Below are 68,071 nucleotides of genomic sequence, written 5' to 3' on the forward strand. Positions count from 1 at the left end.
TGATGTTTCCAAAAGCCTTCGGGAGCTTTTTGATGTTTTCAAAGCCTTCGGGTCATCTGTAAGTCCTTCAGTGCATGATGTTTTCAAACATTTCCATCCTGCTCAAAAGAAGCCAAATGAAAAAATTATGTCTTTTTCGTCTTTGCTCTATTCTTGTTAACACAAGGATGAGCAAAGAGGGGCAGCTGTAGACATCATTTTTTTCATTTAAAATTAGTATTATTATTATTAGTATTATTATTATTAGTATTATTATTATTAGTATTATTATTATTATTATTATTATTATTAGTATTTATTATTATTATTAATATTATATATTATTATTTTAATAAATAATTACAAAATTAGAAGCCCATTTACAAGCCCAAATACCATGGCCAACCAGAACCGACCCATACCCCAAACTGAAACCCTAAACTGATTTAGGGTTTCAGCTAGGGTTTACAAACCCTAGCCCCCAGCCGCCGTCAACATCATCAGCCGTTGGATCTGGCAAGATCCAACGGCCCAAAAAGGTTCCAGATGGGAAACCCTAGGGTTTCTAACCCTAGCAGCCAGCCGTTTCTAGATGCCTCCAGCCGCTTCCGATGAGTCCAGGTGGTCCAACAGATGCTGCCGACACTCCAGAACGTCGAGAAGCTACCCACGTTGAGCCCTATGGTGAGTCACCACCATAGCTATGGTGACTCACCGGGCCTTTCATCTCTGGAACCGGTCCAACGAGAGCCTCGGTGGTGGCTATAAAAGCCACCCACCTGCAAGAAAAAAAAAAACCAGAAGAACGGACAACCACAGCCACAGAAAGCAACGGAGACAACAACCAACAGACCAAAAAAAGCAACAAAGAAATACCGAACAGAAAAAATAATAACAACCCTCAGCAGCAAACAAACAGAAAGAAAGAAAGGAGAAAGAACTTACCGAGGAAACCACACGGTGACCGGAGATGCTACGGACCGAGGAAATATTCGAAATACCCGAAGGTATTTCTCTAGATCTGCTCCGATCCAGAGCTTTTTAGGGCAAACCAAAACCAGATTCGGCCTTGGGAGGTTCGGGTCTTTATTTTGGGGTATTTATGAAAAATCCGACCACCGTATATGGTAGTCGGCGGCGGTGGTCGAGACCAAAGCACGGCCGTCGGCCGGAGCTCAATTCCCTCAGATGAGGGAATTGAAGAGAGAACCGAGAGAGAATGTTAAATTCTCTCTCAGTTAGAGAGAAGTGGAATGAAGAGAAATGAGGAGGCTGGCCCTTCGGGCCAGCCGTTTGGTATAATAAATCCCTCCTCAAACGACGCCGTTTTGAGGAGGGACCCTTGTGTAATTTTACATACGGGTAAAACCCTTTCCGTAGCCATCTAAATTTTGTAATTATTCATTTTAGTCACTAAAACTAATTTTTGAATGTTCTAATTCAGTATTCGAATTTATTTTATTATGTTTAGTCCTTACCAGTATTAAATAATATATTTAGGATAAATATCACATTTAGTCCCTAATAATTTTAATATTCTATTTTAATCACCTATTAAATTATTAATGGCTAATTATACTACTAGTATTTATATTTTATGATAATTCTGACCATGTCTCTTAAATATTTATATTTTATAATTTGATCATTAAATTTTATATAATCTTAAATTTAACCATAAGTCTTATTATTTTTTACATTTTAGGTTCATATATTTATGAATATGATCCAATAGTTTTAATATTATTACTTTTGTTTTCTTTCATTTTTAATTATTATTATTATTACTTTTGATATATGTTTAAATTATTATCTTCATGATTATTATTATTATTAAGTTATATAAATATATATAATATTTATTTATTTATTCTATTTGTTCTTTAAATAAAAATCCTATTTATAAATTTAATTACTTTTAAGAAAAATAATCATATTTTGATATTTATTTATTTTTAATATCAAAGAAAAAAGTTGTCTTAAGGTATCTAGAAGCTCTTTTCTGATATTTTTGAATAAATAAATATCTTACTATAAAAATAAAAGGTTTTTGGTATTTATTTTTAAATATTAAAGAAAAAGCTGTCTTAAAATACCTAGAAGCCCTTTTCTGATATTTCTAAATAAGTAAATATATTATTTATGTATATTAATATATTTTCTTAAAATTATTTGAAACAATAGAATTATGAATTAAATATATCTTTGAATTTTTACATTTCCAATAATAGAGACAATTTATAATTAAAAAGTACCAATTTTGGGCGTTGTAGGGGTGCTAATCCTTCCCTAAACGTAACCGACCACGAATCCCTTTTTATTAATAAAAAAGAATGAATTTTTGGTTAAACGCAGATCAGTTTATCTTTTAACTGATGTTTTCTTAAAAACTCTTTTAAAAGATGTTTTTTAGGTATTCGACCTACCTAACCCAAAAGGCCGATGGCGACTCCAAATTATTTTTAAAAAAAAAAATAATAATAATATTTATTCACATCATTTTTCCCGTCAAGTAAATATTTCGTGCCCGGACGAAATCCGGTTACGACAGTCACCTTTGGAATGGTCCGCGATTGGACTGAGCCATGTCCCCGGCCAATGTGTGCCATCGGCCATCCATGTCGCCTTCTCGGCTTTAAAATCTGGCGGCAACGATCCGCCGTTCTTCTCTTTGGCAAGAATTTTCTCCTTTATTGCCTCCCTCTTGTTATGGATGTCGCATCTTTTACGTGTAGTCTCCGGGAGACCATTGATCCTTACCTTGAACTCGTCGTACTCTCTCTTTATCCACCGTCGATCCTTCACGAAATCAGGTCGTTTTTTGTTCTTTGTCGGATCAGTTTTCAAGTTGAAATAGCTGTCGGGGTTCCTAGGTTCGATGTCGTGTTTCCGACAAAACGGTACCCACACCTCGGCAAAACGGATTGCCTCGGCCATGGCCTCGAATGTGAGGATGGCACCACCATCATCTGAAATATAGGCAGAGAGTTTTTCAACAGGATAATTAGCAGCCATGATGGATAGGATGGTGTTGGCAGTGACAAGTGGAGGTTCCTTGTCGGGATCGGCCGTCGAGACGAACACGTCGACTCCTGGAAGATCCGATCGACCGGTCGGGTTCGACGGTGAGACTTGCTCGAATTTCTCATGTAGCGTGATGAGGTCGGTTGACCGATTGATAGGGTTCAGCTTCGGAAGACTGTCCAACAGCCAAGAGAACGCGAACCACGACTCGCACACACACGAAATGCCCCACAGCCACATCGCATCAGGGTTCGGGTTACGCCAACGCCAACCGAGGAAGAAAAACAGAATCACCAAACGCACCAATATCAAAAACCTGTAAGGGCTAAGAATACTAGACTTAATCGGGATCTTCCTCGTCAACGGCTTCCACGGCTTATCCATGAAATCCGACATCGTCACACCCCCATTGGTACCGTATTGCTCGTCGTCGTCTTGCCAAAACGCACTACCGATCCCATACTTAGCTTTCGACTCAAACAACCAACGATTATGATCAAAATCACCCGTCTGGGTCCTTAACAACATGGACTTATTGTTCACCGATTTCATTACCGACACCCTTTTATCCGCTTTCGATCCGTCATTGGCGCCGCCCTGAGAGCCCGTCGAGGGCTGGTTATCAGGGGTAGGTGGCATCATGACGGTGTAATTTATGTAGTCGTTTTGGCTCGATTGATCGCCGGACATATCGTCGTCGTCGTCCCTGGACAAGCTCACAATACGACCACTCGCCGTCCTACGGGTAAATTTTACTCCTTGGGGCGATTGGGGAGTGTTGGTTGATTTCTTATTTTTGGACGTGGCCATTAGTTGTGGTTGCTTTGATTAGCTTCGAGCAGCTAAACAAAGCATTATTTATTTTTCCCTCGTCTTCTGAAGTGCAAAATGCACTTTTTATTGGTGTTTTAATGCTGGAATTGAACATGGGATTAAGGTTTTAAACAATGTTTTGTCTGTTTGCTTGAGGAAATTGTGTCGACTGGTTTTCTTAGTGGTGGAGAGATGTTTACTCCCATGCTTTAAGCTTGGCCTTTTAATTTCATTTACACTTCATATGGACTTATGGGGTTTAAGTAAATTTGTTCATGTAAATTTGTTCATGGACAAGATATTTTGTAAATTTTAAAAAAAATAAATTTTGAAAAATAAGTTTTAATAAAAATATTAATTTATTTTTTATTCTAGTCAAACTTCATAAAAAATATTTAAGATTTGATCCCGGTTTGAATATATTTATTTAATAATTTATATATTGATTAGTATAAATCTTAGTCATATCATAAAACTTAGACTAGAGATGGTAATGGATGGGAATGGTTGATTTTTGTCAACCCTAACTTGTACCGGTGATGAACCCATAATTTTAAAATAAGTTTGAAAATTTATTATTTTTCTTATAAATAATGGGTATTTGATTTTTTTTTTAAATTTTTTAACACACTAAATTTAGTAACTTTTTTAAAATAATGAGGATGTACAATGTCTTTATGGGGCTTAGTTCATCCGTCCTACTTGTACTCGATCTCAATTTTAACCTAATTTAATTTAGGCATAATGTCAAAATTAATCCTCAACGTTTATTAAAATGGACATTTTGTCCTCTATTCTATTTTTTAGAATATTTTGGCCCATGACGTTTCATTTTAGGGCAAAAAGACCCTTAACAATTAACAGAATAATCACTTTGTCTCTTATTTTTTGGGAGGCATTTTAACCCTCAACGTTTCATTTTAGGTCGAAAAAGCTCCTATTTCGGAACGTTATTCGTGTGTTAACTAATAATTTTCATATAGAGGTAGCTTTTTGCTCTAAAGAGAAACGTTGGGGTCAAAATACTCTAAAAAAGAAAAAGAGTCAAAATGATCATTTTAATAAATGTTAGGGGTTATTTATAATATTACGCCTTTAATTTATTTCAAAGTTGATCATAAAAATAAATTGTATATTTGATCCCGAAAATTGATAAGAAATTTCGACTTTATCTTTTTTTATATATATAAAAATAAATACACTATATATAAAAAAGAAAATGACATTTTTAATAAACATATAAGGGCGAAATGGGATGAGTTTCATCTAATCTCGACCCCCAAAAGTTTTAACATAAAACCTTTTCCATCTCACCATTAAATTCTATATTTTTATAAATTAACCCTTTATTTTGAATTTTCTTTTAATCTCAACCTCAAACCCATTAACATTTTCCTAAAATAGGGGTTTACATGCAATTAATTTATTTTTTCTAGAAAAATCAAATAAATCAAATGATTTTAAGATCATTATTTGTGTGATTTTGTTAATGAATAAGATATGAGTGATCCCAAATTGAAGGATTAAATGAATTTATTGACATAAAGGATGAATATTTAATTTTAATAATTTTTTTAAAAAAAATAGTTTGAGGTGATTATAAATTAACATTTGTTTAGAATTTTCTTAGTCTTCTGCAACACATCTGGTCGATATAGTTACTCGAATCTAAATTTTTTAAAGAGAACAATATTCCCTTTTATCATTGAGGTCACACAATGGGTAATCTTAGTGAATTCATATCCTAAATTGTATGGATGATTCTGGTGAGAAGAACTTGATAATTCACCAACTTGGAAAATTAAGATTTTACTATCAATAAATTCAAATTTCAAAGATCAGGTGGTCATATCGAGAAGGACTTGGTATACTTAAGAGTTTCCAATCTTAATGAATTCGTATCTCGAAGGTTGGATGATTCTTTTGTAAAAGAATAAGATAAACTCACATTACCTACAACGAGAGGATGAGAGGATGAATATTTTAAACGATTAAATTAAAAAGAAATTAAGGTGAATGACAGACAACTCATTAATCGAATTTAATAAGATATTTTTAGATGTTTTAACATGAACATATAATTGTTTGTGTTCGTTCAGTTTATTTACATACCTATCTTAAACCTGCAAATAATGAGATGTTTCCTCATTTCAATTATTCAAATAGAATTCTTTCTATATACTTATTTTTCTCCAAATTCTTTTTGTTGTTGTCTTTTTCGAGAAGAGGCTCGTTCATTTGTTCGATTAAACGAACAAACATGAACATACCATTGTTTGCGTTCGTTTAGTTTATTTACATACCTATCTTAACCTATAAATAATGAGATATTTCCTCATTTCATTTATTCAAATAGAATTCTTTCTATATACTTATTTTTCTCCAAAAATTTGTTTTTGTTGTTGTTGTTGTATTTTTCGAGAAGAGATTTTCATTTTATATTTTGGGTGTATAAAATTTTAAAGGATTGTGTTAACTTCCGGAGATAATATCTATTTTAAAGATTACATCAATGATGATGGTTTTACCTTTAAAAATAATAGTTAATCCACAACACGATTATATCTTATTTTCTCAATCGGTATTAACGACTCATTTTATATGGTCGGATTCAAATCATTGAATACGAGTCCCATCCTTCCATTTGTTTCCACTGTGGTATCTACGGCTACCTTAAAGACCTTTGTCCGAAGCTTACCTTCCCAATGCAGGCCAATACCATGTAGCAAGACAGCAATGCTGCGGAATCCATAGCCAAACTTAAGTGTAACTAAAAAATTAATATTCATTAACGATAAAGTGATATGATTATTATAATTGATAAATAGAATGGTTCGACTGTAATTTTCTAATTGTAAACTTGTGACAGTTGGTCACTAAAGTCGGCTTTGATAATTTAAAAATCGAAATTTAACGAGGACTGGAGCCTATATTTTATCAGCCAGAATATGACACGTAAAGAAACCCTTTTAATCGATGTTATTGTTGCATTTTTGGGCATAAATGGATTTTACGAGGATGCTGCCAGAAGAATGCCAATGTCTTATCATATCGTTGACTTCGCCGGCGGATGCTTGTCGGTCGGCGATGGTTTCTCCTTCGTTGATATCAGTTGCCGACAGCGATGCAGTTTGGGAAAAGTTTTTGCCTTGCGATTATAATTCGATACTTTCATCATCATCATCGTCTTCGTTGCTTTCACTGGGGAAGAAGGAACTTTACTCTCATCCCTCTTCTCATCCCGTTCTCATCCAAAACGGTACCATGGTAAGCCCCGTAGCTTTACTATTGTATATGTATACATGGATGGATCCAAGGGGAGACGGGCGGGATAATCGATTGTATATTTTATTTTCTATTGATAATATACTTTCATCTATTAAAATTTTATAAATTCGACTCTCATAATATACAATCACGCATATGTCCCGTATGTGCTATGTATATCTGTATCTGAGCTGCAAGGGTATTCTGGATTCTTGATGATCAAATTGCTTTGAACATGTCAAGGAAATCATGGCTAATTTGCGAGAAATAGATTTTTTGTGGATTTTTTTGCAAAAATTAAGGTAGTTGGTGTTGAAACAGAGCTTTCAGTTGGATAAAGGGAGTGGGAAAAAGTGCTACATGCTGGGGGCAAGAACACTCTCCATCATATGGGGAGATACTCCTTCCTATTGGACTTGGACATCCGAGCGAGATTCTAGGTTTGATTTTCTTCTTTTTAAATTGGTTTAATTCTGCATTTGGCCCTTACACTTACAATCTCCTCTCACAATAGCCCTTAAGCAGCGTTTGGTTCGCGGAAAAGATCATTTCTAAGGAGAATAATCTTTTCTGGAATTATATTATCATGTTTGGTTCACAGAAAAGATTATTATCAGGGAATAATATTTTCCCAATAGTAGCATTTTTTCGTTAAAATTGTGGGAATGTCATTACCTCCAAATTTATAGGTATTAGACAATTCCTATGACTTTGGACAAGAATACTCCTATACTAATGAATTATTTTTATGATGATCATTCTCAATTCTTATTTGATTATAAACATAATAATAATAATAATAATATAGAAAGAGTTTAATTTATTAAAATAGTAATAAATTTGAATATTTAAAATTATTTTATATATTTTTAATATTCAATATATTGATTATTTATAATTTTATGGGATGAAGAATACTATTATTGAAAAAATATAATTATTTAAAATAATATCTAACTTTAAGTTATTAAAAAATAGATATGGTGCATTGAAAAATAATATCTTTTTTATTCGAGACCATAATATTATTTTTTCCATATTATATTATATTTTATATAAATAAATATGATACTTATGAAAAAAATTTAAAAATATAAGTTTAATACTTATTATATATTAAATATATTTTTTCTCAAAAGTTAGATAACATAATGATTAAAATATTTCTATGAATTTTCATTCAAATATTTATAATTGAATGTTAAAGTTTAACTTTTATTAAAAAAATATATCACAAGGATAATTTGGTAAAATATATATTTAAATAATCTTATATTTCTCCATCCAAACACTGTAATTTTACATTCCTGTAAATAAACCAAACAAAGAAATACAACATTCTCATAGTAATGTTTCATTCTAGTGATATTATTCTCAAAGATAATCTTATATTCCGTGAACTAAACGTCCCTTGGGGTTTACTTGGTATTGTGGGAAAAGATTTGAAGAAAGAAAAATTAAAGGGATAGAAAAGTGGAAAGAAGAAAAATCATTTTTCTTTCTATCATTGTGCTTGCTAGAAATGACTCAACTAGGGGTGCTTATCGAGCGAGTCGATCATGAGTTGGGCAGTGCTCGACTCGTGGTCGTTATTGTTCGACTCGACTCATTGCTCGTTAAACTCGTTAAAATTGTGCTCGTTAAAAATTTACTGCCCAACTTGACTCGTTGCTCGTTAAACTCACTAAAAAATTTATCTTATTTTTTAACTAAAAATAAAATTTACTAATACTATACGAGGATATTAGGGTTTGGGTTTTTTATATTAAAAATATTATTATTAGTTAATAATATTTTATTATTTATTAAAAATAATAGATTGGTTGACTTATTATTTTTTATTAATAAATTAATAATTGTTATTTAGATTTATTTTTTTGAATGAAAAATTTTTGAAGTAATTACTAAAAATATATTTTAAAAAATTAACGAGCTGCTCGCAAACTTATCGAGTCGAGTTAGACTTTGCTCGGCTCAGCTCATTAAGGTCTCGAGTCGAGTTCGAGTTCGAATCAAGCGTTTATCAAATTTTGATCGAGTCGAGTTCGAGCTGCTCAACTCGTTAACCACCCCTAGACTCAACCAAGCGAAGCGTTAGAGAATGTCAGTGTTGACACCAAACATATTGCCAGGTTCCCTGAAGTTGCTGAGCTCAAATTAGTATGGTGGCTTCATGTGAAGGGAAAGATGGAGACCCGAGCTTCATCTCCCAACACAAACTACGTAGTATATCTTGTGTTTAGAATAAGATATCAGCATACAATCGGCTTTAGACGAAGACCCGTAGATTTAACTGTGAATATCGATGGACTGAGTTCAAGAGAAGCGCGGAGGGTATCCTTATACAAATGGGATGAACCCCAACATGTTCGAGAGAGAGGGGATGAGTGGACGGAAGTCGAAATGGGTGAGTTTTGGAACGGCTGTGATGACGACGGAATTGTGGAGTTTAGTCTTGAGGAGATCGACACAAGTTATCATAAGCGAGGCCTCGTTATTGAAGGAATTGAGATTAGGCCCAAAGGTATTGTTACTTCTTGATAATTCTTGTATGTGGGTAAATTACAAATTTCATCATTAAACTTTACTCTCTCTCCTATTTTGCTCATTGAATTTTAAAAGTTTTCAATTTCATCACCGAACTTAATATACTGGGTTTTTTTTGTCACTGAATTTTACTATTTCTCATATTTGATCACTCCGTCGTTAAATAGTTAACAGCGTTAAAAACGATGCTGTTTTAAAAGATAAAATTTTCACCAAAACGATGTCGTTTTGCATCTATATAACAACCCATTTTAACATTGTTTTTGTATGTTTAAATAATTAAATATATAGAATTTTAACATGTTAATAATTTATTTTATATAACAGTCCATTTCAGCATTGTTTTTGTATGTTTAAATAATTAAATATATAGAATTTAACACATTAATAATTTATTTTATATGACAGCCCATTTTATTTTTTTTGATGATAGCGGAATTGAGGAATTTAGTTTCAAGGTATTTCTAGCTAGTTAGACAATGGACATTATTTTCCTTTTTATTTGGTCCAACATATACTACTCATAATTAGTAAAAGATGTATTGTTTTTTTATAATTTTTTTTTGTATTTTTGAATAATTAAACTATATAGAATTTCAACACATTAATAATTTATTTTATATAAATTAAACACCTTCTTATATTTATATCATATTTATACTATATGATGTATTTTTATTATCTAAATAATAACAATTACATGATTATCGTGTATTTAATTCATTTTTAATTGAAAAAACTGTATTTATAAAAAATAAAAGATATTTTAACTCCATTATAATAAATTTTTAGTTCCGTCTCCGAATATAGCAGTGGCTCAAAGTGAAGGGAAGAATCGAGACCATAATTTTATCTCCCAACAAAACTATGCAATGTACATTGTATATAAGCTTAAAGCTATTGATGGATTTATTTTTTTTAAAAAAGTTTGAAACAAAAAAATAATATAAAAAACTTAAATGAATAAGTTTATTACAAACTAATAAAATGGATAAAAAATCTATTTATATTTTCTAAGTTCTTGATGATACCGAGGAGTCGTCGAATGATAATGGTGTGGGGCTCGTCAAGTTCACTATAAGAAATATCGTAGATCCCTAATTAAACATCAACCTGCCTTAATGAACTAAATAATTAAATTTTTTGCCCTATCGGGAAAGAAACCGGCATAACTGCCTAGTGTTTTTTTTTTGGGGGTCATATTTGGTCCGTTCAAAATATACTACAAATGAAGGATACAAAAATTACCAACAAATTGAAGTTTTCCCCAGTTTTATGAAGGATACAAAAATGAACAAGTAAAATTATAAGATTCACCTTAATAATGACAACCAAACATTATGAATGAAACTATGCACATCGAAAATGAATTAACATGTGATAATCATGTAATTATTAATTTTTAAATGACATATGATAATCATGTAATTATTATAAGAAGGAGCAACACATTTATTTTCTTCTAATTATTAGTACGTTGGACCAAATAAAAGAGGAAAATAATGTCCATCGTCTAACTAGCTACCAATATCTTTAGGCCTAATTTCAATTCCTTCGATAATGAGACCACGCTTGTGGTAACTTGTGTCGATCTCCTTAAGACCAAACTCCACGGTTCCGTCATCGCCACATTCACTCCAGAACTCGCCCATTTCGACCTCCATCCACTCATCTCCTCTCTCCCGAACATGTTGGGGTTCATCTCGTGAGTCTAGTGACACCCTCTGTGCTTCTCTCGGAACCATTCCGTCGATATTCACATTTAAACCGACGGTTCTTCGTCTAAACCCGCTTGTATGACGACGTCTTAACCTAAACACAAGGTATGCTGCATAGTTTGTGTTGGGAGATAAAATTCGGGTCTCCATCTTTCCCTTCACGTCAAGCCACCATACTAGTTTAAGCTCAGCAACTTCAGGGAATCTGTCAGTACATTTGGTGTCAACAGTGACATTTTCTAGGGAAGAAAGTAAAATGTCAAAAAGAAAATGAGAGGGATGATCATTTTTCATACTCATGCGTAACCATAAACCATTCTAATTTAAAAAGGAGAAGATGTATTCTCTTTTAATTTTTTTCCATCCTTTCTAGCAAGCACAATGATAGAAAGAAAAGATGATTTTTGGTCTTTCCACTTTTCTACCCCTTCAATTTTCCTTTCTTCCAATTTTCTTTCCACCATACCAAACAAAGTCTAAGCCCTGAGGGCTATTGTGAGAGGAGAGTATAAGTTCAAGGACCAAATGCAGAAATAAACCAATTTAAAAAGATGAAAATCAAACCTAGAATCTCGTTCGGATGTCCAAGTCCAATAGGAAGGAGTATCTCCCCATATGATGGAGAGTGCTCTTGCCCCCAGCATGTAGCACTTTTTCCCACTCCCTTTCTCCAACTGAAAGCTCTGTTTCAACACCAACTACCTTAATTTTTGCAAATAAATCCACAAAAAATCTATTTCTCGCAAATTAGCCATGATTCCCTTGACATGTTCAAAGCAATTTGATCATCAAGAATCCAGAATACCCTTGCAGCTCAGAATCAGATATACATAGCACATACGGGACACATGCGTGATTGTATATCGAATTTATAAAATTTTAATGGATGAAAATATATTATCAATTGAAAATAAAATATGCAGTAGATTATCCTGCCCGTCTCCCCCTTGGATCCATCCATGTATACATATACAATAGTAAAGCTATGGGGCTTACCATGGTACCGTTTCGGATGAGAACGGGATGAGAAGAGAGATGAGAGTAAAGTTCCTTCTTCCCCAGTGAAAGCAACGAAGACGATGATGAAAGGATCGAATTATAATCGCAAGGCAAAAACTTTTCCCAAACTGCGTCGCTGTCTGCAACTGATCTCAACGAAGGAGAAACCATCGCCGACCGACAAGCATCCGCCGGCGAAGTCAACGATATGATCAGACTTTGGCACTCTTCTGGCAGTATCCTCGTAAAATCCATTTATGCCCAAAAATGAAATTGAAAGGGTTTTTCCTTTTTCAATCCTCGTATTATGGTTTATAAAAGATTGGCTCCAATCCTTCCATGTTAAGTTTGTATTTTTTTAATTATCAAAGCCGGGTTAGTTGGTATTGTTTACTTTTCTGGGGGTAAACAACATTAGTGGTGTCTTATGTATTCAGTCTGTTCGATTTTTGTCATTAATTTTGAAAAAGAAATTAGTTTTGGCCACTTTCTCAGTCGTTAATTCTCGTTATTTTATATAAAATATGAATAAACCGTAAATTTTATACGAAATATCAAATTGACCATTGAATCAAGTCAAAGTTTATATTACTGGCCGTCACTCATCACCTTCATCAGTTTTCATCCCCGTCAACTGTACCCCTTCAATCCATCCATGCTTGCCAATACATGCTAACAATTTACTAATATACATATGTATCTATAAATATGCCATAGCTAGCATACATGAAGAATCTCTATTTCCTTATTTCACACTTCTTTCTCTCATGCTGTATTGTCACCAAGAGATTCAAGCATTGGTCGTTGAAGAGAACGATCAGTAGTGATTGATGACGAAAGCCAACAATGAGTGACGGCCAACTATGTGAATTTCGATTGGATTTAAGGTCAAATTGATATTTTATATAAAATTTAGGAGTTAAATTAGTAATTTATGCAAAGTTTAAGGTAAGATTAGTATTCTATGTACAAGTCAAGCGTCAAGTTAAAATTTAACTATGTTTACTAACGGATCATGTCAGCAAAATAACAGGAGCTAATGATTCAATGACAAAATAGGACGGATCGAAAATAAAAGTGACCGAAACCAAACTTTTTTATTAATCGGTGACCAAAATTGAACAAGCCAGAAATATAAGAGACCTCAATGTTGTTTACCCTTTTTAGTAAATGACATTAAATCTTTTTCTGAAGGGAACGAAACTCCATTCCCTTCAAAGACAAACCTTTATTTGGAATTTCTGAAAACAAATACAATATGAAAGTCTGAAAATTGAATACAAATTACCAAAATTTACATCAAATACAATCATCTTCCCGTCTCATCTGCAGTACCATAGCCATACGATACCCGAAAATACCCAAATTTATGCTTCATGCAGCCGTATTAACCTGCGGATTAAAAAAAAAAAGCATTCCGTTCGCCAGATTAATCTTTTCCGACATCACCGAATAACCAAGGTAACAACATATCCCTCGATTTCCCACTAATAAAAGATAATTCATACCGGGCTGCTTCCGATATACTCGGCCTTATCTCAGTTTAGTCTATCTTGACATTAGAGTACAAAAGCGTGTCCCTCGTCAATGGCATATTTAGAAGGAAGTAAACCTGCAGTAGTAAAAACGAAAAGCAAAAATGGATATATCAATACCACAGTTAAAAGAAACGTTATTAATCTCATAAACGACTCTTCAGCCGCACCAAATAAATGAATCGAACAGAGTCGGTAAAACTCCTTAATCAGTAAAAAGTGAGACTATGTGGATCTATAAGGGCAATGACAGCATGGACCAAAGCCTTCGCCACTGACAACATAGAGAGAAAATTTCCCCCTTTCCCAAAGGGTCCTATTGCTTTCGTCTGGATCCTATAGCCACTCACTCGTTGAACCCACCGAGTAACAATGTATTCTTAGAAATATAATCATCAGAGTTCAAAGCAGTATAAAAACGAAGTTCAGTTCGGTTGTAAGATGGAATGGAGAAAAGGTTTATGAATCTTGGAAGAAAGAAAAACATAAATTAGCACATCTGGTCCAGACATCTGAATTTTGCACTAGATGGAAAACCAGATATAAAAGAGCTTCCAAAGTTCATTAAAAGGCCTACGGTTATATAGTTTTATGAAATTGGACTTACTATGGTGCTCTAGTGTTACAGGAAATATTTAAAAACAAAAACTCTGGGAACCATGTAAAGGCCGGCTTCAAACTTGATTAATATTTAAAAATAGATCTTACCCCCAAGAGAGTTGCAATGAGAAGAACAATTCCAGTTACCCAAGCAAGGGTTCTTCTAACCAAAACTTGTGCAGCAAGGGTGGTCTTAGTTTGACCTTTTGTTCCTTCCAACCAACGCGGAGATGGACGTGAGGTAGCTATCACATTCATCATTGTTTTTGATTCTGGCTGAGATGCCTCATTAAAGACAATAACTCCAACAATTTGACCTGCCCAATCCTCAGTTAGAGTTTTCAAACAAATTGACAGGCAGGGATTAAAGGAAGAGGAATGAAGGAAAATGCGGCCAACAACTCAAGAGAAGAAAAGCGTTAATCCTAAATTTTGTGAATAATATCACCATCACATATGCACACAGATTTCCGCATAAATTGGCATGTCTAGTTTCACTGTACATATATAGTATCACATTTTCTGCCTTTTGCATTTGTATACACGGGGTATATAAATGACGGGCTACAAACAAGAATGACGGTCAACCTTAATCAATTATTAAATTGAAGACCTTTTTCCTATACAGTGTTCAATATTTTACCAACCTTTGTATGCCGTCTGCATCGAATCAAAAATCTTGGAAAGTGTGGTAAACAGAAGCCTCATTCCTTGCTTATTAAAACCTTCAGCTCCATCCTGCTCCTGCAAAGCCTGTATTTTTTTGGGAAATATTAGGAGGATTAGCAAATGGGTAAGTGATGGAGAAGCAAACATAAACAATAGCATGAAAAATCGTTATTTATGCTTTACTTTATATTTGGAGTCTTGGACTCGTTGTGTAGAATGAAACTTGACTAAAATCTGTCAGACTAATCAGGTATGAGAAAGTCATTCGAATATATGGTTTGATATATGTATAAGCGTGTAACGCCAGATCACGTGTTAGTGAGAGAAGCTCTAGCTTCTCTCTAACCTAGGTGTTTTTCAAATTTCAAATATCCACGACCCAGGCGTTGTTGAAATTTTTTCTCCCCTCTGACATCTACCCATTGTCCGCCACCCGCCGCAGCTGTTAGACACCGCGCCGGCCGTCACGTCCGGTGGCTGTTGACCATCAAAACTTCCAGGTTTGTTCGTCTCGATGCCACCATCCCGGATCTAGGCAGCGTTACGTCACGGTGAGCCGTAAACTCAGTGGATCTTGGACGAGGCCCTTAGACTATCAGCTGTTGGTGACGCAAATTCTTCTCCGACGAAGATCTTTACACCTTGTTTTCCGATTCACGCCAGCGTCTCTTCGCCAATACTTCTTCTTTCCACTGGGCTTGTCGTATTCTCGCGAACAAAACAAGTTTTTCCTACTTTCCAGACCCGTGGCCTTTTTTTGTGTTTTAGTTTTTGATTGGATATCTACAGAGTTCATCTGTCTTCAGGTTCAAGATTTACCTGTTCATCACCTCCACCCTTCTTTTTTCGCCGACAGTCACAGCCTCCATCGCCGGGCGCAACCAGGATAGTTCCGTCTAGTCTCTAGGTTGTTTAACTTCAACAGTTATTCTTCATGCCGGGTGCTGGAATTATCCCTTCTGTCCAGCAGAGATCGAAGGGCCAAACTCCTTCATCCTCTGCAGCCGCGATTTCTCCACCATCTCTCCCTTCTCATCATGACGAGGTTCGTACTATCTTCATTATGGGTCTGCCTGGAGATGTAAAAGAGAGAGAACTGCAAAATCTTCTGAGATGGCTTCCAGGTTTTGAAGATTCTCATTTGAGCTATAAGGGAGAAAAGCCTAAGGGTTTCTCTCTCTTCTCAAATGCAGAATTTGCAGTTGCTGCCAAGGATGCTCTTCAGAAAATGGTTTTTGATTCTAAGTTGAAGTCCCTTTTGCACATTGAGATGGCAAAGAAGAATCTTATTGTTAAAAGAGATATAATTTCTAATTATGATGCTCCTGTTCCTCCAGTACTGCCATTGCCAAATCCAGCTTCTCTAGCATCTCCAAGTATTCACGTGCCTGTTAAAACTGGGTGTTGCGACGAAAAGTCTGCAGTTAATGGTGTCAACGACGGAACCAGGGAATTTACCACAAAGGAGTGCAATGGTGATAAGTCTGGATGTTACACGTTATTTGTTGAAAACTTACCAGAGAAGATCCATTGGAAGAGGTTTAGATCGTTATTTTGTTCACATGGTCGGGTTCTTGATGCTTTTATTCCAAATAAAAGAAATGCAAAAGGAGTTCGCTTTGGTTTCATTCGCTTCGCTGCAATCGAAGAAGCAAGGAGAGCGACCTCAAAAATGAATGACTTTTATATCGATGGCAGCAAAATTGGTGTTTCTTTAGCTAAATTCAAGCCTCGTCATTCCTATTGGAGAAAGTCTTCCAAAGGTGTTCTCCACAAGTCCGGGATGGAATATGATTCGAGGAAGAATCATTATAAAGTTGAAAGTGTTATTGATGAAGAAAAACTTCAGGTGTTGAGTAATTGTCTAGCGGGGTGGTGCAAAAACTTCATCAAAATCAGTCATCTCGCTAGACAAATGCATGCGAAGGGCCTCACTGGCTTCTCCTTAATGAGAGCCGCTGGAAATGCGGTATTATTGATTTTCGAAGACTCTGCTTCATTGAGAAGTGGGAAGAACGTTAAATCAGAGACTCTCACAGAGTGGTTCTCCATAGTGGAAGCTTGGTCAGAGAGTCTGGTATTGGAGTGTCGCCGAGTATGGTTAGTATGCGAGGGTGTTCCGTTTCATGCATGGAATTGGGATACCTTCAAGAACATTGTTGATAGTTGGGGTCAATTACTAGCAATCGATGAAAGTTGTCAGTCACCATCATCCTTTGATCGGGCAAAAATTCAAGTCCTCGCAAAGGCTGGTGCGAGAATTGATGCGACTTTGGAATTGAAAGTTGGTGACAACTACTTTAAGATCATGGTGCATGAGATAGAGCCTTCATTCAAGCCGAACTCTTGGGCTCCTGAAGAAGACGAATCTCATTAGATATCGTCTTTCTATTTGTGGTTTGATTTAGTTTATATGATTGCAGGTGTTGCTTTTCTTTTTGTATTATGTTATGTTGCGTTGTTTAAATCCTATTGTTGGAGGTGTAATTAGTAACAAGGTGATTCGACTGTGATTTTGGTTGAGGTTATATGAGGTTAAGGTGGTTGTTGTAATGGTGTATATCACCATAGGAGGATATTACGTGTAACCTTTCGTATTGGGTATTATTATTAATAAACTTTGAGGTACTCTTTTCTTCCTTCCAATGTTCGCTAACATACTTATTAGTATGTAAAACGAATACGAAGGGAGTTTTTATTGAGACCTCCAACTTCTATAAAAAAAAAACAATAGCATGAAAATAAATTACTAAATAGGAAACTGAATTAACCACTTTCTATGCTTAAGGCCAATAATTAGAGACAACCAAGAGTGTTTTAATTGGTATTGAAAGCTATGAAGGAAAGTGAGCTGAAAAGGATTTAAAAACCTTCACTTAAACATGATGATCTCCAAAAATATTTTCAGATAAGATGTCAATGTATAAAAACAAAATAGTACTATTAGCCAAATGAAGTCTGTATGTTTTTGTACCTTGATTCCATCAAAAGATCCCATTATTAACTCTGCTGGTCTATGCAAAGTCTTTGACAAATCTTCATGTGTCTCAATTGCTTTCCTTATACTGTGGGACAGAGCGAACAGTTTTGATGCAAATTCTCTGTGCACTTCCTGTGAACAATCAAATCAAAAGCACTTGGTGAGGTAAATAAGAATTCAAGACAGCACAAGACTGCTACAATGATACAGTCAGTCAAAAACAATTAAAAGAACAGACATATATTGGTTCCTGAATAAGACCTTTGACAAATCAAGGTTAACATTGTCACCACTTTCCAAGGGAATTGTCAATACTCCATGCAGAGATTTAGAAGAATCAGGGACATATGATCCACCCAACCAAGATGCCTAAACACATATATAAAACCAATGTCACATGCCAAATAAATAATCAAACAGAACAAAAAAAACGCAATAGTAATTAAATCTGCGAATAATTATAAACTCACCAAGTCATTGATCTCTTCTTCAATGTAATCTCTTAGAGGCTCGTTCAAAGAAATAATAGATACTTCCTCTTCATCTAAAAGAAAGATTTACACATTGAACAAATACTATGGATAGATACATTCAGGAAAAGATCTTAAACACAATAAAAGTTATGACTACATCCACTACTTTTACATTTTGATAAAAGGTCAGGTACCTGGAAGCTCAATGTCCGCTTTACGTGAACCAAGGCCAACACTACACTTCAAGGCTTTGTGGAAGAGACCATTCTGGGGATCAACAACAAGAGGATCTGAAGACCAAAGAAAATTTATTTAACCAAAACACTGAAGGGGAGAATGGGGAGAAGAAAACAGAGTATAAAGAACTTAGAGAAAAAATAAAGGTACCATCAACTCCAATAACTTCAAGCATAAAAACAGCACGAGGTCTATCAAATGGATTAGGAATGAGAACCTCATTCAGCTGCAAAAAAAATAAAAAAAATAGAATATCTTTGAATCAGAACTTCCAAAAAAGATATCAAAACTAAAATAATTATTACTCAGGATTTATAAAACTAATGATGACCTTAGATGAACCAGCAGCTGAGAGCGTAACCGATGGAGGAAAACCAAGCAAGACTGACACAGCCGCGCCAACTTCAGGTAACAACATTGACTCAGACTGTTGAAAGAGATGTGAATAACAATTTATATACAAGTATGGAGAAAATACTTTCTCCTGCTAAACGAAATTCATCTAAGTATATAAAAATGGCCGTAAAATGATATTAGCGTCAAGTCATCAGTACAATCTTTAACATGTAACATTGAACAATTCAAATCTAATAATAATACAAAGAAAAACATCAGCCTACAACTAAGTCACTAAATCAAAAGAAAAACTAAAGTTCAAGATGTATTTATCCAATTTTACATATTCTGGCCAGGTAAAATTAACCATCAACAATCTCTCAATAGTTAAAAATATCACAAAAGTATAATTTTCGAAACCTAGTTACGGATGAATGAATTTAATTAAAGGACACATGGATCAATAAGTAAACACCTGAGAGACATCGTTGGAGGATCGAGTGCGAAGGAATTGATGAGTATAACTATCGATGAAGATAACAGATCCAGTAGATTCAGCCTGCGGTAAAAAATCAGAATAAAAAAGAAAAATCGAATCGATTAAATGAAATTACCAAAATCAGAGCACAAACCCTAGAGATTGAGAAGAGAAGCGATGAAATCAAAAGAAAATGGATGATCTCCATTGTAAGAGCAATGAATGATTGAAAGAGCGAGAGTCCGATATGTGCTGTGGTATATTTACCAATTTAATCTGTGTGGATTGTTGTACGTATTTTATTTAACGGTAAACTATACAGTTAGTCTCCCAAAATTTACAAAGTTTCATTTTAGTCACCATCATCGATTAACGTTATTTGCATTTTTATTCACTCCAGTTGGATTTCATTTTAATTTGAGTAACTCTATTAAATTTTGTAATTTTTATTTTTATTTTAATCACCCAAGTTAATTTTATTTTTGTCATTTTAATTGCTTACGTTAAATTAGATGTAGAAGAATTCTTAGCGGATTCTTTTACTCGCCGTTTTGTTCTTTTAAAAAGATCATTATTAAATGAATAATTTTTTTTCGAAATCATATATCCATGTTTGATTTAGAAGCATTCTCTCCCGGAGGTAATAAAGCATTACCTACAGTCTCTCGATTACAAAAAATTACTTTTTTAAATTTTTTAACTATTAAAAGTTATAAAATAATCCTTTAACTATTGAGTGTTACTTTGTTGAGTCAATTGACCATTAAAAGTTATAAAATGATCATTCGATAATTTAATATGTTCTAAATTCGTATTTTTTGTTAAAAAAATTGACGATAATTTGAGTTGAAAATTAATCTGTTGATTTAGATATGATAAAATCTTATCTTAAAATCTCAAACGACTATCATATCTCACTCAGTATGTTAACAACCAACTTAGACGACTATAATTTTTTTTAATAAAAAAGGATAAGTTTGAAACATGATGAATAATCAAGGTATCATTTTGTAATTTTTAATAGTCGATATATTTAATAAAATATCATCATATAATTAGAAGACCATTTCATAATTTTTAATAATTAAAATACTCAAAAATTGTTTATTGCCTTCTGGTATGTTGATAGCTCACCGTCTTCTGTTAAAAGATAATATGCAATATTTCCTTCTATAACATAATCTGAGTGCCAATTGGGACATCTTCTCACACGATCTGATTGACGACTTGTTGGAGCTTCAGAACTCTCTGGTTCTTGTTCATCATGTGTTGGTTCTGCTTCAGAAGAATCTTCTTGTTGTTCTGCTTCAGAAGAATCTTCTTGTTCAAACTCATTTTCCACATGTATCTGCGTAGTTTCTGACTTTTTAGTGCTACCATCTTCTTCTTTTCTTTGTAATTTATCTTCTACAAAGATAATATCCCTGCTGATGATCACTTTGCGGGCAGTGGGATCCCACAAGTGATACCCTTTACACCATCAACATACCCCAATAATTTGTATTTCCTAGATTTTGGATCCAACTTTGAAATTTCTTGGGAGTTATACATCACGTACACAATACTTCCAAATACATGGAGGTTTGAATAATCAACTGGTTTACCAGTCCACATCTTCATTGGTGTCTTCAGCTCTATTGCAGTTGATGGAGCTCGATTCACCAAATAACATACGGTATTGACTGCTTCTGCCCAAAATGATTTTTCTAGGTCTGCATCCCTCAACATTGCTCTTGTTCTTTCTAACAAGGTTCTGTTCATCCGCTCTGCGACTCCATTTTGTTGAGGAGTGTTCGCCACTGTGAACTGCCTTTTGATGCCTTTCTTCCTACAAAAGTCATCAAATTCTTCACTTGTGTATTCTCCTCCATTATCTGTTATGAAACACTTGATCTTATTTCCAGAATCAAGTTTCGCCCGCGTTTTAAAGTTTTTGAAAGTTGAAAACGCATCCGACTTCTTTTTAATAGGGTACACCCAACATCTTCTGAAGTAGTCATCAATAAATGAGACAAAATATTTTGCTCCGCTTAGGGATGTAACTGGTGCTTGCATATGCCAGAGTGAACCAATTCTAGAACAATTTTGCCTCTAGAATTTGATGTGTTGAATTTCAACCGGTGTTGCTTACTTGTTATGCAATGCTCACACAAATTAAGTTATACCTTTGTTAAGCCTAGAAGTAGCTTTTGCTCCACAATGACTTTCATTCCTTGTTCTGACATGTGTCCAAGTTTTTGATGCCATATCATTGTAGAATCTGAACTACATGAGGCAACAGAGGATTCTGTTTCTAGCAAAGTTTCTCCCTTCAGCATGTACAAGTTTGCAGCTATCTTTTCGCCTTTCAACACCACAAGCGCTTCACGGAACACCTTCATGATTCCTTTCTGTGTTTCAATCTTGCTTGCATTATTATCAAATAATCTGTAGGATAATTAATTTTTCTTCAGGCCTTTCATGTGTCGCTCATCTCGAACAACTTTAATTGTTCCATCATACATCTTTAATTTGATGGTTCCTAAACCAACGATCTCTAAGGCATGATCATTGCAACTATACACAGATCCTCCTGAGACATGTTCATAATGATGGAACCATTCTCTTCTCGAGGTCATGTGATATGTTGCTCCTGAATCAATGAGTCATATATCTGCATATCTCTTTCTACATTCCACAGTGGTTGACGCTTCACAGCATAAAACATCTCCATCATCTGAAGTTTTTGTGATATTGCCTTGTGGATTGGAGTTTTTATTTAGACTCCAACAATCATTTTGCAAGTGACCATTCTTTCCACAATTGTAGCACTTTAAATTCTTCTTACTTCTCGACTTTGATCTACCATTTTTGTGACTGCTGCTTTGTCCACGTTCCGTTGATCTCCCTCTATGGGTGAGTATCGATACTTTCTTCCCAAAATCCCTATTAGTTTAGCTAGATAATGAATAATATCGGTATTGTTCTTCTAGTACGATGGCACGAAAATGTCTCTCTAACACTCTCATGAGTCATACTGAGATTCCCAAACGTTATTAGAGTTTTATTTATGGAAGCAAGAGTAATAATAGGTCCATAAACATGCTAAAAAACCAAATGTTGAATCTACCATGAACATGCTTCATAACTCATGCAACCTAACAAAACAAACTTAGTGATCAACATGTGGTACAGTTCAGTTAGTAGTGAGTTACCTAGACTACTAAGTTGTTGGAAACTCTTTCAACTCAACTAAAGGTGAGCTTTTCATTTCCTTTTCCTTTAGATCTCTCCCCAACTTCCCTCACTATACAAAATCATATACATGAGTTACTAACTGATTTGGAGAATTAAGGAAAAGCTAAGGAGACTCATAGAGCTTAAATCTTCCCAAATTGAGCTAAAAATCCATGGGTTTTAAACCCCAATAAAACCACACTTGATGATAATATAATCAAACTTTGATTTTGTGGGCTATAATGAAGCTTTAAGGGTGGTGATTTCGTTTTTTACCTTTGCAAAATAGGGCTAGTGATGAAAGCTAATAAAGTTTCCACTTTTGTCTAAATTACCAAGGAAAAATATGAGAGTTTGTGGGAAGAAAAAGATAACAAGAAAGAGTGGGAAGCAAAAGAGATATGAGAAGGGTGCGAGACGTGAGATCATCTTCTATTAATGGGTTTTCAGCTTTTGTTTAAAAAAATGTATAAGAATTTGAAATATTCTATCAAATTAGACCTCATTCAAAATATTCGTTAATCCTTAATATGTAAAATTTTTATTAGTTTGATCTTTGTTTTAATTTGATATAGTTTAATAATTTTTATTTGCTAATAATTTATTATTACTTTAATAATAATTCTTAAATATCAAGAATTTATTTACTAATAATTTAATAATATAATAATTTATTATTAATTTAATAATAATTCTTAAATATCAAGAATTTATTGAATTATTTTAAATTATAATCAATTTGATATAATATATACATTTTATGACTGAAAATATTATTATATCATATCTTATCGTCATTTTTGTTAAATCAATAGTCATTTTTTTAAATAAAATATTTTATTAGGTATAATTTTAAAACAATATTTGGGTAATGAGAAAAAACAAAAATAAACAAGCACTATATATGAAAAGCGTAAAGTACATACATTATCACTTAACTATGATTCTATTCTATTTTGATCACCGATTTTTATTTTTTCAACCAAACTACTTAATAATTTTAGTGTTGTTAATCAAGCCATTAGCAATTAATATTTAAAGAAGGAGCTAATGCGATTGTCAAAAAATAATATAATTACATATTTAATCCTTAATATTTACACATTTAATGTGTAATTATATTAATTTAATCTTCAATATTTACACATTTAATGTATAATTATATTAACTATTTTAACAAACATATTATCTCATTCATTAAATATTAATGTATAATTGGCCAAGAGGGGGTGAATTGGCAAATAAAAATTTTAGTGGAAGCTTTGCAGAAAATTGAAAGTAATTGCGCATCGATTTAGAGTGGTTCGACTTTCTCAACCAAAGTCTACGTCCACTATCTTAGCTATTCACACTAAGGATTTTCCACAAATTCACTAATTTGTCTTTCTTTTGAGGACAAAGAGTAACCTTACAAATATCTCAAGATTTATACCCCAAATTCTTGAGAACACTCTATCCCAAATAGAACAATACAAATTTTGCAAACTTACAAGAAAATCCTCACAAGGCAAGATGTTTGCACAATTCTAGAACAAAAAAAGAACACTCAAGAATAATACAATTGACCACAATAAGTGTTCTTGAAAGCAAATATGAATATTGAATGCTTGAAAATGCTTTAAGGTTTGATGCTTTCTCTCTCTCTTGATTCTTGTTGATTGTTGTTTCTTGTTGTTGATCAATGGCTTCTAAGCTTGTTTAAATACTCCTTCAATTGATTCTGAACGTTGGGGATGATTAGTGAAGTCAATGGAGCCGTTTAAGTGTAAAATCAATTAATAAAACAGCTTGGAGCGTGGGGGAATCGATACCCCCTCATAGGAAATCGATTCCCTAAGTGTAAAATTCAAATATTTCGACCGTTGATCAGGGGGAATCGGTACCCCCTTGGGGGGAATCGGTTACCTCTAGATAATCTGGAATTTTTTGCTTTGAAATGGTTTGAAATACTTTGTAAAATTGTTTTGAAATTATTTTAAGATTAAAACTTAATTTTACACTTGAGTAAGGATTACAAATGACATTTGAAAGATTTGGAGTAATATTTTGATATTCGAATAATTATATCGAATATACTTAGAAAATCTTTTAAAAAATCTTAAAATTAATTTAACTTAATTTGTTATATCAAAATATCAAAATGTTTTCAATATAATTATATTAATTTAATCTTCAATATTTACACATTTAATGTATAATTATATTAACTATTTTAACAAACATATTATCTCATTCATTAAATATTAATGAATGATCACTTGATTGGTAATACTTAAATAACTAAATGATCTAATTGATATAAAAAATTAATGATCAAATTAAAATATATCCATAATGGTTTATCTAGAATTTATACCTTAACCAACAAAATTAAAGATCGATTAATGATAACTTAGATTATTTGTCATCCTAAAAAAAGTAGTAAAAGATCATTCCAAGTTTGTGTAATGACAAAAGATACCCTTAACATTTAACGAAATAGTTATTTTGACTCATTTTTTAAAGTATTTTAACTTTAATATCTTAGGGTTCATTTGTTTTTCAGAAAACATTTTTTTTATTTTTCAGTGTTTGGTTTACTGAAAACATGTTGGTCAGTAAAATATTTTTTTCTGTCAATAAAATTTTCTTTGTGTTTTCTGAAAAATAACTTACGTTCTTATTTTTTGTAACTCATTTCCTGAATTTTTTCCTTCAAAACATAAATACTTAAAATAATATTTTAAAATTATTTTAATAAAAATATTAATTATTAAAATATTCAAAATATATTTATTAATATTTTTAATATTATAATAATATATTCAATTATATTTTATTCTTATTTTAATATTATAAAATAAATTATATTATCTGTTAATTTCCTAAAAGAAATATTATTTAATTATTAATCATGAATAATGTTATTTATGTATTTAATATTAATATAATAATCTAGTAATATTTTATAAATACTTCAAATATGTTTATTCATAATTTAAGAAACATAATATAATATTTTTATTTCAATAGAATATACTAACTTTAATATTTTTATTTATAAATTTATAGAAATAATATTTTAATAATACTTTTGACATAAATAAATTGAATAAATTATTATAATATTTTAAAAATAATAATATTAAGTTTTTATAAATATTTATTCATTATAATATTTTAAAAATAACATTATTAAGTTTTTATAATAAATAATATCTTTTATTATATTTGATATTTATAACAAATATTTTTTTTAAATCAACTAACGGAAAATTGTTTACACAACATCTCTCAAATACTGTAAAACGTTTTTAAAAAAATATTTTTCAGAAAATGTAATTCATTTTACGGAAAACGTTTTTCGAAAAATATTTTTATTGAAACAAACGAACCCTTATTTTAGAGTAAGAAGGTTTCTCCATCGATATAAATCATTAGTTAACAAATGATCAACGTTAAAAAAATATGATTTTGTTTTGCTATAAAATGAAACATTAAAGGTCGAAATGTTCTAAAAAAGAATAAGAATTAAAGTGACTATTTAGTCAAACTTAAGAGATTTTTTGCTTCAAAATAAAATATTGAGAGTCAAAAATTTTAATAATTAAGGGCTACAATAATTATTTAATCAAATGTTAGAGATATTTTTAACATTATGATTTTAATTCAATGACGGTAACAAAAATAAATTAAAAGTTCAGTGATTGTAGTGTGTGTTTTAAACGTTTAGTGAGCATAAAGAAATGTTCCTAGAAGTTTAGGAACTATTTGTAGTTTACCCAAAAACAGAGAGCTGAAAGTGAAAGACAGAGACACGACAAGACATCGCTGTCTGAACCTCTGCAATGCTTCTAAATTCACTCACTTCGCTTTTATAATCTCTGTGTGTGTCAAATTTCGGGCTCCGTAAACCGACCCGAAAACCGAAGAAAACCCGACTCTCATCTGCCCCTTATTAATCGTCGGCCCTGCATTTTCCATCACTTTCCTGGGGGAAAAAAGGGGGAAGCAGTTGCAGAAGAAAATGTACTCTGGAATTCGGTCGTTACATTTGGATGGAAATGTGGGAGGGTCGTTTGATGCCTGCAACTTGCCCGGCGATCCTTGTTTGGTCCTAACGACGGATCCGAAGCCCAGACTCCGATGGACGGCTGAGCTGCACGAACGCTTCGTCGATGCCATTGTTCAACTCGGCGGCCCTGACAGTGAGTTTTTCTTTTCTGGGTTATTTAAATACTAAGCTTATTTTCTCATTTGATGGGATAATAATGAATTTTATTTAAATGTTAATTGAAGTTTTCTAAGTGGTCTCTGGCCCGTAGTACAAAATTGCGGCCGCCGTGTCGAGGTTGCGGACAAGATTTATTTTCTAGAAATAACTATGTTTCTAAATTTGACATTATAGTGTCATGACGATCTTGAAAAGTATTACGAAGCTGCCGTTGCGGACATGATTTATTTTCTAGAAATAACTATGTTTCTAAATTTGACATCATAGTGTCGTGATGATCTTGAAAAGTGTTACGAAGCTGCCGTTACACTGTGTTGCCGTCGTAATTTAGTACTAACCTTGATTTCCGGCTTTAGCCGTCTTATATGTATACATATATTTGCATATATGTATGTATTTTGTATTGATGGGGATGTTCAATAAAGTAGTTTACTTTTGGCATAATGACAAAAAATACTATAATATTTTTTTAGCATTTTGCCTCAAATGTTTAATTTTTAGGTAAAAAGGTCAATCGGTGAATGAAAATCATTAGTCAATAAATAGTTAACACTCTAAAATAATAACTTTTTTACCCGCAAATGAAACTTTGAGGGTTAAAATGCTTCAAAAAGAAAGAATAAGGGTTAAAATGACTATTTAGTCAAAAAGTTGAGGATTTTTTATCTTAAAATAAAATATTGGGGGGTAAAATGGTCTAAAAAAGGAGTCAGAATAACTATTTAATCAAACTTGTAATTTTTGGCATTACGCCTTTATTTTTATAGGCTAAGTTGAAATGATTAAAATGAGAGTTAATTTGACATTTTCTGGATGAAGAAGATACAGAGTTTCAAATCGCGGTCGCGTTTTCGTTCATTTCGGGTTTATCATGATTGTGGCCGTCGCGAGCGCTATTGCGGGTAACTCGGACAGCGGTGAAACCGTTATTTCGCGGACGAAATCACATTTTCGAACCGTGATTTGAAACCCTGAGAAGATATGTTGTTACCATGTTCTTCATATCAGTTTTGGTTTACAATCATGTTCGACTATTGATGCGGTCAGGCATCAGTGGGAAACCGATCATGGCATCTATGAATTTTTTTCTCAGTTCTTTCGAAAAGATATCAGCCGATCCTATATTCTTTTAATCTTAGTTTACGATTCGATCGGGAGAGACCTTCTTCTTATGCGTAATATATATATATATATATGCATAAATGCGTAGACATTGACTTAGCTCATTCATCGAGCTCGGTTTCGTTTTTTATTCTTCTAATGCTGCTTTCTGTTCTGGTTATACAATTCTCTGGTAATATTCGAATTATGTTTGATAATTTTTTGTCAGCATACTTTTGTTGGAAGACAAACTTGAGCAACTATGATACTTTAATGTTCCTTCTGTCATTCTTTTGTTTGGTTTTGAGGCTCACTACTGCTGAGCCAAATCAGGCTTCGTATGCATTCAAGCGATGATTGGTTCCCCAACTTCTGTAACTATATTTGTCGAGCCAGGGCGATCGTATGTGCTGGTCTGTTTGAATACCGGAGTGAATTTATGCGAACCTAGCTGATTGACAAAGACATTACAAGTCCACATCCGGGATATGTCCTATACGCTCTTGCATGTTGTTATTCTAAAGATATGAATCTCGATGTTGCTCACTTGTTTTGTTTCGATATGCATTGCAGAAGCAACTCCAAAGACTATCATGAGAACAATGGGCGTAAAAGGCCTTACCCTCTATCACTTGAAATCACATCTTCAGGTTTGTAATTGTTGCCATGTCTTTATTGATTGTTAACTGAAGTTTCTCCTTGTTGTCATGTCTAAGTCGAAAATGATCTTCGATTGCAACAAGATTTACCAGAATCAAGTCACTCAGACTGGTGTGTGTCGGATACGATAATGTTCAAACATTTTAAGTTTTTTTTCCCATGTGTTTGGAGGGTCCTTGGAGGATCATATCCTAACACGTATATGCCCAAATATGTCTGGGACACAGGTATTTCAAGAATGATGAAGAGTGGGAACAACATAGACTGGAATTAATAAGCTTAATGTGTGTTTACCATGCACCATTAACATATGCTTGCGTTTGTGTTCGAAGGAATGAACTTAACACACCCTTTACTTGCAGAAATACCGTCTGGGGAAGCAATCTTGCAAGGAATCGATCGATAATTCTAAGGATGGTAAGCTTCTTTGTCTCTTTAAATTATGATTTGCTTCAGAGTTCATGCCTTTGATGTACTTACGAGTCATTATCGAGCACCAAATTACCAAATTTTGTCGATCTTACTTTGCATTTAACCTCTTCTCAATTGTTTTTTCCTTTTCTCCCACATTTATGCATTACATACGGTTCTTGGTGAAGGTCCTGAGAATTCTCGTGTTAAGTAATAGACGCCGAGATATTAGTTATCGTGTTCTTAGTTGACTGATAACCAGATGATTTATTGGTGTTTCAGCTTCTTGTGTGGCAGAAAGTCAGGACACTGGTTCATCGACAACATCGTCGAAAATGATAGCTCAAGAGTTTAATGAGTATGTTATTTCTTCTCTTTTCACGATCTCGTTACTTTCTCCGGCTTTGGATTAATGCCGAAATTCTACTTCCGCACAGTGGTTACCAGGTTACCGAAGCTCTTAGAGTACAGATGGAAGTGCAACGAGGACTACATGAACAGTTAGAGGTCGGTTATAGTTGCCTCGACTTTCCTCGGTAGTTCGTTGTACGGTTAATCATCATGTATATTGTTGACTGTATGCTGTTATAAATGTATGATTTCTCGATATACTTATGGTTTCACTTTGCAGGTACAACGTCGTCTTCAACTTCGGATTGAAGCGCAAAGCAAATACCTAGAGTCAATACTCGAGAAAGCCTGTAAAGCTCTGAACGATCAGACGGCCACTTCCGCCAGTCTTGAAGCTGCCAAAGAAGAGCTCTCCGAACTGGCGATCAAGGTTTCCAACAATTGTCAAGGGATGGTCCCTCTCGATAACATTTTGCCTTCCTTACCCGAACTTGCTGCGGTTTTAGAGAACAAAGCTACTACCTCGAATACGCCGGCCCAAGTCGGCGACTGCTCCGTCGAAAGCTGCTTGAAGAAGAGGCAAAGACCCTTGTTTGGTAATGGTGACCCTTTGCCTTCGGATGGCAATTTAAGGGCAGAAATGGAGTGGGTGATGCCTAATATTAGTTAATTCAAGGACATTTCCATCTTAGAAATGCTACTTTTTCAATTTTATCAACTGTACCATCAGTGATATGTATATTTCTAAAAGCAGATCCCTTTGAACATGGGGTTACAACCATTTCCTCGTACTGGTGTCGAAAAAATCGGATCGATTGGTTGATCGGAAACCGATGATTCAAGTAACTCGGGAGTTTAATTAGGTATTTTTATTTTTAATTAGCATAGAAAAATCTTAATTCGAACTAATGAGAACCAAGTTTATCTTTTACTAGGTAATCAAGTCAAATGATTTTAAGTGATTAATTTCGTTAATAATGAAAGCTGAATGATTTTTTATTTAAATGAAAGTTGAGTAAAGTTCAGTGATCTAGAATAAAATTACCCAAAATTAATGCGGTGAGTAATTATCCTTAATTGCTCACTTTTAAAATCAAAGGACTAAATTGTCTATCTTTTAAGAGGGACCAATTTGGCGCAATTTTGAAATTTGGAGGGACCCAAGTGGTCATTTTACCCCTGATTTATAATTGGCCGGGAAACGTAACCGAAACCTTTAAATAAACATTTGCTCCTAAAACGAAAACCATTTAACATCGATCCAAAGGAACTTGAAAAATAACATTGCTATCTTCCTCCTTCCTTTTCTTCCTCGATCCCTTCATCGACTCAGTGATCAAACTCCGTCGAGTTTTCCATTGAGTCGATCAATAACCAACTCGGGGAGGGCGAGTTACAAAGATTGAAAAGCTCTCGCTTCTCCTGTTTTTTTTTTATTTGAAAAAAAGGAAGAGAGAAAAAGAGAGAATCCGTCCTTTTTGTTAGTCGATGGCATGCGAGGTTATAAATTCATGGACATTCACTGGCCTAGTGGGCGCTTTCCTCGATCTTTTCATAGCTTATACATTACTTTGTGGATCAGCCGTTGCTTATTTCGCTTCAAAAATTCTGGGTTTATTTGGGCTATCCTTGCCTTGTCCTTGTAATGGATTTTTTGGGTACCGATACAATAACATTTGTGTCCAATCCAAGCTATTGAACGACCCATCAATTAAAATTTCATCTGTTCAATCATCTGCTATGAGAAAGATCCCCTTTGATTCGATCCGGAACGGTTTTCATCGAGGAGGAGGAGAAGAAGAAGAAGATGGCAATTTGGAGAAATGGCGAAATTGTGACATTGAAATGGGAGGGGGGGAAGCCTCTTCTAGTTCATGGCATGAGAAAGGGAGCTTTGTGTCGATTCCTATGGGGCCTTTGGGTGGTCTTAGGAGGCGTGAGAAATCTACTAATGATTTTGATGGGAAGTCGTCGTTTTTGTATGATCCTTTTGTTGGTTCGAATTTGAATTCTTCTGCTGGTGTTGGTGGTAAGCTTGAGACCATGGCTAGCACCACTTCGATTCATTCTGAAGGTGATTATGATCATTTGTGAAACTCTTGTTTTTGATTTGTTTTTGTTGCTTTTTTTTTTTTTGTGTTGAAATTTCATGTTGGAGATCGTTTGGATGATGAAAATATGTCTAGAATTGGCACTGCTTTGCATCTTGATGATAATTAATCAAACTTTTCGAATATGATTTAGGTATAATGTTAAAATTAACCCTTAATATTTATTTGAATGATCATTTTAGTCCTTTAATTTCTTGGAAGCATCTTAGTTCCGATGTTCTAATTTTGATTAATAAAACGTATGTTGCTGATGTGTGGTTTCCATATGTGTTTAATTATTGATATGTCACGCCATAATCTTAGATGATGTGACATATAATTCATTAATAATTAAGTATATATAAAAATGTTACGTCAATAACATGTATCGACTTGTATTCCCCATTTCACGTGCTAATAACACTTCTAATGTCCATGGTTATGTAACTTAGATGGCAAGGAAAGCTTGAAAGAGCTTAAACAACGTTCTCCTCTGATTTTCGAAATCGTTGATGAACCTTTTGCCGTGGCTAAGAAGGAATTAGCGGTGGTTGAGTCCCAGTGCGCCGGCGACGATAAAAACGCGATTCGAGTCTTAGAACAAGCTCTGGACGAAGAGCATGCCGGTCGTACTGCTCTGTACTCGGAGCTCGAGAAGGAGAGAATAGCTGCTTCTACTGCTGCGGATGAGGCTATGGCAATGATACTGCGCTTGCAAGAGGAGAAGGCGGCCATGGAAATGGAAGCTAAGCAATATCAGAGGATGATTGAAGAAAAAGCTGCGTTTGATGCTGAAGAAATGAACATTCTGAAAGAGATTTTATTAAGAAGAGAAAGGGAAAAACTTTTCTTGGAGAAGGAAGTCGAAGCTTACAAGAAGATGTTCTTCGACAAAGATCAATCGGATACCGATGTATACGACATGGCAGCTTCACAGGAACAAATGACTTCATATGAGGAGCCAGTGTTAATGTTGGAGCAGTTCCCTCAATCTATCCTGTCATCGAATCAGTCTCTCGATTTTGGGAAACAGTTACTGATTCCAGTACTCGGTGAAGAAGCAGGCTCTATGAGTTCTACCATTGAAAAAGAGCACAAACATCCATCGAAAAACGATAACGAGAATCTGTTAGACGAAGAGATAATCCAACCACTGGTGGATTCTGGTATCGGTCGAAATATCCTCGATGTTCATGTCGTTAATGAAGATAGCGAAAACAGAAAGGACAACAAATCAGTTACCTCAACCATTGATGGACTAGAAACTGAACCGTGTAGGAAAAGAAACAGTTCAGACAGATCTGGTGGGTTGCCACCACTTGATCCTTCACGAGTCAAATCTTTACCTTCGATTTCTCGTCGAAATTCCATGTCTTCTTTCGATTATGAAAAGTATAAAATCGACAATGAAGTCGGGTTGCTTAGAGAAAGGCTGAGGATCATACAGCATGGAAGAGAAAAGCTCAACATCCCTACATGCCTCAAGGAAAGGGAACAATCTCAGATGCAACTAATGGAAAATATTGCAAGTCAACTTCAAGAGATTCGACAATTATCTGTCCCCGGGAAGGCTTTGCGGCAGGCATCTTTGCCCCCTCCATCCTCTAAGGTGCTGCTTTACTCTCTGCGTCATCAAAATCTACATTGCACATTGTTTTGCATGATGATTTCTTCTTGCAGTAGGCATCTAGGACATTACAGTTTCTCTTTTCTCTTATAATTTGATTCCTTGCTCGAGCTGCTTGATTTCAGGTTATGTCAAAGAAAAGACATCGACAAGCTGCTCCTTTAGGAGCGATGAAAAGCCTTTGAAGGAGAGAAAGGCACTGACAGAATTCAATAAATCGGATGAGCTAGATAATTTGATTGGTCGGATCCATTTGGTACCGAGCCGATATCTTCAGACGGTTACGATTGCAACTTCCCGATGATTGCACAAGTAAGCTGTCTGACACACACACACATATATACATGTTACTTTCATTGTATTGTTGTAGGATCCGTTTTTGACTAGTTGGTAACTCTTTAGGTTCCTGAAAGAAATGAGCTTCTGTCGATCACACTTCTCGTTACTACGACTTTGACCTGGGTTTCAGGTGCTTGATCGGCGTTTCATTAAGGTCATTATATGTAGTAATGTCTTCGACCGATGTATAGTAAACGATGAATAAACCTTCCGATTACTGTACCAAACACCTACAATGATATCAAGCAGTAAAATATATTAGAAAGTTTCTTTTTTCTCTAGATATATTGACTGATTCTGTTTGCTGTATGTAGTTATAAACTACTAAACTGTAAGTTCGATGCAGAGTCGTTACTGCCGTAGTATTATTCATTTAACATATTCGAGATTCGAATCCAAACATTTGCAATCTTATCGTATTCATATTTCTTTGTATGGAACAAAATTTTGTAACAAACATACCTACTGCTCATACATGAAAAATGTCATGTATCAGAGACCAACAGAGAATCCCATATCATATCCATGTCCAAGGAAGGCAACCTACTCAACTGTACACCATCAACTTACGACAACAAAACCTCCTTACTTTTCTCTGTATTCCGGTCCGAACCCGAAACTTCCTCCACCGCCGGTTTTGACATTGTTGTCGATGGACCGAGACCGGACTTTTGTGATATGGCCTGCAACTTAGCTTTGAGAAGTGCAGCAGTGTTCCCATTCAAAGAATTGGCCACCATTTGATCCTTAAGGTCCGGGAAATTCAACTGTGCATGTTCTCCACGCAGTATGTAAGCCGCCGTATCGTAAGCGGTGGCGGCTTCTTCGGCGGTCTCGAAAGACCCTAACCAAACCCGAGTTTGGTTTCTCGGTAGTCGTATTCCGGCCACCCATTTCCCCCAATGCCTTTGCCTTACGCCTCGGAATAGTTTCCCGGGCGATGAACAGACCTTTCGGTGCTGGCTTCGAAATCTTCGACCAGCTCCACCGTGTTTCATGGGGTGTGTCTTGGTTGTGCTTAGCCAATGGTGACTGAAACCTTTATTGGAGATGTAAATAATTGTGTCGAACTATAATTACTAATTAGATCAATGGAATTAAAAATCGATGATATGACAATTTGAATTAATGGACGTAGATGGCCGTAAAGTGCAAGCGCCAGACCAATTATTAGCCGCCACGCGTTGAAAAGTTTGTGGTCTTGAAATATAGGGTAAATTAGACATTTAGTATCTAAACTATCAATTTTAGTTCGTTTAAGTATCCACACTTTTAATTTTTTTCAAAAACATATCTAACATTTTAGTTTTTGTTTCATTTTAGCACATCGCCGTTAAAAATTTGGCGGATTGACTGACAAGGCATAGCTCCTGTGGAAGAACGACCAATCCGAACGATGACAACGAGAGAATGACAAGTCAACAGCACATTCCAATTTCAGACTCATCGAATGGTTGACAACGGAGATCGGAGGATGACGAAGTTGAAGAGTTCATCGTTGATTTGGGGAGATTGAGGTATTTTCCAAAGAAGCGGATGTCGGAATCACTTTGTAGGGATCAAAACAACGCAGGTTAGAAAGTTTGGGCTTCATCGACCGACAGATGTGATGAATGGCGATTGTAGACGTAACGGTTGACGGGTCCATCCGAAAAGCTTTTAACAACTGGGTAATGAAACAAAAACTAAACGTTAGGTTTGGTTTGGTTTTAAAAAAAAATAAGTATGTAGGATGTAGTAATTTCCCCCTAATTCATACAAATGATTGCGATCCTAAACAAAAAGATCGACTCTGATCATGTACATTGCATAAATCAGAGAAAAAAATTGCAGTATGTAGGATGGTGCATAAGCCTTTTTCTGAGTATTTTGAAGCTGTACCTCTCTCGTCTCTTTTCCGGGAATGAATCCGGACTCTCTCGCCTCTTTTCCGGGAGTGAATCTGGTACTTCCTGCACCTGCGATCAAAACACACCCTGCAAATAATAAGCAACAAAACTACTCGGGAAGGATCAGAACTACTCGGGTGTTTCATGTTACAAGCATGAGATCAACATGTGTATTTGGAGGGTCAATCGGGGACACGAGCACGGGATACGAGTGCCCCGAGAAAGGGTCATAGCAACATAGGGGCATATTATAGAGGTCGTACCGTCGAATGTGTTGGGATTTGAATTCGGGGTATGGAACGTTTCTCTTTTCATGGTTCTCACAAAAATCTATGGTTAATATTTGCTTATATTAAGTTGTTTGTGCAGCAAGTCATCGCTCCTGCCCCGGTTTTCTATGGAATGGACCTTAAATCAGAAGCTTAATCACCTTCATTTGAACCGAGGCACCGATCTGGCTGTCATACAATGTAAATTACATCGGCACCGGACGAGTAGCGGTCCTGATTACGGTACCAAATCCACAAGGCATGAGTCTGGTTTTTCACCTGTAAGCCACAAAAACTCTGCCCATCACTGAATACCTACTTGAAGATGGTTCAACTTGGTCAAATTTATAGTAAATGTAGTTAATACGTAGTGATACAAATTGACACTTCAATGATGATGGTCCAAAATCTTAGGCTTTTTCAGGAAAAAAATAATTGAACATACGAATATCGGGTACATATCCATACCCGACCCACTCACGAGTAACAGTGTGTGTGCGCACGACAGGGAGAGGAAGAGAAATAGTGTGTGTACCTCAAGAATCCCATAGCCAAAGCTACTTTCTCTATAAGCACTATATTCATGCTGTTTGTTCCAGCAGAAATTACCAGATGCCGGGCCGGATGTAAAATTGAATCCGCAAAAGCCGCCCGTAAATCCATCTGTGATGTTAGAGGGTACTGGTCAATTTCCAGGTTCATCAGCATGCTTAAGTGCTAAATTCTTTTCATTGCCACCACTACCAACAGTGATATAAACTGGACCACACGGATCCATCGTGTAGTTATATACTCGGTTTGACCTCTCATAGGCATTAACCTGGTTCATTGTCAAGAATATTATATCTCAGTTCATTTATAGCATGAAACAGATCAATCAGGGAAGGTATGTTTTAACCAGCAACTCGAAGAGAGCGATCAAAGATTACATTAACATCTCTAGTGTGCGTCTGTGTGCACGCACGTGTGTGTGTATATATATACTTGTCCATTGAAAACAATATCAACTCGATGTTTATATAGCAATTCTTCCATTTCCACTCTCGTTCCAGCCATTTATATTGATCCGCTGCAATCGACAGAGCAAAAACCATGATCGATGGACAAAATGAGAAGGGAAAATAAAGAAAGAGGTTGATGACTTTACATGATTTATCAAAGGGAACATATGCACATCACGAAATGTATACCGCCGGCATCGAAAGAGTAGTACAATGTCGACCCACTTTCATCGTTTGTGGATGCAAATCGATAACTATAAGCAGTGAATGTCTGATTATCAGCTTGTTTTTCAATCTCATGCTCCCCTCCTATCACCATCATCGGTACAGTAGCTGTTAGAATCTGCATAAACCTGCTAACAAATACCCCCTCTTCTAATTTCAACTCGACAGGATAGAGTGAAGAAACTAATATGTAATCAAGCAAGATATTGAAGTTTAACCTTCCCCAATGGTCCCAACGAGGCTAAACATATCAACTGTAACTAGAAAACAACATTGTCTGGGTTTTTTTTGGACTGTTCAAAGAATTTTTTCTAAAGAAGGATTTTAATGATTCAAGAAGGAATCGATTACGGCTGATTCAAAGTCTTTTCGTTTTTTTAGAAGTCATATAGCCATTCAAGGAATCAATTGATTGTTTTTTAATTTTTGTGTTTTAGATGCAGTGAATGAAGTGCACAACAAGTTTAATTCAGGTTTCCAGGTAAAAAAATATTTAACTTTTATTAATTATTTTAATTTCCTAGTTAGCATTTTAATCATAGTCATGGTTCATTCATCACTAAACAGAGCGAGGTGGTGTGCTTGACATACCACGTCATAAAAAATTAATGACTCCGTTAGTTAATGACGGAAAACGTTGGTCAAAAGACCACATTGAATGAAAAAATGACGAGTGTCTCATTGTTTTTTTTAAAGTACGAGGGTCTTAGGTATATTTTTACCTTTTTTTAAAGGTAAATGTTTATTTATTTATTTAAAAAATAAAAATTATTTTAAATTTTAAATATAAAAATATTTAAAAATTAAAAAATTAAATAAAAATAATAAAAATAAAAATAAAAATAAAAATAAAAATTAGAAAATAATATATATATATATATGATAAGCTATAAAACGATAAAATATCAAAAAGATTTTTAAAACATATATTATACATGACATTAACATATGATCATATCATTAACACTTATATAAAGTACTTTGATTAAATGATATTCAGCTTGTCCTAGAGAGCTTCAAGTGGTGGGCGGAGGCGGTGGGGGCGGTGGTGGCGTGCCGAAGTGCACGCGAGGCATTGGGGCTGGACCAATATTGCTGCAGCGGGGAATTCGGAAACCCAACAACGTGTAGGCCTTCATTTTATTCAACAATTTTCAAAAGGGCATGCCCTAGGGCTTACAGTTGTGCTTATGATGATGGTTCACTTGCAAGGCCTTCGATTATCTCATCCTTTTCTGCCCTACTTCTCATAGGAGAATATACATTAATATTTAGAATATATTTTATGCGCATTATTAAAAATATATACTAATTATTTATCCTAATCCTTAAATTTAATAAATCATTTGAAAAATACAGGCCAAATAGAACAGAAAGTTGTGCAGACTACTTCCTCATCACATTCAAATTTATTATCATTTCCCTTACCACTTCTCTTTCTCATTTCACTCAAATGTACCTCTTTTGAACGTACATATATATAGTTTATGAAACGATCTCTGGTAAATGAATTGTTGTTATTCTTTGAAGTCCTAGTTCGAGCACTATAGATGTCATGATGTGAGTAGGGATGGGCATGGGCATGGGTCGAGTTGGATCGGATTTTTGGTCAACCCGACCCGACCCGACCTGCATAATATATACCCTTCATTCGACTTGACCCGACCCGAAATAATAATAAAAATATTATTTTTATTCAATAAAAACAATGATTTAATTGAAAATAATATATAGAGAGGGGTATTATTGTAATTATTCCTAAATATATAAGGTAAAATTATATTTTTCCGGGTCGGGTCGGGTATTTTTCACCTTAAACCCAACCCGACCCGAAACCGATTTTTTTTTATAAAAAAAACGACCCGATCAGGTTGTATCAAAATTCGTCGGGTTTGGGTCCCATGCCCATCCCTAGATGTAAGCTTCAATGTCAAATAATTAAGAGTTATCTTTGAGCATATTCTATCTTGAACTTACCCCGAATTAATCAAAATATATATAAAGAGAGATTTTATTGAATTATTTGTTGGTGTGAGGAAGGAAAAAAATTAGGGTTTCCTTTGGAAAGCATGGAGCATTGGGAAATCATTGATACATAATTCAAATCCTGAAAAGTTGGATAAAAAAAGACCAAAATTCTTGCCATATTTCTATCACTCACAAATACATTAAACTAATTTCTGTAAAACTAAGTGTCCAAATCCATGAAAGCCATTAATCTAAGGGTATTAAAGCTAATGAGAGAGGATATGAATGTTAAAATATGGGTCGATCACAAAACGATTTTCTTCCATTCATCTCTTCCGGGTAAAAAAGAATTGGCTTGTGCAGCAAGCTAGCTTTTTCACTGGCTCTTTGTTTTTTGAATCTTGACATAAGGGAGAACACCCAAGAAGTGGACGATTTTCGGATCCCATACTCGCTGCTGTGCGCGGCAAAACATCAAGAATGTGTTGGCGAAATACGAATTGAAGCCCATGAGGACATGCCATAAGGCATGACCCTGAGGGTTGAAGTACCAATTAGATATCTGCTTGCAGAATATCCGGTCCGAAACCCCACATATACTTCCGAGGAGCAATGTTGCTATATATAACTTTGCGAGTCGTTTTGCAGCGGCATCTTTTGTGCAGATGTAGTATTTGTACATGCGAGGGATGCAGATAAGGCAAAGAATGACGTAGTGCACCTTAAAGCCAATTCCGAAACGGAAGAGCGCATGGACTACTGCAAATCCTACTCCGTAAAAGAATAGGAAAGTAGGCATTGTACTCCGATAGTGCCAATCCGGTGAGTAGAGGATGTAAAAATATAGAAGTACTTCCCACACCATTGGAGTTTCATCACCTTGCTGTTGCCTGAAAAGAATTTGGAATTTCACATTGCAAATCAACTTGGTAAACAATAAAGGATTACGAATTTTTAAATCTTAATTCTTAAAGCTACATAACATCAGCAGCAATGTTTCTAAAGTTCATTTGACATATCAGATGCAGTGAAGAATAATCAAATAAACCATAAATTTAGTCATTGTTTCTACTAAGCAAACCGGTACAAGGAAAAAAACGATATTCTAATCAGGCATACGGAAACAATATGTTCTAATATAATGTCTCAATTGGAGTGACATTCATCTAATGTCAGAAGCATTTGGGGGAACAGAACACTTACACGCGTTGCAGTGTGGAGTGGTATATCATGCTCCCAATGGAGAGTATCACGTTAGATATGTGAAGGACACTAAACCTCTTCTCAAATCGTTGTCTTAAGGCATTTATAAGGCCAATGAGTGCTAAAACAATTCCCGGGACATTGGATATAGTGTTGAAAAACTCCGCAATGTAAGATGAGTGAACGTAGTTTTTCTCGCACCGGTCAGTGGATGTGACAGGACCCCAGAAGCTTGAAAATCCATCTTCCATTCTATACTAAAAATGTATTATCGTTCAGCTGATGCACCTTTTACTGAAGTCTTGAAACCTGCATTTAGTGTCCATAAAGAATTGAGATTCTAAAATCATTTGACAGACAAATTAAACAAAAAGTACCATGTTTAGCTCACTAAAATATTCTTTTATCGAAATACCGAAAGAGACAAGTAAAAAAACTAACTAATACACAAACGCCACAACACGATAGACTATGACATAGGTACACTGATTCATATATGCACATAAAGTGAACCTTTTACTAGAAGGCCAAATGACCAAGAGCAATTGGGAATAGCAAAAACAGGGAAAACGTGTACAAAAGAATATAAGGAATTGATATTCTAGCATTTAGTTTCATGAGAGCAAAGTGTTCTAAAACAGTTGCACAACTCTCAATAACATAGTTTTTTTAACATCAGTCTCGGCCGACTTCCGATCAAGGCCGAACTCGGTCTAATCTTCTACACCAGCTATGTTCAAGATTCACAACACCAATCAGGCAAAATAGAGTTATCACTGCGTTTCAACCCCCTTTCAACTTATTCGATGGGAAAATCTTTTTTGACTTAGAGAAATCAACAAAACAGACTGAAAATCCGCAGGCACGGATGTAGAAATCACGAAGAAAAAAAAAAGCAACCCCAGCATTACTGCATAGAATGCTATTAAAAATCATTCTACTTCAACAAAACCAAATCCTATAAGCCTACAATGACACCAATCTTATCAAATTCGAATAACATTTTGATAATACAGAAGCAATTGCAATGGCATCTCACTTGAGCCAAAGGATACTGAACGCTGACATCAAGATACTAACTGGTATCACAGCTAACCTGTGCGAATCTATCTATTCAAAAACTTAAATCATAGAAGAAACTAAAACCTCTTCCAAATAAGAAAAACACTTCACTGCAACTAATTAATCGAATTAACCGCAAAAATCTCATTTTTTCACAACTCTGAAAAATACAGTAAGCCTATCTCGTCTAACCAATCTGACCGAAGCAATCTTCTTAAAGATTCAGCACATCAAAATTCCATCCAATGTTTAACCAAAGCATTCAACCTAAGTTCAAAAGTTGCCTCAGGATACTGAATATCTTAAAAGAATCCCCCCCTCCCTCTCTCAATCTAAACTAATACCCTGTAATTATAGCAATTATTACAAATCAATCAGATTTCTAGCTATTTTATTTTTCCACCATTAAAAAGAATCAAACTTTAGCAGCAAATTAATATGTAAAACAACACGATTTCAAGGAAAGAAAACATCTTTTCAGCTACCCATCAAAAATCAAAATGTACTAACCCTCCAAAACTCAACATCCCTTTGAAATTTGACCTTCGCCCATTAAGACCCATTCCTCAAAAAGTAAAACAAAAGCCTTTTTTTAATAACAAAATCATCCAATTAGTTCACCAAAGGAAGAACACAATATATATATATATATATATATTTATTGAAAACAAAATAGTGAAATTGAAACTAACCTTTGGAATGGAAACAAGTAAGATCTGGTATTGCGACGAAATCAATTTTAAGCTGCTTTGGTGGGGGGGGGGAATTCGTGAAAGGAATCTTGCGGTGGAATGCGGGAAGCAAGGAGGCGCGTGGCTTGCCAAGGAATATTATTTGAGGGAAAGGACATTCCCTGGATTATATAATAGATGGACGGCTGAGATTTTAAGTTGGGAAATGAATTTGTACTGTTATTGGACTGGATTTGATTGATTATATATAAGTTAAGCTAAATCATACGTGCTTATTCCTTATGTTTATTCCTTCGGCTGGGATTTTAACTAATAACATTTTAAAGTTCGAGTAAAGTACACAAATGCTCCTCAATTATAGTGTTTTCTTTTGTTGAGTATTCTTATTATTAAAAGTTATAAAATAATTATTTGACAAAAGGATATCATTTTGTTGAGTCCCAACAATTAAAAGTTATAAAATAGTCATTTGACTATTTATATATTCTAAATTATTCTCTTTTTTTGTTAAAAATTAGCTACAATATGAACTGAACGTTAACATTTTTGACTAACATATGATAAAATAAGTAGAATAAGCCGTGTATCAGGTCGTTTGTCATTAACCAATGGTAGTCCCTTGATACCTTTGATCTTATTGTTGCGGAGGCTATTAGTTTCTATAAGAATTTGTTGGGTAGTTCTGATGTCTCGGTTGGGGATTTTCTCACTGGATGTAATTAGGGATTTAAGATGATGCTAAGGAGGTTAAGGAGGCAATGTTTACGCAAGATTCAGGGAAAAAAAGCACTGGTCCTGATGGTTTCACGGCTTGTTTCTTTAAATCTGTGTGGAGTATTGTGGGGATGATGTGATTAATACAATTTTGTATTTCTTTGAGCAGTCTCGACTTCTTTCTGTGTTTAATGTGACTACTTTGGTCCTTGAACCTAAAGTTTCCAATCCTTGTCATATGAAGGATTCCTCTTTATCCCCTAAGTGCACTATTAAGGTTGATATGCAAAAAGAAATTGAATTTAAATTTAAATTTGAAATTTATACTAATTATCTAGTGTTTAGGGATTTATAACCAACACTCTCCCTCAAGTTAAGAAGTATACATTGTAGAGACCCAGCTTGGATGTAAGCTTATCAAAGGTAGTTTTGGGAAATACTTTGACGAGTACATCAACTAGCTGCTGATGAGTAGAAACATAGTTGAGTTTGACAGTCCCATTTGTAACCTTTTCAAAAATGAAATGACGATCTATCTTTACATGCTTTGTCCTATCATGATGAACCAAATTCTTTGCAATACTAATTGTTGATTTATTCTCAAAATTGAGCTAAAAAAATAGTGCCTTGACTCAACCTCAATTCTATTAACAGTCGTTGTACTCAAATTCCTTCACACAACCCTTGTGCCAATGCTCGAAACTCAGCTTCTGAACTGCTCCTTGAAACCGCATTATGTTTTTTTAATCCTCCAAGTCATTAAATTGCCACAAACTCGAGCATAATACCCACTTGCTGATCTCTTGGATGTGAGTTCACTAACCTAGCTAACATCTATGAAAACTTCTACTTTTCTTCTTGAGCTTTTCACAAAAAACATTCCATGACCATGTGTCATTTTTAAGCATCTTAAGATTCTGATTACTGTCCCTAGATGTTCCTTCTTGGGATTACTCATAAATTGGATTACAATGCTCACCGAAAAAGCAATATCTGACCTTGTAAGAGATTGGTAAAAAAACTTACCTACCAATCGTTGATAGTGTCCCTTGTCAACTGGAGAACCACTACCATCGATTATGAATTTTAGATTGTACTCCATAGGTGTTTCAGCAGGCTTGTAACCCATCATACTAGTTTCGGATAACAAGTCCAAAACATATTTCCTTTGGTTTATCACAATGCCACTACTTGTTCTAGCCACCTCCATACCCATAAAATACCTTAATGAACCAAGGTCCTTAGTTTCAAACTCCTTTTCCAAGAAATTCTTCAACCGTGAATTTTCAAAAGAATCATCACCAGTCTAGCCTTGAATCGTTGAATGCTCCCATCTGTATTATATATAACTGTAAATAGACACTTGCAACTTACTATCCTTTTCCCTGAGGTAAATCAGTCACAATCCAAGTCTTATTTTCCTCAAATGCATTAATCCCCTCTTCAATACCCTTTCCCCACTTAGAAACCTTTAAGGCCTCCTCAATAGTTTTATGAATGTGGCATGTATGAACCTTGACAGTAAAAGCCTTGAATGCAGACATAAGCCTACCATACATTACATACTTTTGAATTGGATGTTGGGTACAACTCCTGACACATTTCCATTGAGCAATAAGTAAGTTAGAAGAATCAATTAAAGGAGCAATAGTTCTATCATCCAAGGAAACCATACCTTCATCATCGTTCAAGGAAATTGGAACCGGATCAGGCTGTTGAGTAGTCCTAGATTGTGTAGTATCCTGTAAAATAGGTCGTATATTCCTCCTCATATAGACACTACGTTCTCTTGCTTCAGGCTGAGATGGTAATGAAGCAATTTCAGGTATAGAATTAGGCTTAATTGATGGTTGTGGTAAATATGACAGTGGGTTTGAAAGATAAGTGGCACTTGGAACATCAATAGGTAAAAGAACATGTTGGGGCTAAAATTCATTAAAACCCTCCCCTGAATTTCAGAATTAGAAAAATAAGGTTGGAGCTCCTGAAAAGTGATATCTATGGAGACATAAAACTTACGAGTAGTAGAAGAATAACATTTGTATCCTTTTTTGAGTGAGGAATAGTCAAGGAAAATACACTTAACAACCCAAGGATCTAACTTGCCCCGAAATTACTTATGAAGATATGTAAAAACATATGATCCAAACACTCGAAAAGGTAGAGTACTAGCCATGAGTTTAAAATATGAATAGCCTTGAAGTAACATCTTTTGGAGTTTTAAACCCTAAAATTCAGCTATATAGGTGGTTTATGAGGTAAGTTGCATTAAGTAAGGCCTCTTCCCAAAATCGTTTAAGTACATTGGCTAAAAATAATAAAGAATGGGTTACCTCTATGAGATGTTTTTTCCTCTCTGTAACTATACCTTTTCCATAAAGAAAAGAACCCATAATTTTGGTAAAGAATTCCCTGCCATTGTCACTCTTAAGGATTTTTATGGGTTGTTAAATTGGGTTCGAACCATATTATAAAATGTTCTAAAAATGCTCTCAATTTCATATTTAACTTTCATTAAATAAGTCCAAGTTGTTCGAGTGTAATCATCAATGAATGACAAACCATTTAGCCTATGTTACATTAGGAATAGGTGAGGGAACCCAAATATCAATGTGAATAAGAGAGAAAAGATGGGATGGCTGATATATAGATGGTAGAAAAGATGTTCTTTTATGTTTTACAAGTTGGCCTACATCACAAGTAAATGAAGTTTCTTTTTTTATTGATAAACAATGGAGGAAAATAATTTTTGTAGGAAATAAAAATTCGGATGACCTAGGCAAAAATATCACAACATTAATAATGTATAGACTACACAGTTCAGCACTGCCAATCACCCTCTCCAAGTCTATTTCTTGAAAAACACGGCCAAGAGAATTAAAATTAGCAAAGTAGTGAAGATCATTGCACAATTTGCTAATAGACAACAAGTTGCAATGCAGCTTAGGGACATATAAAACAGATTGGAGCATAAGATCCTCAGTAATGGCAACTACTCCAATTCTTTTAACTATTGTTAAAGATCCATCAACATTCTTCACAAACCGCTGATCGGTAGGTTGTTTGAAATTGGTAAACAATTGTCGATTCCATGTCATATGATCAGTGGATCCCTAATGCACAATCCATAAAAAACATAGAAGTATTGGAAAGAAGGAAAATATTACCAGACCGATTGATGGTTGTATATATTGGGTCAACATAAGACAAGTTCTGGCGAATCAGCTGTTGGAGTTTAGCAAGCTACTGCTAATTAAAATTGAGGGATGACTCTGATTGAGTGACATTGGCAGAAACAGTCTACTGTGGTCGGAGATGTTAAGGTTTCCAATAAGTAGGTCGACCATGTAATTTCCAGTAATTTTCCTTGAGATGGCCAACTCGATGATAGTGTTCACACCACGGTCGACCAATCTTTTGTTTCCTAGAATTGGTAGAGTGTGTAAGTAGGAAAGACGCATCAAAGGGTGAAGACTCGATCATAATCAGGGTTCGTGTACTCTCTTCACAACGCACCTCTGAAAATAGTATCGACGATGTTTCTGGTTCACTGTTTTCTTGTAGAAAATAGTATTTGTCACACAAGTCCATGCATTAGTCTCATATAAATAAACTTTTTGCCAATACCTATTCAACGTGTTATAATATTGAGTAACACTAGGGTCATCTTGCTTGAGATCCGAGGCTTTACTCTCGATCCCAAATAACTCATATATGTTATCGGCGCTGGAATACATCTCCTTGACAACACATTGTTAAAAGTCCAAAGGTTGGCATCCAACTTTGAAAATGGTTTTCAAAGTTTGGTAAATTTTGGTAGATTTTTGTTGAAAATAGGAATGGGTAAATTCACTTTAGTCATTGCACTTTAGGGTATTTTCAAAGATTAGTCCTTAAGTTTCAACTATAAATACCCTAGCTCATTTAGCTTCAAGATCATCCCATATCCCAAAAATCATTTCTTTCTCCCAATACTATAGAGCTTTCTTGTGAGTAGTGAGTTTTTTGTAAACATCTGTAAATTTTCTCTCTTAGTAAAAGATCTGCAGCAGTCCAGAGACGTAAGCAAAATTGGCTGAACTCCGTTATCAATTTCGGGTATTATTTTTCCGCTATTATTTCGCATTCTCACTAATCTGGTTATAGGGAAATTACTTGTACTCGGTTTATTTCCCAACAACTGGTATCAGAGCTTTTGGTTATGCATTTTGTCAATTTTTACGAGGTTACTATTTAATACTATTCACATGAATAGTAAATTTTGTGAATAGTGAAAATTTTATCGGCGATATGAGTTTGTTGACGGAGGTGTTATAATACACGGTGGTTCGCACAAATTGTCAGAAACGATCCAAACGAAACCAGATTCGAGTGGGAGCGATAGCTGCAGACGAAGTGAAGGTGAAAATTGAAAAGTTTGATGGTGCAGACTTTGGCTTTTGGAAGATGCAGATCGAAGATTTTTTGTACCAGAAAAATCTATATCAACCTCTCTCAGGAAAGCAACCAGAGGGCATGAAGAATGAAAACTGAGCTCTTCTCGACAGACAAGCCCTCGAAGTTATCCGACTGACGTTATCCCGCAATGTTGCTTTCAACATAGCAAAGGAAGAGACCACGGCGGGTTTTATGGCGGCTCTCTCCAGTATGTATGAGAAGCCATCAGCCTAAAACAAAGTGCACTTGATGAGGCGATTATTCAATTTGCGGATGACGGAAGGGGCATCGATGGCACAACACCTAAATGAGCTCAACACAATCACAACCCAGTTGAGTTACGTGGAAATTGAATTTGATGATGAAGTTCGAGCTTTAATTCTCTTATCATCTCTACCAGACAGTTGGAATGCTACTGTTACAGCAGTCAGCAGCTCGTCGAGAAATAGTAAATTAAAATTCGACGATGTTCGGGATCTGGTATTGAGTGAAGAAATTCAACGAATAGAATCGGGTGAAGTATCAACCTCCTCAGCCTTGCACACGGAGTCTAGAGGGAGAACTTCAGAAAGAAATTCAAACCGAGGCAGATCGAAATCCAGAACGGGAAAATCAAGAACGGGAAAGAAAGATTTTACCTATTATAACTGAGGCAAGAATGGTCATTTTAAAAGAGATTGTCGAGCACCAAAGAAAAATACCGGCGCACAGGATTCTGCCAACATGATAGAGAAGACAGGTGATGCCATGATTCTAAGCGTCAACAGTCCGATTGAATCATGGATCTTGGATTCAAGGGCATCTTTCCACTCCACCTCATGCCGAGAAATCATGGAGAACTATGTCAGTGGTGATTTTGGGAAGGTTCATCTAGCCGATGATGAAACCTTGAAGATCGTCGAAAAAGGAGACATCCGATTAAAGTTGCCAAACCAGACCACCTGGACGCTGAAAGGAGTGAGACATATTCCTGGCCTCAAAAGAAATTTGATTTCTGTAGGACAGCTTGATGGTGAAGGATTTAGCATAACTTTTTCAGGCTGTGAATGGAAGATTACCAAAGGAGCACTCGTCATTGCTCGTGGCTTGGCCATATGAGTGAGAAAGGGATGAAAACACTTTTGTCAAAGGGGAAGTTGCCAGATCTAAAGAATGTAGATGTCGGACTATGTGAGGATTGCATCTTTGGCAAACAAAAGAAAGTCAGCTTTGCAAAGATTGGTAAGACACCCAAGGCTGAAAAGTTAGAGTTGGTTCATACTATTGTATGGGGACCATCTCCAGTTCCATCTCTTGCAGGCTCATTATATTATGTCACCTTCATCGATGATTCTCCAAGGAAGGTGTGGGTTTATTTTCTGAAGAAGAAATCAGAAGTCTTTGATACCTTCAGAAAATGGAAGGCCATGGTGGAAAATGAGACTGGTCTGAAAGTCAAGCGGTTGAGGTCTGACAATGGAGGAGAGTACAGAAATTGTAGATTCAGAGATTTCTGCGCAAACAATGGGATTAAGATAGAGACAACAGTTCCCATGACACCGCAACAGAATGGCGTAGCATAGCGCATGAACAGAACTCTGAATGAACGTGCCAGAAGCGTGAGGATACATGCCGGATTGCCCAAATTTCTATGGGCTGAAGCTATCAACACTGCTTCTTACTTGATCAACCGTGGGCCCTCACTTCCTTTGGATGACAGAATACCAGAGGAAGTTTGGAGCAAGAAAGAAATAAACCTTTCACACTTAAGAGTGTTTAGTTGTATTTCTTATGTACACATAGACTCTGCTGAAAGAAGTAAACTTGATGCTAAGTCAAAAAATGTGCCTTTGTTGGTTATGGCGGTGATGAGTTCGGTTATCAATTTTGGGACTATGAAAATCGAAAGATAATCAGAAACAAAGATGTCATTTTCAATGAGAATGTGATGTACAAAGACAGGTTAACTGTAGAATCAAGCATCTCCAATACTGAAGCTGAAACAAAGGAATTTGCTGAGTTCGAGGAGATTTCTGGAAATGATGTTCAAATCAGTCCTGAAGCAGTTCAAGAAGAACCAGGCACACCGGAACTAAGACGCTCCTCCAGAATTCCTAAACCAACCCAGCGGTATTCTCCTTCTTTGCACTACTTGTTGCTGACTGACAATGGTGAACCAGAGTGCTATGACAAAGTAATGCAAGTGAAGGATTCAGTCAAGTGGGAGTCTTCCATGAAAGATGAGATGGACTCGCTTATGTCAAATCAGACGTGAGAATTAGTTGAATTACCACCATACAAGAAAGCGCTCCACAACAAATGGATTTACATGATCAAAGAAGAGCATGATGGGAGCAAACGCTACAAAGCGAGATTGGTTGTCAAAGGTTTTCAACAAAAAGAAGGTATTGACTACAATGAAATTTTCTCTCCAGTCGTGAAGTTGTCTACACTCAGACTGGTATTGAAAATTATAGCTGCAGAGAATTTACATCTTGAGCAGTTAGATGTAAAGACATTTTTCCTTCATGGTGATTTGGAGGGAGAAATCTATATGAGGCAGCCAGAAGGCTTCATAGAGGCGGGCAAGAAAAACCTGGTATGCAGGTTGAAGAAGAGCTTGTATTGTTTAAAACAAGCTCCTAGATAATGGTACAAGAAGTTCGATAGTTTCATGAGTAGTAGTGGCTTTACCAGATGCCAAGCAGATCATTGTTGCTATATCAAGAGGTTTGACAATAGATTCATTATTTTATTGTAGTACGTTGATGACATGCTCGTTGCAGGCTCAGACATGCAAAAGATTATAAACTTGAAGCAAAAATTGTCGAAGCAGTTTGCAATGAAAGATATGGGCGCTGCAAAGCAGATTCTTGGGATGAGGATCAAGAGAGACACAAAGTCGGGGATTTTGATGTTATCACAGAATGAGTACATCAAGAAAGTACTCTCCAGGTTCAACATGCAAGATGCTAAACCAGTAAGTACACCTTTAGGTATTCATTTTAGACTCTCCAAAGAACAGTCACCAAAGACGGAGGAAGAACGTGCACACACAGTGAAGATGTTGTATGCCTTAGCAATTGGAAGTCTAATGTATGCCATGGTTTGTACCATACCAGATATTGCTCATGCAGTGGGAGCTGTTAGCAGGTACATGAATAATCCGGGCAAGGTACATTTGGAAGCAGTCAAATGGATCCTCAGATATATGCGGGGTACTACAAACAAAACATTTTGTTTCAAAGGTGGAGATACGATACTGACAGGCTATGTAGATGCTGACTTAGCCGGAAATGTTGACATCAGAAAGAACACTACAGGGTATGTTTATACTCTAGGAGGTACTGTAGTAAGTTGGGTTTCTCAACTACATAAGATAGTTGCTCTCTCCACAACTGAAGCAGAATATGTCGCTGTTACGGAAGCCAGCAATGAGATGGTCTGGCTCCAAAGTTTCTTGGAAGAGTTAGGCAAGAAACAAGAAAACAATGTCTTGTATTGCGACAGTCAAAGTGCAATCCATCTAGCAAAGAATCCGTCTTTTCATTCCAGGAAGAAGCACATACAATTGCGATATCATTTTATTCGGTCTCTTTTGGAAGATGGGATTTTGAAACTTGAAAAGATTAGCGGAGCTCAAAATACAGCAGACATGTTGACAAAGACGGTGACCACGGACAAACTGAAGTTGTGTTCAGCTTCAGTTGTCATGCAAGAATAACAAGACTAGAAATGCTGCTGCATCGATCGAGGTGTGAAGACAAATTAAAATCAGTCTTCAAGTGGGAGATTGTTAAAAGTCCAAAAGTTGGCATCCAACTTTGAAAATGGTTTTCAAAGTTTGGTAAATTTTGGTAGATGTTTGTTGAAAATAGGAATGGGTAAATTCACTTTAGTCATTGCACTTTAGGGTATTTCAAAGATTAGTCCCTAAGTTTCAACTATAAATACCCTAGCTAATTTAGCTTCAAGATCACCCCATATCCCAAAAATCATTTCTTTCTCCCAATACTAGAGAGCTTTCTTGTGAGTAGTGAGTGTTTTGTAAACACCTGTAAATTTTCTCTCTTATTAAAAGATCTGCAGCAGTCCGGAGCCGTAAGCAAAATTGGCTGAACTCCGTTATCAATTTCGGGTATTATTTTTCCGCTTTTATTTCACATTCTCACTAATCTGGTTATAGGGAAATTACTTGTACTCGGTTTATTTCCCAACACACATCAGATGTCATGCGTTGTGCCACAATGTAAAAAGTTTTCACCAATCTTACTAGACATGGTGTTGATCAACTAGGATATCACTTGGTTGTTATCTTGAAGCCATCGTTCATACCCAGGATCAGTGTCATCAGGTTTGGAGGCCCTGCCTGTGATGTAACCAAGTTTGTCTCTTCCAGTGATGTACATCTTAACTGATTGGACCATTGAAGGTAATTGTGGCCCATCCGTTTGTGGACAGTTACAGAGGTGGAAGATTCAGCAAGAACATCACTGGTAGGATGATTGCTACTACCAGAATTGATTGTCGAGGATGATGAAGGAGCCATCAAAAATGAAAAATAACAATAAAAACTAGACTAATACCATGTGAGTTTTAAACAATATGGAAATTATTTCTAGGACTTTTTATTCACTTCTCACTTGACTTACAACTTAGAGAAATTCCCTAACTTATAAAATGTAAAAAAACAAACTCTGCAACATACTAGAGATAAGTCTAACAAACAAATTTTAAATTTAAATTTGAAACTTGAACTAACTACCTAATGTTTAGGGATCTTGAACCAACAAGAACTATTGTAGTAGGTAACTTGTTCTGTCAAGAGCTATTATTAAGAAAATAAATCAACTGTGTACCAGTTTGTTTTTGGAAAGGGAAAGATAAGCTGACAAAGAATGCTCGGGTAGGTTGGTCAAGTATTTATTGTCCGAAGTTGGAGGGGGCTTGGGTCTCAAGGATATTAAGAGTTGTAACCAAGCTTGTCTCATTTATTTGGCCTGAAAGTTGTTGCTGAAAGATAGCTCGGTTTGGATTGCTTGGTGTGATAGCTATTTCTTGAAGGGGGAATTTTTGGCATGTGCAAAGTTCTCTTAGTTCTGGTTGGTTGTGGAGGATTTTGCTTTACCTGAGGCTTCAAGCTATTGCTATTTATGACATCCTTTTAGAGCTTAGGTCTTCGGTTGTTGCGATTTGGAGGGCGATTCAGGTGCGTGGAGTGAAAGTTTCTCGGGATAGGCTCATGTGGCATCCTGGCCATATCCCCCAAAAACTGTCATTACATGTGTAGTTGTTTTGGATGGATTGCCTATTAAAGATCGTCTGATTTCTTTTGGTTTGGATATTGTTGGTGTCTGTAACCTTTGTTTGCGGGAGCAAGAGTCACAGGACCATCTGCTTTTTGGTTATGACTATTCGAATAAAGTGATGTTTTAGAGGCTTGTCATCTCTCGAGGTCGGTCATGGAGTGGTGCCATGAGTTGCAATGGGTTTGCTGTAGGTTAAAAAGGTAAATCAAAGCTCTCATATGTGTTGAAATTAGCATGGAATAGCTTTGTTGCTCTGATTTGGAAGGAGAGGAACCGAAGACAGTTTCACGATTGTAAATTTTTAAATGGAAAATGATGAGTTTGGAACATATGAATAGTCAGGTGATCATTTTGTAACTTTTAATAGTTGAGATAATCTACAAAGCAACGATTTATAGTTGGGGGACCATTGTGTAACTTTTAATAATTAAGGGACTCAACAAAGCAACACTCCATAGTCGAGAATCATTTACATTATCGATAATTAATTTTTTTAAAAATAAATATTACCTTTTAATCATTTTAGATTATAAAATATTATAATTTCTTTTTTAAAAGAAATTGTATGTTTTAAAAGATTGATCTTTTATCTATATAAATTTAAAATTATTATACATATCTTAATGTGAACAATACTGAAAAAACTAGGTTCTTGATGAAAAATTTAATCTAATTTTTTTGTATGACTACTGGTATCTGATTTATTAATTGATTAATACGGATCGATACGACCCCAAATAAATTTTTAGAATTTTATTATCTGATGGAATAAAAAATATTGTAATGGAGAAAATGAAAGCCACTGTGATGGCAAGTTTGAGGCAATGGAAGGTAAGGTGTCACGTCAGATAAAATTAATAGGAGGTAACATCAGGGATGGTACTGAAAACGAAATAAAAGTCCAGTGATTGTATTGTAAGTTTTAAAAATTGAGTGACCAAAATGCAAGTAATCTAAAGATTTGGGGATTATTTGTGTACTTTACCCAAAAGATAATGCTCGGTTCCTAAACTGTCTCACTGTTTCCCTCAACCCCTACACATAAAAAGTCTTTCGATATTCGAGTCGATGATTCTTATTTTATAACTTGAAGTTAATTTAAAGAAATTTCGAGTCGAGTTTTACTTATCTTTATGTATAATTTCATTTAGGAATTATTATTTTTATTAATTTAAGGCGATTACAAGTAGTAGTATTTTTTCTAAAGACTTTTAATTATTTGATAATAAACGCTTAAATATTGGTGGTTGTTAGTGCTCGAAACTGTAATTTTTATGAATAACAATTATTTATTTAACTACTGAAACAACTTGATTCATGACATTTAGAAATTATTGAAGATCATATTAAGAATAAAAGATACAATGACAATTATTTGAGAGTAGATAATTTAGTATTGCTTGTATTAATATGAATTTTATAAAATCATTATCTTTTTAAAAGTAAAATCATTATTTATAGGTCTATTATAATAGGGACGATATTTGCATTTAATAGTATTCATGATATTCTTTTTTACACGAATCAAATATTTTCGGTGATTAAAAAAATAATTGTTATTTTTAGAAATTTTTAGTTTGAGTATTAGCGACTACAAAATATTTAAAAAAATTATTGTCAAATATTTAAGAATCTTTAAAACAAATACAATCAATTATAATAATCTTAGATTAATAAAAAAATAATACTCTTAGATGTCTTAAAATATTATTAAAAAATTAAGAGACATAAATTCAATAAAAGAAAGATAATACACCATATTTTAATACTTATGATATAATTATCTTATTAAAAACCTTCATAGAAAAATCTAGTGGGATCGAAAATTTGACTTAATTCAACTCGTTATTATCCTTGTAAGTGATTGATAACGATTTGATAATGAACGATTAGCCACTCTTGCAGTTATTGGTGTTTGACTCCGTGATCTTATAAACAATAACAATTATTTTAACCGCTGAGATAATTTAATATGTACTTATTACTAAGATCACTTGATGAGTTAAATGAAATATGTCATTGTTTATCTTCGGTAAGTTTTTTTAATGGTATGGTTGGTAAAAGTTTAGATCACTTGATCAATTTGATCATTTTTAGTACTTAAACTTTTATTTTTTAAAATCATACTTAACATTTAGTTTTGTTCATTTTAGTATCGCGTTAAAAACTTAACGTTAAGTTTTAATTTTTTTTGAAAGTTTAGGTACTAAAGTGAGCTAAAAGTGATAGTTTAGATATTAAACGTGTTAAGTTTTTGACGGCAATGTACTAAAATGAAACAAAAATTAAATATTAGGTATGATTTAAAAAAAATATAAAATTTAAATATTAAAACAAACTAAAACTAATAATATAGGTACTAAACACATAGTTTATCCTAAAAGTTAAATGATGTCTATGATTGTAATTTGGAGCTTATCAATGATATCATATTGCTGAAGCTATTGACTAATGGAAGTCGGTATGTGTGAAGTGATGGGTTAATTGACACAGTAGCTTTTGGGTTGTTTAATTGCAACTTTGTCATTTCAACCACACCAACCCTCTCCGCTCACCTTTATATACAAGCTCAATTTCCCAATCATTCTCTGCTTCAGATCTCTCCTTTGATCCCAATAGCCCCCCTCTTGTGAGTTACCTTTCCTTTTCATAGTTCCATGGATATGGGAAGATTTTGTCTTTGTTTATTAGCTGTTGGATTCTTGAATATGCAACTTGTAGTATCAATGTATCATTCATGTTTCAGCTGATCTGATTTACTTACAAATGATTGATGTAAAATGTAAATTCTTCATTTCTTTTTTATCTTTTCTATGTTGTTCTTCAAAATTGAATCTCGGGTTTATCTCTGAATTATCAGTTTTTCATTCTGATTTGGGTTTGGGATTGATCTTTCTTTCTTTCTTGTTTATTTTGTCTTAGAAAATCTGGGTTTTGATTTTCAATTCTTTTGCAGTTGTTGTTGTTGACACTGAGAATCCCAGATCCAATTTAAAAAAATGAAGGTGATAGAAAAGATCCAGTCTTTGCAACAGGACCAAGGGAAGGTGGTGTTTTCCTTTGAGTTCTTCCCTCCCAAGACTGAGGATGGTGTGGACAACCTGTTCGAGAGGATGGATCGAATGGTGGCTCATAATCCGTCTTTTTGCGACATCACATGGGGTGCCGGTGGTTCGACGGCAGATCTCACTCTCGACATTGCTAACAAGATGCAAAACATCATATGTGTGGAAACAATGATGCATCTCACTTGCACCAACATGCCTGTTGAGAAGATTGACCACGCTCTTGAGACCATTAAGTCCAATGGCATTCAGAATGTTCTCGCCCTTCGAGGCGACCCACCTCATGGCCAGGACAAATTCGTTCAGGTGGAAGGCGGATTTGCCTGTGCTCTCGATCTGGTGAACATCGTTGTTCTTTATTTATTTACTTTGCTTCCATTTTTTTTACCAGGAGTATGTTACTAAGTTCTGTTACAATGTTCTAGGTGAAACATATTAGAGCTAAATATGGTGACTATTTCGGCATAACAGTTGCTGGTTATCCAGGTGCTTTTGATCTTCGTTTAGTTCTCTGCTACAAATAGGCTTCTATATTCGTGGCCTGTGATTATTAATCTTGCCCATTTTTTCGCTCAGAGGCTCATCCTGATGCTATCGGAGATAACGGCTTAGCTACCCCGGAAGCTTATCAGAACGATCTTGCGTACTTGAAGAGAAAGGTTTTACTTTTAACTCATTGGTTATTTTGAAAGTTTTGTTCTAAATTGTAATATCTCGATTTCCTTGTAGTAGTTAATTGTTGTGTTAAACCTCTCTACTATGTAGGTCGATGCAGGAGCTGATCTGATTGTTACTCAACTGTTTTATGATACCGATATCTTTCTCAAATTCGTCAATGATTGTCGCCAGATCGGAATTAAATGTCCTATCGTGCCCGGTATTATGCCCATTAATAACTACAAGGGCTTCTTGCGCATGACTGGCTTTTGCAAAACTAAGGTATGTGGTATCATAATAATAATGCATATGTTTGTACTGATACGTTGTTTTTACTTGTGTTTGAATATACCCGTTATGGGCTGCTAGAAGAGTGGATGTGAAGGGCTATTTGGTGGTTACTTCGATTAGTAGTTTTCGATTATAACATGTAATTTTATTGGCTCATTGTAGATACCAGATGAGGTTACAACTGCCTTAGAGCCTATCAAGGACAATGATGAAGCTGTAAAAGCCTATGGGATTCACCTTGGAACAGAAATGTGCCGCAAGATTCTAGCTAACGGGATTAAGATGCTGCACCTTTACACGTTAAACATGGAGAAATCTGCATTAGCTATTCTAATGGTTGTTTCTTATCATCCTATATTTCATCATTACTTTTGCATTTTAAAGATGTTACTACCGAATATCATTTGACTTCTTGAACTCTGAAATTTAAAATGAAAAATCTTGAATAAATATTCAGTTCATGGTTCCTTTCTCAAATTGAACATTTACGATTTGAGGGTCTAATGAAAACTCTCAAACCTTATGTTTTTGTTCACTTATTTTAGAAAAGATATGCAAGTACGGTATACGTGACGTGTTACATGCAAATTTCATTTAACTTGACGTTGCTCTGTCTGCAATTGAAAGTAAATGAGAATTGAACTTTGGCAATAGTTTCGGGTTGAGCTAATGTCCATCATTATTCGTTTGCCCCATGCTAATCATAGGCTTTGTTTTTGCAGAATCTTGGATTGATTGAAGAGTCCAAAATTTCCAGGTCTTTACCTTGGAGACGCCCTGCGAATGTCTTTCGTGTTAAAGAGGACGTTCGGCCAATATTTTGGTATGTGATAAATATTGAGCGTCCCAGTTCTTGGCTAGATCCATGCACTTCACCGAGTTGTACCATAGTGTAAACATTCCTGAATACCTGATCTTTCCGGTTTAATGATGACAGGGCTAACCGTCCAAAGAGCTACATATCCCGGACAATTGGTTGGGACCAATACCCACAGGGGAGATGGGGTGATTCTCAAAATGCATCATATGGTGCGCTATCCGACCATCAGGTATACAATATGGTTGAATTTTGCTATTTGTTTCTTATCGATAATATTTAAAGCATCTTCGGTCCATTCAATAACAAGTTGATGTGTTATATCGGTTCATTGATAGAGAACACCGACTTTTGTTTGATCGATGAAATGTCCTCATTTACTTCCTCTTTTGGATGATATAACCGTGTGTGACCGAAGTTGATTTAATTTCTCAACAGTTCATGAGGCCCCGTGCTCGTGACAAGAAACTTCAGGAAGAATGGTCTACCCCATTGAAAAGCATTGATGATATCCAAGAGGTGAAATTTTGATATTCGAATCCATTTGGTATATGCTCCTCTCTTTTTCGATTAAACCGGCCTTAATTATGTAATTCTCAAATTCGGATTTATCAGAAATTCAAAAGTTATTGTCTGGGTAAGTTGAGAAGTAGCCCTTGGTCCGAGTTGGACGGGCTTCAGCCGGAGACAAAGATCATAAATGAACAGCTAGGAAAGATCAATTTGAAGGGTTTCCTTACCATCAATAGTCAACCGGCTGTTAACGGGGAGCGCTCTGATTCTCCATCTGTTGGTATGTACAAGTATCCGACTTATGTTCTCTTATGTATCCTCGAATTTGGTTCGATAAAGTATCCCTTGCGATGAATAGTCGAATACTACTATCCTGTTTGAACTGTCTTCCCTTTGCTTCAAATTCTCATTGTAAAAGCTTGCGCTGATATCCGTACAAACTTGTTCCAATATGATGGCTTGCAGGTTGGGGTGGCCCGGGAGGGTACGTTTACCAGAAGGCATATCTCGAGTTTTTCTGCTCACGGGAAAAATTAGATGCACTTGTGAAAAAGAGCAAGTCGTTTTCGTCTTTGACCTACGTTGCTGTCAACAAAGATGGGGATTTGGTATCGAACATCGGTCTCACAAGTGTGAATGCAGTAACCTGGGGTGTCTTCCCAGCTAAAGAAATAATCCAGCCAACCGTTGTGGATCCTGCCAGTTTCATGGTGTGGAAGGATGAAGCATTCGAAATCTGGGCTCGATCATGGTCCGCCTTGTACCCAGACGGCGATCCTTCGAAAAAACTGCTCGAACAGGTTTGTTTCTCGCTTTGATGCTCACTCCTGCACTTCATATTTACTAGGACTGAGCACAATACCACCTTAATCCTATCTATGCGAATATGCAAAAGCCAAAAAATAGAGTTGATCATGCATGTTTTGGAGACAAATAACAATGCATCCGACCCGGAGTCGGAGTTACGCCGTATAACATGACGCGTTCGATTCTGATTCGGTGTTTTTGCAGATTCAGAGGAGCTACTATTTGGTGAGCTTGGTAGATAACAATTACATGGATGGTAATATTTTTGGTGTTTTTGAAGATGTTTGAAGAGTTCATCTTATGAACATCGTTTTACTTTATGATTTCTGCTTTCATTGTCTATTGGTCTTTGAAATTTCAATTGTACCTTTATATTAGTAATAATGAAAATTTGATATTATGCTTGGATTTGAATTTGATCGTTATTTAACGGTACAAAATTAAATTGTTATTTTAATAATTTACTCCATTCCTAATTATTAAAATAAAAACATAAAATTATTTTTATAATTATATGTTTTAAAATAAAAATAAATTGATAAATTATCAATTAATTTTGAAATGATTGTGATAACAAATTGGATCAAACATTAAATAATACTATATACATAATTTAATAAAAAATAATAAAATTTTGGGAATAAAAATAATTTTAGGAATTTTTTTTTAGAAAAAAATAATATTTTTATTGAAAAAACAGCCCCCGACCATGTGCTCCCTTCCCCTTTCCCTCTTCTCCCCCGGTCAGTTGGCCGACGGTAATTGTCACCGTCGCCGACATCAGAATTAACGTCGACCCCTGATCAAATTCCGTTGACTTTTCGTAGTAAACTATCACCATTTATCGTGGAACAGCGTTCAAAGGTTCATCGTATTTTAAATCACCGTTTTTGTTTTTGTCGATTCCGACCGATATCGATATAAATAAGCCATACCGCCACCACCATTCGAATAATCGTATAATTTCGTTCAAAATCCAACCATTTGGCGATGACGATGATGGCCGAAGATGACTGGTGACCGTGGAGGGAGAGGGAGAGAAGGACGGGGGTTGAGGTTGATTTTTTATCTTTTATCTTTTAAAATTAATATTTTTATTATTAAAAATTTAAAAAAAATATATAGACTCCTAAAAGTATAAATAAAAAAACGTTAGGTACCTATTTTTAACGAAAAATTCTTTAAGTACCAAAATGTTTTTCGAAACATAATTTAATCACTTATTTTTATATTAAACCAATTATATATATATATATATATATCAGATTGAGCATGAGGTTATCACAAAAATTAAATCAAATTAGATAAAATATCTTTAAATCTAAGTCTGATCAGATTGAAAGATAGACCAAAAATCAAACTGAATCCCATCCAATTAATAAATATTTAAATAATAATTACATATAAATTTAACTTATTTAAAAGAAAAAGTTATTCTAAATTTCCCTACGTACATTATCTCTCTTCGCACATCCCCGCCGCCTAAAACGCCTAGCACCGCCGGACTCACCCTCTCTTTACCTTCACGTTCCCGACAGATCGGGAAATCTAAACAAGGTAACTTTTGAAAACCTAAACTTAAATTGAAGATTGATTTCCACTTGATTCATGAGAATTTGTGTTATCTGCTCAAAATAGCCGTGCAATAGCGGCTTTAACACCGCTACGCCACCTCTATTTGAATCTATGTGTGTATAGATGTCAAAATGATGTAATTTTTTTTTATGAAATCTGGTCTTAGTTCGTCCTTTGTTGAAATGCCATTAGTTTTTTGAAATGTCAAAATGATGTATCTCTCGATTTATGTATTATTATTTACCTTTTCCCTGTCATTGCTGTTGTTACATCTAAGATCCGTTGACAATTCAAATTGCTCTGGTTTTTGCTTGGCTGCCTTTGAAACTGCTTCAGAGTGCAATCGAATCGAGCTGAGCTCAAGCTGCACGAAGCTTTAAGTTTGGCTCAAAATTTGCAGCTTGAAGCGTTTTGCTCGAGTATAATCTGAGTTGCATTTTTATAGCCCGTGCTTGTTCTACTGGAATTTGATTAATCTCGCTTACATGGTAAAAAATGAGTCTGCTCCTCATTCTTTATTTTATAGTTGATTATTTTTGCTTGAATTGTGATTTATCAATACTAATTAAAAAAATCAAAATGCCTGATCATACTTGCAAGAAACTCAAGTCAAGTATTGGGGTATTCGAATTCGCTTTATTCAATATCTTAGCTCAACCTGATAATGGTCGAGTCGATTTTGATTCATTTTGAATCTAACTTGAGTAGCTTGTGATAGCTGGTGTCTAATTTACACCCTACTTTGACTACATCTTAAGATCCTTGCTTGAGTTTTATTTCGATTTGGATTTAGGTCAAGGAATAGAGAACCCCTTAATTTGGCCGAAATTATTAGGGTAGGGAGAGGGTCGCAGAGTTTTTAACAGTTAACCATGTATTTATCAGATTCGGATAGTATGAAAACTAACCTGGATAGGGTACCGATATCCTACTTGTTGCCATTCCTACATTCACTTCCTTTGAATGGATATTTGTTTTTTTTTTATCTTTCAATGATTTTTGAAATGATTACCACTTATTCAGGTGGTTATTTTCGGTCATCATGGAAGCTAAATTCTTTCGGTTTCTTAAAATTGTTGGAGTTGGTTACAAAGCCCGAGCTGAAGCTGAGGGGAGACTCTTATTTCTGAAACTAGGCTACAGTCATGAGGTCGAACTTACCGTTCCTCCTGCTGTTCGTGTTTTCTGCTTCAAAAACAATGTTGTTTGCTGCACCGGACTTGACAAGCAGAGGGTGCATCAGTTTGCCGCAACGGTTCGAAGTTGCAAGCCTCCAGAAGTTTACAAAGGCAAAGGTATAATGTACATTGACGAAGTTATCAAGAAGAAACAAGGTAAAAAGTCGAAATGATTTGGTGGAAGTGCTCGGTTTTACTTGGGGGAATTGCATTGTCTAACTCGGAAACTTAGTTGAATATCTGAACAAAATGTAAGAGGCATGTTGGAATCCTTGACATCTATGCAACAATTTTGAGGGGTTTTCAATAAATCACTTTGTTTTGGTGTGTTTGATTGATGTTTTCTGAACCAGAATCGGATGAAAAGTAATTCTAAAGCCGGTGAAAATGATCTTAAATTTTCCCAGCCTTCTAGAGTTAGAGATAAATGATAGATTGTCATCCGAATCCTTCATTTTTCTTGAAGTTTCAATGTTCAGCCTGTATTCGGATATGTTTATACTTTGTAGTGGATGATCCTCTTAATGCTATATGAAAAATATAGGGTATATTTGTGTTAGACACAAGCTTATCTGACATTTAGTTGCTAATTTTGATGTTCATATACTCTGTATTCGGAACTTCTGAGCGCAACAGAGAGTGTTCAATCTGAGTGCAACAGCATACATTAGAGTGTTTGAAACTTACTTCCGAGTGCAAAAGCATTCGTTAGAGTATTCAAAACTTACTTCCGAGTACAACAGCATACGTTAAGAGTATTCGAAACTTACTTCCGAGTGCAACAGCATCCATTAGAGTATTCAAAACTTACTTCCAGCATACATTAAAGTACTCGAAACTTATTTCCGAGCGCAACAGCATACGGTTACGTTAGAGTATTCGAAACTTACTTCCTCGTGCAACATCATACGTTAGAGACGTAGAGGTAGGTAATTATAGACTCAAATTTCTCGTTTATTGATTGAAGCGATAATTGGTACATAAGTTTTATGTAGACTCCTACAAGAAATGGGCATCAAAAGCTTGAACCATCACAGCAAATGGACCACTAACCCTAGACAATGAAAACCATACATGGCAATAGAAGAAATTCTTAATATTTTCCCTTTGTTTCCAACTCATCGGATACTAGCAGAGGCAAATTTCCATAAGACCCATATGCTGATAATAACGGCCATAAAGCATAAAAAAGTAGTTGAGATCTAATCCTTGTACTTCATTTCGGACATCTTGAAGCCCGGCATGTCGAAAGAGGATGCGAACTTTTCAACATCGGCCTTGAGCTCTTGGATCTCCTTCTTGTTTTCCAAACCTTTGTTGAAGTCCTTCAAGAGCTTTCCGTACTGCTTTTGGATGTCCAAGGTGATGGTCACCGCTCGGTGGAGGAACTCACCAATCTGTTCAAAATCTTTCTCGACCAAGCCTCTCGAAGTCATGGCAGGTGTACCTGTTGATATCAATTTGCATCATAGACCAGGCCATTTTAACGAAAATTTTGATCAAGCTTCTAAGAGTTCTGTCGTCACACACTATCGAAGACAAAAACCAATAGAGAATGATTCTTACCGATTCGTACTCCGCCGGGAGCCAATGCGCTGCTGTCACCAAATACAGCATTCTTGTTAACGGTGATGTTGCACAGGTCACAAAGCTTCTCCACCTTGTTGCCTGTAAGAACAATGATAAAACTGATCAGAATCGAATCAAATCGAAAATGATAATTGTAAGGCCAAGTGATTCAACTGTCATACCAGTCAATCCAAGAGGTCGGAGATCCCAAAGAACAAGGTGGTTCTCGGTCCCTCCAGTAACAAGCTGGTACCCCTTGCTCATCAGGTACTTTCCAAGGGCAACTGCATTGGCCTTAACTTGTTTTGCATAAGCCTTGAACCCGGGTGACATGGCTTGTTTCAAGGCAACGGCCAAAGCACCGATCTGGTGGTTGTGAGGACCGCCCTGAAGAGAAGGGAAGACGGAAAAGTTGATCTTGTCTTCGAAATCATACACCGCACCTTCAGGTTGGCCCTTCTTGGGGGGTTTCGGTCCTTTACGATAGAAGATCATACCGGCCCTAGGACCCCTCAAACTCTTGTGGGTGGTGGTGGTGACAATGTCACAGAACTCAAATGGGTTCGCCGCCTCCTACTCCAACAATAAAACCAGAAAGAATTCAACAATCCGAGACCGGAAAATCAAGAACTACATAAAGTAACTTAATAATGCTGAAATACCACCATCTAACAAACTTCATATAGGAACAATGATTGCGAGACCTATAATCAAATCCAAGAGATTTTTTTTAATATTTTGAACTATTATAAAATAGTATTTGTTCAGAAAACCTGAAAACTAACACTTACGTTTTCCTCTAAGATCACTTGATGGGTTCTTGAATCAAGAGATTTTAATATCATAAAAAACATTGAAATCACAACTAAAACTAAGATCTAACACCACCAATAAGCAACAAACAAAATCAAAGGAAAACAAAGTTGAAGTCCAAATCAAACAATATACCAGACCAGCAACAAGGCCGCTAATGTGAGCCATATCGCACAGCAAGAGAGCTCCACATTTATCAGCAACAGCCCTGAATTTAGCATAATCCCAGTCCCTAGGATAAGCACTCCCACCGCAAATGATAAGCTTAGGCCTGAAATCCATCGCCTTCTCTTCCAACTTATCGTAATCAATATACCCACTGCTCGAATTCACCTTATAAGGCAAACTCTCAAAGTAAATCGAGGTAGCCGAAATCTTCTTCCCGCCGGAGGTATAATACCCATGAGTCAAATGACCACCGGAAGGTAGATCCAGCCCCATGATCCGATCATGCGGCTGGAGAACCGCCGTGTACGCGGCGAAGTTGGCCGGGGAACCGGAATACGGCTGCACGTTGACACCCCATTTGGTGGGGTCGAGATGAAAAGCCTCCAAAGCGCGAGACCTGCAGAGATTCTCGATCTCGTCGATGTATTCGTTGCCGCCGTAGTAACGGTTCCCCGGCATGCCCTCGGAGTATTTGTTGGTGAGGGCGCTGCCGAGGGCTTCGATGACGGCGAAGGAAGTGAAGTTCTCGGAAGCGATGAGCTCGATGCCGCGGCATTGACGGCGTTTCTCTTTCTCGATGAGGTCGTGGATTTCGGGGTCGACGGATTGGAGGGAAGAGTTGCCCCAAGTGTTAACTGGATCCATTGCTTATTGGTGAGAGGTAGTGGAAAAAGGGTAATGGAGGTGGCGCAAAGCGGAGGAAGATCGGTGGCCATAAATAGAAGACTTGTATGGCTACTTATAGAAGTGTTTTTGACGTGCTTGGTGATAGTATTTTATATTTTTTTTCTCTTGTTTTTAATATTTTTAATGATCAATATTTTTTTAATTAATCACTGGTATCCGGATCGACTAATTCAGATCGAGTACTGTAGAGGCGAAGACGACCCTCTCAACCCAGTTTACTTATTCACAAACGTCAGGATTCGAACAGATGACCTTACTTAAATGACCTAGTGACTCAACTCACTAGACCAATTAATTGTTGGTTTTAATAATCAAATTCTTATCACAAATAAATAAATAAATAAATTTTAATGTCTATCATGCTAAAAAAAAAATCTTGGATCCGATCTAATTTAACAAAGTTAACTTTTTCTAATTTGAGTTTTGAGAGATTATAAATTATTTTTTAAAAAATAAAATAAAATAAATCGAGCGTCCTGAGGAAACTTTCTACGAACCCAAACAGCGTGAGTCTAATCTGAAGAACCAAAACAGAGAAGATAAACGTTATAATAAATAAGAACAATCTTAATTAATTGATGCGATGTTAAACCCAACCTTAAAAAAATTAGACTAGAAAAATGATCAAAAAATAAAAATGTGTCATAAATGTAAAGAAAAATGCATCGTAAAAGTAGAAGAAAACGTAATATGATAACAGAATTATTATAAACTTAAAAAAGAAAAGAAAAATAAATATATAATATAAGAAAATAAATGAAAAAATAAAGAAAGACTTGTAACATTACTTATACTATTGATATATAATGGGTTATATGTTTTAATAAGATTTTACACAGACATGAATTTATCCAATTTATGTAAACAAATTATAAATACATACGTATAAATTAAATAATTGAGGATCTTTAGAACATATAATGTCGTCATAGATAAATAAAAAAATTATTAATAGGGACGAACAACCCATAGATGGGTTATTGGTAAGAATACCTACAACATAAAACTGGAATTTGACTATAATTAAGTGGCGACGATGTTAGCTTAGATGTCCACAACCGGTGACTAAAACTAAAATATGGGGGTTGGTAAAACAATCGAAAGTGTAAGCATAAACCCATCATTCTCAAGTTTTTGGTGGCTAATGGGTAGGGATGGGCATGAACTCGAATTCGATGGGTTCTGATTCGACTCGATCCGATAGGATTGGTTTTTTAAAAAGAAATAGGTTCTATTTGGGTCGGGTCGGGTATTTTTAATGTGGTGTTCGAGTCAGAGTAAAAACCCGACCTGACCCGAAAAATATATAATTTTACATTATATATTTAAGAATAATTACAATAATACCATTCTCTATATATATATTTTTCAATTAAGTCATTGTTTTTTAGGGATAACAGTATGACTCGAACCCGACGGGAAAACCCAAAACCCAATCAAGTTCGGGTCGGGTTCGGGTTCTGGGATTTTTTTCGGGGATTTTTTCGGGTCGGGTTCGGGCTCGAGGCAAGGTATCCCTGCCCCGACCCGCCCCGATTATATATATATATAATATTTTATATATTTTATATTAATTATATATATAATATTTTATATATTTTATATTAATTATATATAAAATATTTTCGGGTTCGGGTTTGGGTTCGGGGCAAAAAAAATCCCCGACGGGGCGCCTCGATAAAAAACTCGTCAGGGATCGGGTCGGGGTCGGGGAATGGGGATTCATTTCGGGTTCGGGAACTGGGCAAGCAAAACCCGCCCCGAACCCGACCCGTTGCCATTCCTACTGTTTTTATTGAATAAAAATATTTTTTATTATTTCAGGACTGGTTTTTAAATTATATATCGGGTCAGGTTCGGATTGGGTGAAAACTTGTTTTGGTCAAATGGGGTCGAGTCTCGGGTGAAGGACTACTTATTCTCGGATCGAGTCGGATGTTCCGCCGGTTCAAACGCCACCAACCCCGCCTCAAAACTCCCAAACTTTCACACCTTTTGAGAGTTGGTGGCATTGCACAAGCGCCTTTCAAGTTTCAACTATTCTTTGACTTTTTTCTCTCTCAAAAATTAACGATGAATCAAATAGTTCTTGCTTAGGAAGAGGAGAAGAGAGTTTTATTCGTAATGAGTATTGAATCCGTAATTTTAAAAAATATATTTAATTATTTGTTTTAGAATTTTTTTTATAAAATCAAATATTGAGTATTGGGATAAATTATACAAAATGGTTTGTTGACCATAGAACGTTATTTTCTTGAGCCCTCTATCTTTTAAAAGTTGTAAAACAGTCTCTGAATATGAGACTTTGTTTTATTAAATCCCTCAACGGTTAACAGTTACAAAATGACCACTCGACTATTAATATGTTCAAAGTCGTCATTTTTCATTAAAAGATTGACACCCGTCTAAAATGGACGTTAACTTAAGATACGATGAAAATTATATTTTAATGATGTATAATGGCACCATCGTTTTTGTCAAGCACTGATTAGACGACATAACATTTTAAACATTGACTCGGCGTCATAAAGTGAACGAAGCGTTGATCCATAAAATACAACTCAAACAATTCCGAGATCAAATTTTATTATAACCAAGTCAACATGTTAACGTTCAACTCAGAGGATCATCAATTTTTTAACAAAAATTAACGAGTTTGAAATACGTTAATAATCAAATGACTATTTTATAATTTTTAATAGTCGATGTACTCAATAAAACAACACATGTCGGAGAAGTGTTTGCTTGTTTTACATTAATTCTAATTTTAAAATGAAAAACAACAATTTTCTTTGGAGAATTCAATCTTGCGTTTATATGTAATAGTCGTTGGCAATTACATTTCAAACATACAAAATTACTTGGAGTAGTTTTAAGGTTGCTATCAAAGTAGAATATTATTATATTTGAACTAAAATATGGCAAATTGACAATACCTTTTACATAGGATTTTAATTTATAATAATATATATTCGCTTAATTTTAATTGAATAAATGAACGAACATGAACATCTGAACGGGCAAAATTTTTTTGTTCGTGTTCGTTCATTAAAAATGATAAACAAACACAAATGAACAAATGTAAACGAACATAAAAGAACGAATATAAACGACCAAACATAAAATTAATTAAGTTTATATTTGAGAAGGTTTTTTTCTTTTCCAATAATTTCGTGATTTATATTTTATTTAATTGATTTATTTATTTTTATTTGAATTTAAAATTAATTGGATTTTAAAAAATTAATGGGTTTAAGAGTAAAATTTATTAGGTCTTAATATTTCAAACAAGTATGGAGATTGAATTGAATATAAATGAGCAAACATAAATGATCGAACATAAACAAATGTAAATGAACGAATTACCGAACATTCACGAACATAAATGAACGAACACGTCTTTTGTTCATGTTCGTTCATTTAATTAAACGAACATAAATTCTTGTTCATGTTCGTTCATTTAATAAATAAACGGACATAAACAAACTTACCGATGAACATATCTAGCTTTGATGAATGA

The 68,071-nt window shown here is 35.2% G+C and overlaps 12 protein-coding genes across 14 annotated transcripts in view; 6 read left to right on the forward strand and 6 right to left on the reverse strand.

Annotated features, from left to right (window-relative positions):
* Positions 1 to 550: 550 nt before the first annotated feature.
* Positions 551 to 3,813, reverse strand: LOC120175176 (cellulose synthase-like protein D1). The gene is made up of 2 exons (XM_039181864.1): positions 2,535 to 3,813; positions 551 to 642 (listed from the first exon to the last, which is right to left on the reverse strand). Exons 1-2 carry the CDS (start codon positions 3,811 to 3,813, stop codon positions 551 to 553), a joined length of 1,371 nt encoding a protein of 456 aa, XP_039037795.1.
* A 3,006-nt stretch (positions 3,814 to 6,819) lies between these two features.
* On the forward strand, positions 6,820 to 9,624 carry LOC120175177 (putative F-box protein PP2-B12). The gene is made up of 3 exons (XM_039181865.1): positions 6,820 to 7,083; positions 7,405 to 7,523; positions 9,216 to 9,624. The coding sequence occupies exons 1-3, from the start codon at positions 6,820 to 6,822 to the stop codon at positions 9,622 to 9,624; spliced, it is 792 nt and encodes a 263-aa protein (XP_039037796.1).
* A 1,420-nt stretch (positions 9,625 to 11,044) lies between these two features.
* On the reverse strand, positions 11,045 to 12,649 carry LOC120175035 (putative F-box protein PP2-B12). The gene is made up of 3 exons (XM_039181739.1): positions 12,345 to 12,649; positions 11,913 to 12,031; positions 11,045 to 11,553 (listed from the first exon to the last, which is right to left on the reverse strand). The coding sequence occupies exons 1-3, from the start codon at positions 12,600 to 12,602 to the stop codon at positions 11,148 to 11,150; spliced, it is 783 nt and encodes a 260-aa protein (XP_039037670.1). The 5' UTR covers positions 12,603 to 12,649; the 3' UTR covers positions 11,045 to 11,147.
* Positions 12,650 to 13,507: 858 nt separating this feature from the next.
* LOC120175034 lies at positions 13,508 to 19,968 on the reverse strand. The gene is made up of 12 exons (XM_039181738.1): positions 19,810 to 19,968; positions 19,653 to 19,736; positions 19,173 to 19,268; positions 18,992 to 19,067; positions 18,799 to 18,894; positions 18,602 to 18,675; positions 18,393 to 18,500; positions 18,126 to 18,263; positions 15,130 to 15,235; positions 14,591 to 14,799; positions 13,856 to 13,959; positions 13,508 to 13,739 (listed from the first exon to the last, which is right to left on the reverse strand). The coding sequence occupies exons 1-11, from the start codon at positions 19,861 to 19,863 to the stop codon at positions 13,891 to 13,893; spliced, it is 1,110 nt and encodes a 369-aa protein (XP_039037669.1). The 5' UTR covers positions 19,864 to 19,968; the 3' UTR covers positions 13,508 to 13,739; positions 13,856 to 13,890.
* A 6,672-nt stretch (positions 19,969 to 26,640) lies between these two features.
* Positions 26,641 to 30,292, forward strand: LOC120175127 (protein PHR1-LIKE 3-like). The gene is made up of 6 exons (XM_039181826.1): positions 26,641 to 27,058; positions 28,759 to 28,835; positions 29,208 to 29,262; positions 29,539 to 29,614; positions 29,694 to 29,763; positions 29,888 to 30,292. The coding sequence occupies exons 1-6, from the start codon at positions 26,878 to 26,880 to the stop codon at positions 30,275 to 30,277; spliced, it is 849 nt and encodes a 282-aa protein (XP_039037757.1). The 5' UTR covers positions 26,641 to 26,877; the 3' UTR covers positions 30,278 to 30,292.
* Positions 30,293 to 31,095: 803 nt separating this feature from the next.
* Positions 31,096 to 33,579, forward strand: LOC120175178 (myosin-binding protein 3-like). The gene is made up of 3 exons (XM_039181866.1): positions 31,096 to 31,681; positions 32,150 to 33,306; positions 33,450 to 33,579. The coding sequence occupies exons 1-3, from the start codon at positions 31,096 to 31,098 to the stop codon at positions 33,507 to 33,509; spliced, it is 1,803 nt and encodes a 600-aa protein (XP_039037797.1). The 3' UTR covers positions 33,510 to 33,579.
* Positions 33,580 to 34,229: 650 nt separating this feature from the next.
* Positions 34,230 to 36,484, reverse strand: LOC120175179 (ethylene-responsive transcription factor ERF062-like). Its single transcript, XM_039181867.1, has 3 exons — positions 36,357 to 36,484; positions 35,545 to 35,621; positions 34,230 to 34,702 (listed from the first exon to the last, which is right to left on the reverse strand). The coding sequence occupies exons 1-3, from the start codon at positions 36,482 to 36,484 to the stop codon at positions 34,230 to 34,232; spliced, it is 678 nt and encodes a 225-aa protein (XP_039037798.1).
* A 2,658-nt stretch (positions 36,485 to 39,142) lies between these two features.
* On the reverse strand, positions 39,143 to 42,092 carry LOC120175107 (alkaline ceramidase-like). Its single transcript, XM_039181810.1, has 3 exons — positions 41,973 to 42,092; positions 40,219 to 40,527; positions 39,143 to 39,905 (listed from the first exon to the last, which is right to left on the reverse strand). Exons 2-3 carry the CDS (start codon positions 40,467 to 40,469, stop codon positions 39,392 to 39,394), a joined length of 765 nt encoding a protein of 254 aa, XP_039037741.1. The 5' UTR covers positions 40,470 to 40,527; positions 41,973 to 42,092; the 3' UTR covers positions 39,143 to 39,391.
* Positions 42,093 to 52,283: 10,191 nt separating this feature from the next.
* On the forward strand, positions 52,284 to 61,646 carry LOC120175108 (60S ribosomal protein L6, mitochondrial-like). Of its 3 annotated transcripts, none has more exons than XM_039181811.1 (2): positions 52,284 to 52,287; positions 61,160 to 61,646. In XM_039181811.1, exon 2 carries the CDS (start codon positions 61,179 to 61,181, stop codon positions 61,485 to 61,487), a length of 309 nt encoding a protein of 102 aa, XP_039037742.1. In that variant the 5' UTR covers positions 52,284 to 52,287; positions 61,160 to 61,178; the 3' UTR covers positions 61,488 to 61,646. The 3 variants fall into 3 exon arrangements, with proteins under 3 accessions (XP_039037742.1, XP_039037743.1, XP_039037744.1); XM_039181812.1 differs by lacking the exon at positions 52,284 to 52,287 and adding an exon at positions 60,023 to 60,118; XM_039181813.1 differs by lacking the exon at positions 52,284 to 52,287 and adding an exon at positions 60,428 to 60,624.
* On the forward strand, positions 54,922 to 58,975 carry LOC120175104 (methylenetetrahydrofolate reductase 2-like). The gene is made up of 12 exons (XM_039181806.1): positions 54,922 to 55,040; positions 55,368 to 55,815; positions 55,902 to 55,962; positions 56,053 to 56,135; positions 56,242 to 56,415; positions 56,587 to 56,760; positions 57,147 to 57,247; positions 57,362 to 57,473; positions 57,680 to 57,760; positions 57,857 to 58,034; positions 58,220 to 58,554; positions 58,766 to 58,975. Exons 2-12 carry the CDS (start codon positions 55,411 to 55,413, stop codon positions 58,847 to 58,849), a joined length of 1,788 nt encoding a protein of 595 aa, XP_039037737.1. The 5' UTR covers positions 54,922 to 55,040; positions 55,368 to 55,410; the 3' UTR covers positions 58,850 to 58,975.
* LOC120175105 (adenosylhomocysteinase) overlaps positions 55,963 to 68,071 on the forward strand; it is a 14,568-nt gene continuing 2,459 nt past the window's right edge. Inside the window, exon 1 of the mRNA XM_039181807.1 lies at positions 55,963 to 55,982. The gene's annotated coding sequence lies outside the window, so the exon portion shown is untranslated. The remainder of the gene's footprint in view (positions 55,983 to 68,071) is intronic.
* LOC120175106 (serine hydroxymethyltransferase 4-like) lies at positions 62,253 to 64,571 on the reverse strand. The gene is made up of 4 exons (XM_039181809.1): positions 63,832 to 64,571; positions 63,066 to 63,456; positions 62,881 to 62,982; positions 62,253 to 62,761 (listed from the first exon to the last, which is right to left on the reverse strand). The coding sequence occupies exons 1-4, from the start codon at positions 64,507 to 64,509 to the stop codon at positions 62,517 to 62,519; spliced, it is 1,416 nt and encodes a 471-aa protein (XP_039037740.1). The 5' UTR covers positions 64,510 to 64,571; the 3' UTR covers positions 62,253 to 62,516.

The sequence above is a fragment of the Hibiscus syriacus genome, unplaced genomic scaffold (assembly GCF_006381635.1).
Source record: "Hibiscus syriacus cultivar Baekdansim isolate YM2019G1 unplaced genomic scaffold, ASM638163v2 tig00112159_pilon, whole genome shotgun sequence".
Taxonomy (NCBI): Eukaryota; Viridiplantae; Streptophyta; class Magnoliopsida; order Malvales; family Malvaceae; genus Hibiscus; species Hibiscus syriacus.

What these genes read in the sequence shown, in the direction of transcription:
- LOC120175176 (XM_039181864.1), bottom strand. Translation starts at nt 3,813, where the DNA reads ATGGCCACGTCCAAAAATAAGAAATCAACCAACACTCCCCAATCGCCC. An exon ending in AATCGCGGACCATTCCAAAG is followed by an intron (nt 643 to 2,534) that starts GTGACTGTCGTA and finishes CAACGTGGGTAG; the next exon opens with CTTCTCGACGTTCTGGAGTG.
- LOC120175177 (XM_039181865.1), top strand. Translation starts at nt 6,820, where the DNA reads ATGGATTTTACGAGGATGCTGCCAGAAGAATGCCAATGTCTTATCATA. An exon ending in TCATCCAAAACGGTACCATG is followed by an intron (nt 7,084 to 7,404) that starts GTAAGCCCCGTA and finishes GTGTTGAAACAG; the next exon opens with AGCTTTCAGTTGGATAAAGG. An exon ending in ACATCCGAGCGAGATTCTAG is followed by an intron (nt 7,524 to 9,215) that starts GTTTGATTTTCT and finishes ACATATTGCCAG; the next exon opens with GTTCCCTGAAGTTGCTGAGC.
- LOC120175035 (XM_039181739.1), bottom strand. Translation starts at nt 12,602, where the DNA reads ATGGATTTTACGAGGATACTGCCAGAAGAGTGCCAAAGTCTGATCATA. An exon ending in TCATCCGAAACGGTACCATG is followed by an intron (nt 12,032 to 12,344) that starts GTAAGCCCCATA and finishes GTGTTGAAACAG; the next exon opens with AGCTTTCAGTTGGAGAAAGG. An exon ending in ACATCCGAACGAGATTCTAG is followed by an intron (nt 11,554 to 11,912) that starts GTTTGATTTTCA and finishes ATGTACTGACAG; the next exon opens with ATTCCCTGAAGTTGCTGAGC.
- LOC120175034 (XM_039181738.1), bottom strand. Translation starts at nt 19,863, where the DNA reads ATGGAGATCATCCATTTTCTTTTGATTTCATCGCTTCTCTTCTCAATC. An exon ending in CAGCTGCTGGTTCATCTAAG is followed by an intron (nt 19,068 to 19,172) that starts GTCATCATTAGT and finishes TTTTTTTTGCAG; the next exon opens with CTGAATGAGGTTCTCATTCC. An exon ending in TCATTGCAACTCTCTTGGGG is followed by an intron (nt 13,960 to 14,590) that starts GTAAGATCTATT and finishes TTACTACTGCAG; the next exon opens with GTTTACTTCCTTCTAAATAT.
- LOC120175127 (XM_039181826.1), top strand. Translation starts at nt 26,878, where the DNA reads ATGTACTCTGGAATTCGGTCGTTACATTTGGATGGAAATGTGGGAGGG. An exon ending in TCAACTCGGCGGCCCTGACA is followed by an intron (nt 27,059 to 28,758) that starts GTGAGTTTTTCT and finishes TATGCATTGCAG; the next exon opens with AAGCAACTCCAAAGACTATC. An exon ending in GACTACATGAACAGTTAGAG is followed by an intron (nt 29,764 to 29,887) that starts GTCGGTTATAGT and finishes TTCACTTTGCAG; the next exon opens with GTACAACGTCGTCTTCAACT.
- LOC120175178 (XM_039181866.1), top strand. Translation starts at nt 31,096, where the DNA reads ATGGCATGCGAGGTTATAAATTCATGGACATTCACTGGCCTAGTGGGC. An exon ending in CACTTCGATTCATTCTGAAG is followed by an intron (nt 31,682 to 32,149) that starts GTGATTATGATC and finishes TATGTAACTTAG; the next exon opens with ATGGCAAGGAAAGCTTGAAA. An exon ending in TGCCCCCTCCATCCTCTAAG is followed by an intron (nt 33,307 to 33,449) that starts GTGCTGCTTTAC and finishes GCTTGATTTCAG; the next exon opens with GTTATGTCAAAGAAAAGACA.
- LOC120175179 (XM_039181867.1), bottom strand. Translation starts at nt 36,484, where the DNA reads ATGGATTTACGGGCGGCTTTTGCGGATTCAATTTTACATCCGGCCCGG. An exon ending in TTGGCTATGGGATTCTTGAG is followed by an intron (nt 35,622 to 36,356) that starts GTACACACACTA and finishes TTTTGATCGCAG; the next exon opens with GTGCAGGAAGTACCAGATTC. An exon ending in CCGGAAAAGAGACGAGAGAG is followed by an intron (nt 34,703 to 35,544) that starts GTACAGCTTCAA and finishes TCTCCAATAAAG; the next exon opens with GTTTCAGTCACCATTGGCTA.
- LOC120175107 (XM_039181810.1), bottom strand. Translation starts at nt 40,469, where the DNA reads ATGGAAGATGGATTTTCAAGCTTCTGGGGTCCTGTCACATCCACTGAC. An exon ending in CACTCCACACTGCAACGCGT is followed by an intron (nt 39,906 to 40,218) that starts GTAAGTGTTCTG and finishes AATTCTTTTCAG; the next exon opens with GCAACAGCAAGGTGATGAAA.
- LOC120175104 (XM_039181806.1), top strand. Translation starts at nt 55,411, where the DNA reads ATGAAGGTGATAGAAAAGATCCAGTCTTTGCAACAGGACCAAGGGAAG. An exon ending in CTGCATTAGCTATTCTAATG is followed by an intron (nt 56,761 to 57,146) that starts GTTGTTTCTTAT and finishes TTGTTTTTGCAG; the next exon opens with AATCTTGGATTGATTGAAGA. An exon ending in CTCTGATTCTCCATCTGTTG is followed by an intron (nt 58,035 to 58,219) that starts GTATGTACAAGT and finishes GATGGCTTGCAG; the next exon opens with GTTGGGGTGGCCCGGGAGGG.
- LOC120175108 (XM_039181811.1), top strand. Translation starts at nt 61,179, where the DNA reads ATGGAAGCTAAATTCTTTCGGTTTCTTAAAATTGTTGGAGTTGGTTAC.
- LOC120175106 (XM_039181809.1), bottom strand. Translation starts at nt 64,509, where the DNA reads ATGGATCCAGTTAACACTTGGGGCAACTCTTCCCTCCAATCCGTCGAC. An exon ending in GCGGCCTTGTTGCTGGTCTG is followed by an intron (nt 63,457 to 63,831) that starts GTATATTGTTTG and finishes TTGTTGGAGTAG; the next exon opens with GAGGCGGCGAACCCATTTGA. An exon ending in CCGACCTCTTGGATTGACTG is followed by an intron (nt 62,983 to 63,065) that starts GTATGACAGTTG and finishes TTGTTCTTACAG; the next exon opens with GCAACAAGGTGGAGAAGCTT.